Source organism: Hippocampus bargibanti, linkage group LG06, assembly GCF_051943395.1.
Source record: "Hippocampus bargibanti isolate YZ-2025 linkage group LG06, ASM5194339v1, whole genome shotgun sequence".
NCBI classification, from domain to species: Eukaryota; Metazoa; Chordata; class Actinopteri; order Syngnathiformes; family Syngnathidae; genus Hippocampus; species Hippocampus bargibanti.
In genome coordinates this window covers 3,268,098-3,340,186 of record NC_142739.1, presented here as the reverse complement: position 1 = coordinate 3,340,186, position 72,089 = coordinate 3,268,098, and the positions used below count along the sequence as shown (strand labels likewise).

At 41.6% G+C, this 72,089-nt stretch overlaps 2 protein-coding genes across 2 annotated transcripts in view; both read left to right on the top strand.

The window, feature by feature from the left end:
• Positions 1 to 10,926, top strand: part of ttk (ttk protein kinase) — a 26,107-nt gene extending 15,181 nt beyond the window's left edge. Inside the window, exons 14-25 of the mRNA XM_088999470.1 lie at positions 1,309 to 1,427; positions 2,000 to 2,130; positions 2,291 to 2,420; positions 2,662 to 2,748; positions 3,875 to 4,032; positions 4,203 to 4,354; positions 5,475 to 5,599; positions 5,710 to 5,784; positions 5,888 to 6,064; positions 6,424 to 6,520; positions 10,501 to 10,586; positions 10,659 to 10,926. Coding sequence (XP_088855596.1) covers positions 1,309 to 1,427; positions 2,000 to 2,130; positions 2,291 to 2,420; positions 2,662 to 2,748; positions 3,875 to 4,032; positions 4,203 to 4,354; positions 5,475 to 5,599; positions 5,710 to 5,784; positions 5,888 to 6,064; positions 6,424 to 6,520; positions 10,501 to 10,586; positions 10,659 to 10,724 — 1,403 coding nt within the window. The 3' untranslated portion in view covers positions 10,725 to 10,926. The remainder of the gene's footprint in view (positions 1 to 1,308; positions 1,428 to 1,999; positions 2,131 to 2,290; positions 2,421 to 2,661; positions 2,749 to 3,874; positions 4,033 to 4,202; positions 4,355 to 5,474; positions 5,600 to 5,709; positions 5,785 to 5,887; positions 6,065 to 6,423; positions 6,521 to 10,500; positions 10,587 to 10,658) is intronic.
• A 4,602-nt stretch (positions 10,927 to 15,528) lies between these two features.
• bckdhb (branched chain keto acid dehydrogenase E1 subunit beta) lies at positions 15,529 to 70,607 on the top strand. The gene is made up of 11 exons (XM_088999187.1): positions 15,529 to 15,761; positions 17,387 to 17,464; positions 19,834 to 19,902; positions 28,825 to 28,958; positions 31,456 to 31,611; positions 36,793 to 36,901; positions 49,205 to 49,302; positions 50,072 to 50,182; positions 62,141 to 62,227; positions 64,874 to 65,025; positions 69,878 to 70,607. Exons 1-10 carry the CDS (start codon positions 15,566 to 15,568, stop codon positions 65,012 to 65,014), a joined length of 1,179 nt encoding a protein of 392 aa, XP_088855313.1. The 5' UTR covers positions 15,529 to 15,565; the 3' UTR covers positions 65,015 to 65,025; positions 69,878 to 70,607.
• Positions 70,608 to 72,089: the final 1,482 nt, after the last annotated feature.

Sequence of the window (72,089 nt, the reverse complement as noted above, 5' to 3'; positions counted from 1 at the left end):
ACTCCGACATCTTCGATTGAATCTGTGATTTATTCAATTATTTTTCTCCGCTCTCGAACTAGCTGTTCGATGAATGGCACCACAAATCCTGATAGTTTTGTCTCATCAGGTCGAACAATTTAGTTAAATCTATTTGCAGTATACAGTGGTACCTCGGTTCTCGAACGCCTCACAGTTCAAACAAATCGGACTTCTAACAAAATATTCGAGATATTCTTGCTTCGGTGTTCGAACACCAATCGGTGTTCGAATGCCAATACGACGCGTGATTGCGTACGCGAGGGTGGGGTGCTGAGCGGCGTACGGGTGTATCGCTCTCTCCGTGACAAACTGTTGTCGCTAGCGGACGTGCTGCGTTTTGCTCTAGCGTTTAATATAGGTGTACGAAGAGTTTTAGCCCCTAATCATGTCTCCAAAGAAAGTAAGTGCTGCTTAAAGTGACAAAAGAAAAGTCGTGCGTACAATTATTGCATTTAAGACAGAAATAATCGCAAAATATGAAGGAGGTGTGCGAATGTCTGATCTGGCGAGGGAATACAGCATGGGGAAATCTATGATCAGTACGATATTAAAGAATAAGGAGGCTGTGAAATCTCGTGATGTGACTGTGGGCGTGAGAGCAAGTGTCATTGTATGGATATTTGAAGAGAAAAGAACATCCTGTAGCCGAGTCATCTGTAGCTGTCACGTTCCGAGCGAGAGTGACGGCAGATGACTCGTCGGAACGTAGTGGAATGTTTGGGATCCCAAAACAGACACGTACTACCCAAGCAGGATGTTTATTCACAAATCAAAGAAAACACAGCGACTAAGAAGGCAGGGGGTGATCCGACCCGCTTACTACGCCAAAAAGCAAATGGCACACGAGGGTGAAAAATTACACAATCCCGTAAGATGACATAAATTGACGGGACGCAGGGAAAATACCTCGGACCGGATACACTCGCGCATCGAAGGAAGAGTCCAGGTACGGTGGCGAGTTGAGTCAATCATCCGGCATTGACGAGGTGGTCGCAAACCGTATAAATGCCCCGTGTCCGTGATTAGAGAATGACAGCAGGTGGAGAACGGCCGGGAGAGGCAGCCGCCCCCCCCCCCCCCCCCCTCACCCCCGCTGTCAACTCGCAGGTGACAGGAGCAAAGAGGTGGTTTCGGTGTTCGAAAAAAATCGCTTTTCGAACAGGGTCCTGGAACGAATTATGGTGGAGAACCGAGGTACCACTGTACCTTTTTTTAGGAGTAAATTCTTCTTTTTGAGTTTTGGAAACTAACTAAACTAATCATGTCAACATGTGGGGTGCATCCAAGAACCCCAGTTTCCTGACAGGGTTTCTGTGAGCCAAACAGTGGAGCATCCCAAATCTGCCAGCAATGAGAGCGTATCAATTGAAGAGTGGAAGACTACAACTCAGGATGTTTTGACAAAGGTTGGATCTCTTTATACACATACTGCAGAATGCATTGGTAATTTTAATCCAGTACAACACCACCGTGTCTGCCAATACTGTGTGAGTTTTTTATAAACTATTTACCAGGGTTTTTCCTTTCTTAATTTGGAACAGAGATTCCAGTATCTCAACAGTAATGTGAACTCCGACTTTGTCACTGCCTGGAAACATCGGTGCTGTTAGACTTGCAATCACCTCTCATCTTTGTAATATTAACATGCTTGCACAAATATTTTATGAGCGCTCTGTGAGTAACAAAAGTAGAAAACAGTACTCATTTTAAGATGTAATTTTCTGATGAGTGAGACAATCTTGGTCACAAGAGAAGCAGCGTTTGCATTGAGGAAAAAAAGCCATTGAAATCCCCTGACAGCTTGTGCACTGCTGGTCAGTTGTAAACCTTTTTCATGATCTGAGATGTTTGGGAACATGAGGCAGTCACTCCCACTTTCTATATTTAGGAAAACCCTTGATCACACATCATATTGTTATTCAACTCCCGATCAAATTGAACTCTTTTTTTTTTTTGCATTCACTTCTCTCCTTTTCAGGTTAAAGATGAAACACCACCCGATTCCAAACCGGTTCCCTGTTTAATGAACTCCATCCCGACTCCATCTCTCTTGGTTCCATCAAAATTTGATCCCCAGACTCCAAACTACAGCAATAGCTGTGCAAATAGGTAACACTTGTGCTGGCCAATTGGTAGAATCCACTGATTGTTTTGTGCCTGCTTTTAAGGCAAAGAACCTTTAGCTATGGAGGACAATTGTGAAGCATTGTTGTGTGAATTCATCTCTACATTTGATTTGCCAAACTTGAACTTGTCCTCTCCCCTCCAGCTTTATTACTCCCATTGTCAAGAAAGAATTAGCAGTGTTGTATTCATCTAGAAAAGCAGCATACAATGGTGAACCTGTTCAGCAGCCATGCCCACCTCTGAATTACTCAGCTGGCTTTCACATTCCACAGGTACAAAACCTTCCATTTCCAGTTTGTGTCACGTGGATGGAGAACTTTGTATTTTGTTTAAATTGTCTCTGGACCTGTATATGAGTATCATGACGACCAATTGTAATCCTACCATTTGGGGGAAAATGGCAATTAAATTTGGTATCACTATTCAGTCTAAATATACCAACAACACAAACGGTAAAACTGCATTTTTCAAGTATTTGAAATGGTAACAAGAGATATTTTCTCCTACTACCAGGTTTCTTTCACATCAAACGAATCAATTACCATTAACGGCAAGCAGTTCTTCATCCTTAAAATGATTGGACGTGGTGGTTCCAGCAAGGTAAATGACAGAGAAGAAATATACACTATGGTGAAAATGTGCTGTGCCTGATAATAATAGTAACAAAAATAAAAATGGACAATAATAATCTTCTTTTCCTTTCGGCTTTTCCCCTCAGGGGTCGCCACAGCGAATCAATGTCCTCCATCTCTCCCGGTTTTGTGCATCCTCTTCTCTCACACCAGCTACCTTCATGTCCTCTTTGACCACATCCATAAACCTCCTCTTCGGTCTTCCTCTCGGGCTCCTGCCTGGCAGTTCAAGACTCAGCATCCTTCTCTCGATATAGTCACTCTCTCTCCTCTGAACATGTCCAAACCATCTCAGTCTGGCCTCTCTGACTTTCTCTCCAAAGCCTCTAATATGAGTTGTCCTTCTAATGTACTCATTCCTGATCCTATCCAACCTGGTCACTCCCAAAGAAAACCTCAACACCTTCAGCTCTGCTACCTCCAGCTCTGCTTCCTGTCTTTTCTTCAGTGGCACTGTCTCCAGTCCAAACATCATGGCTGGTCTCACCACGGTTTTATACACTTTTCCTTTCATCCTAGCTGAAACCCTCCTATCACACATCACACCTGACATTTTTCTCCAACTGCTCCAGCCTGCCTGGACACGCTTCTTCACCTCTTTTCCACACTCTCCATTGCTCTGGACAGTTGACCCCAAGTACTTAAAATCCTCCACCTTCTTTATCTCTTCTCCCTGTAGCATCACTCTTGCACTTGGATCCCTCTCATTCACACACATATATTCCGTCTTGCTGCGACTGATCTTCATTCCTCTCCTTTCCAGGGCATATCTCCACAGCTCTAGTTTCTCCGCCACCTGTTCCCTGTTCTCGCTGCAGATCACAATGTCATCTGCAAACATCATGGTCAAAGGAGATTCTTGTCTTATATCGTCTGTCAGCCTGTCCATCCCCATAGCAAACAAGAAGGGGCTCAGAGCTGACCCCTGGTGGAGTCCCACCTCCACCTTAAATTCCTCAGTCATACCGACAGCACACCTCACAACTGTCTTACATTCATGATACATGTCTTAAAAATGGACAATAATAATCATGCGTAATAATTCTCGCTATTTGGTCCTCATTTTCTAAGTTGATTTCTTATTTTTTCTTTAGGTGTACCAGGTCCTAGATGAAAAAAAACAATTGTTTGCAGTGAAATACATAGACCTTGAGGATGCAGATGCTCAGACAGTAGAAAATTCCATAAATGAGATTGATCATCTGAACCACTTGCAGCAATACAGCAATCAAATTATAAAGCTCTTTGACTAGTAAGTGCATGAACTGGGCGGAAATAATTCCATTGTATAAAAATCCCTTTGTTTTTATTCTGTTCATCACATTGCTGTAAAATGATGTGTGATTTTGTTGTCACATGTACGATGTCCACTACTTAGGCTGCCCTGTATATTTTCGGGTAATTACTTGTTATGTTTTGCAGTGAAATAACCAATAACTACATGTATGTATTGATGGAGTGTGGCAATGTGGATCTAAACACTTGGTTGCAGAGCAGAACCTCTGTCAATCCACTTGAGAGGAAGCTCTATTGGAAGTACATGCTAGAAGCCGTCCAAACGATTCACAAACATGGTACTTTTTATTTCCGTCTCAATGCCTGCCTCAAATTAGTTACAGTGGGACCTCGGCTTACGAACGCCTCGGCTTACGAAGTTTTCGGTTTACGATCGTTACATTTATAAAAATTTTACCTTGGCATCCGAAATATTTTTCGGAATACACACGGAGCTGCCTCAATGAGTGATGTGTCGTTCGTGAACGAGCCCGTTCTCCAAACAAGGAAATGGTAGCAGACTTTTTTTTGTCCTCTATTCCCCGCCCCCAGTCGTCGGTTAAAGCCACGTGATTGGTCAAGAACGCGGCAGTAGGGGACAGGGTTACAGACAGACAGAGAGAGAGTGAGGCCGTTCTCCAAAAAAACAAAATGTCGTCTGTTATAGCCACGTGATTGGTAAGTGTGGGGGGCGGGGGGATTAAACATTAAAGAGACAGGCAGACAGAGAGAGCGTGAGAAAACACACACACACACACACGAAAGGGAGAGGACCGAGCTCGAAACAGAAAAAAAACAAGTACAATGGTGAGAGAATGGATAGAAAACAGTGAAATTTTGACTCATAGTTCAAAAGCAGAGTGTAGACTGGAATGTTAAATATCCCATCAATCAGGCTCCACAAATCGTCTGTACACTTGATGCAAAAAGCTATTAACCCAGCTAAATAGATCACAATTGATGAAATAGATACAATTATCACAGAGAAAGCACCTACAAGGGATCATTCGTCAAGATGGTGAAAGAAGCCTAAGTTCCTCATCAAGTGTTTAATGCTGAGGAAACCGGACACTCCATTCCATCAAGCCATTAACGACCATCACAAAGGTAAATAAAATGACTTTATTGTACATTATAGTTTATTTCTTTAATCATAATACTATAGCACATTTATTATACATAAAATAAGGCATATTTTGTGTAGTTTTAAGGCTTAGAAAATTAGAAAGTAGAAAATTGTGTTTTATGGGGACGGATTATTCTCATTTTAATGGTTTCCTATGGGAAATTAAGTTTTGGGATACACACTTTTCGCCTGACACACTGTCTGGGAACCAATTAAGTTCGTAAGCCAAGGTCCCACTGTACTTGTATTTATTTCAAACCATTGTCATGCCTGCTTTTGTCTCTTGTATGCAGGCATCGTCCACGGTGACTTGAAGCCAGCAAATTTTGTCATTGTCAATGCAACACTGAAGCTAATTGACTTTGGCATAGCAAGCCGTATCCAACCTGATGTGACAAGCATTATGAAGGATACACAAGTAAGAGCTGTGCATTTAGAGGAGTAAAATGCCAATGAACATTTGACATAAAAGTGAAATATATCATGGTCAGGGTAAGTGTAAGTGTCTTTATGTCAAATCAATCACAGGCTGGAACCCTCAACTACATGCCCCCAGAGGCAATTAAAGATACTTCATCCCTGCATGGAAAAGCACGCTCAAAAGTACTCTTCTCCTTGTTTATTTAACATTCTAATATCTTTCTCATGACAGGAGAGTGATCATTAACTTTTGTATTTATTTAATTTAATATTTTGTTTCTCTAAGGTAGGTCCAAAGGGGGATGTGTGGTCCCTTGGATGCATCCTGTACTGTATGACATACAGAAAAAGTCCATTTCAAAGCATCACCGATCAAATCAGCAAGACGCATGCCATCATCAATCCCAGCCATAAAATTACATTTCCTGAAATCTCGGAGAAGGATTTGCTGGATGTGTTGAAGGTAAGAACCCGAAAACTACAAACTCTTTCTTGGTCATCGGTTGTTTTTTTTTTCAGCAGATATTTGTGTTTGGTGTTCCTGTTCCCAATAATAAAAACACATCATATCATATTATTTTAATACAAATTAAACCAAAGAAATGAGAAGCCTCCAAAGTTTCAGACAGCATCAGTGCAAACTTCCTCAGATGAAACCGCGATAAGTAAACCGCAAAGTAGTGAGAGATCACTGTACTCAACTTTGGCATTGCAGAAAAACTAAAAGGGTGGTCTTCAGGAAAAAAACACTGGCTGAGAAGTACCAGCAAACCCTTGTGTCATTTTTATTTGAAACTGCTAATATGGCTTCATGTTTGGCAGAGATGCTTGGTCCGAAGTCCGAGGGAACGAATATCCATCTTAGAACTGCTGGAGCATCCATACCTGCAACTTGAGCCACAAAGGTCTCCGGAACAAGGTACATACATTCATCACACAAATACATACAATGTACTCTGTGATTAAGTATGTGGGATTTTCAGTCTGGCTTTCTGGATAACAAATCATACCTGATTTAAAGCCAGCTAAAGTTAGGCCAAAAAATATATCACTCCGGACACACGCTGAGTTGGAGTGGTTCCAACGCGTACGTGCGGACAGAAATGCAGGGAACGGTGAGAAGAAAGGAGGGGGAATTGCTGTGTTTGTGAACAACAAATGGTGCAATCCTGGGCTCATCACGATCAAAGAAAAACTCGGGACATTGATCTGGACATTGATCTGCAAGTCATTCGCCTCCGGCCGCATTTTCTTCCATGGGAAGGGCACTGATTCACTCACCGACACCATCACGGACTACACAAACTTGTGAAAGAAATACCGTAACCCCAGGACTTTGCGGTGTTTCTCCAACAACAAACCATGGATTACTCCCGACATACATGTAAAGGCCTCTTGAAGGAGAAGAAAAGGGCTTTCATGATGCGGAACAGAGAGGTGCTGAAGGCTGTGCAGATCCAACTGAGGAGAAAGATCAGAGAGGAGAAAACTCTCACTATGGACCCCCCCTCCAATGATCAGCTTCCAGTAACAAACAACTGCCCTCTTAACCGACGCCACACCCCCAACCACCACCCTGCCTCCTGATTCCTGCCGGTCTGTCACAACCGCACAGGTGAGGAACCAAATGAGGAGGATGAAAGTGAGGAAGGAAATAGGTCCGGCCGGACAACATCGGTTCCCGACTCCTCAGGACATGCTCCGACCAGCTATATGTCATTGTCCAGCACATGTGCAGCCTGAGCCTGAAGCTGGGCAGAGTTCCACAGCTGTGGAAAACGTCATGCCTGGTCCCACTGTGCAAGATTGCCAACCTAAAGGAGCTCAACAGCTACAGACCGGTGGCGCAACTACAGACCGGTGGCGCTGACGCTGGAGACACTCGTCCTCGCTCACCTGTGACCGCTGGTGAGCTCATCACTGGACCTGCTACAGTTTACCTACCAGCCCAGCATCGGTGTGGAGGACGGCATCATCTACCTCCTCCACTTGGCGCTGTTGCACCTGGAGAATGCAGAGAGCACTGTGAGGATCACGTTATTCGATTTCTCCAGTGCCTTCAACCCCATCCAGCCCAACCTTCTGAGGGATAAGTTGTGGCAGGCCAGAGTGGACCACCACTTTTCATCATGGATTACAAATTACCTCACAAACCGGCCACATTATGTGAGGGCAAAGACAGGGTTCTCTGCAGCACTGGGGCCCCGCAGGGGACAGTCCTGGCTCCATTCTAGTTCACCCTCTACACTTTGGACTTCAGCTACAACACTCCAACATGCCACCTTCAGAAGTTCTTTGATGACTGCTATTGTCTGCCTCATTACAGAGGCAGATGATCGGGAGTACAGGGGACTGACCACGGACTTTGTGGACTGGTGCCAGCAGAATTACCTCCAGATCAACCCTGGGAAAACCATGTAGTTGGTCGTGGGTTTTAGCAGGGAACAGTCTTCACCTGCACCCTTAAACATCCAGGGTACGGACATCAAAAGGGTGACCTCCTACAAGGACTGGCCATTATTCTCAACAATAAACTGGACTGGACTACCAACACGAATGCTCTGATCAAAAAGGGACAGAGTCGCTACTCTGCATACAGGTCTTTAGGGGTTCAGGGTCACTCCTTAAGACATTCTTTGACTCTGGTCGCTTCAGCCAGCATCGCCACCCAGGACAGAAAAAGACTTGTGCGCCTGGTAAAGAAGGCCAGTGCTGTCCTAGGCTGCTCCCTGGAGTCTCTGGAGGAGGTTGGCAACAGACGGGTGCTTGCTAAACTAAAAGCTATGATGGACAGCCCCTCCCACCCCTTCCAACCTTGACAGCACTGGGTAGCTCAATCAGCCTGTTAAACCTGCTCTGCAAGAAGGAGAGATACCGCCACTCTTTCCTACCGACTGCTGTCAGGCTTCTTAATAACTTCACATGCAAAGAACTGGTCTTATGCATTTTAAGTAGCACAGCCACCATATGTTGCATCAATACTGTTACATATATCAAACAATTTTTTTATACTTGAATATATTTTTATACTTTGCACTTTTACAGTTCTTTTTATGAAGCTTTTTTTTGCGTTTGTTCATTTCAGTCTCCTGACATTTTCTTTTGTGCATACAATACTTTGTTTTATCTTTAAATTTTGCAGCTGTAGATTGCAAATTTCCCCATTGTGGGACTATAAAAGGCTTTCAGATTCTGATATGGACATACAGTGAGACCTCAACTTACAAATGCCTTATAATACGAACTTTTCATCATATGAACGTCAAATTTATGAAAATTAAGCCTTATAATAAGCACTATTTTCATAATACACACCCACCACGGCCGGTCCATCAAGCACACGACTTTCGGATCTGGGGAAAGTGATCTTCGGCGGTAGCACACGACCGAACAGCGCTCCAGCCGGCGCTACTTTCCATACCCCTTCTCATTGAATGCACACATCGATCGCCTACTTGGAGCTTTTTGCTGATATTTTTACTATTGTGGGACCGGAAAATAAACACCACAGGCTCGTGTTCAGCCTCAGTTCAAATGTGGTGCGTTACTATGAATAAATTGAAGAAACTACCAGCCGTACACGCCTACTCTGCTCTGTTTGTTTGTCATCCAAGACTTGGGGTGCGTTCAGGTTCGAGAATAGCGCACGACTTCTTATGACTCTAGGCTGTTTGGAAAGCATTGTCTAACTGAATGAGCGGTGACAAACACTTGCCAACGTTTTTGTGTTGCTACACTTGAACGCACCCTCCCTGACAAGATGCGATAGAAGTGATTGTGATTGGCTAAAGGGTAGAGTCATGTGTCATGGTAAGCCAATCAGAGCTAGTGTTTTCACACACACCGGAACAGCGTGTCAATAGTCACACTAAATAGTCACGTGCGAGTTGACAGCTCGGGCGTGGCTGCCGCTCGCGACACTTCAATTTCATTTCATTTCAACGAGTCACTGTGACCTCACCAGTGACATGATTACGACGAAAATGAATCGCTATGTCTTGTGCTCCAAAAGTTTGCTTGTGCTCCAAAAGTTTGCTTTGCACGAGGTGATTGTTAGACGCGAGTGTGCAATTTCATTCGCCCCACCCGCCTTCTTTTGTCGCGTTTTATTCCGCGTCCGTGGAATCATCGGACTCGCGCCTTTTGTTGTCATAAAATCTCTGCCAGCACCTACGGGACTCGAAGTGAATGCAGATGACATCGAGGAGCTTGTTGCTGACCATAATGAGTTCATCAACACAGAGAATTTGATTTGCCTTCAAGAGGAGAAGCAGAAGCAGGCCATTCAACAGTTGATGTGCAGGCTTTTATTGAACAGTTCCATTCAGAAAAGGCTATAAGAATCATCAACATGATGAATGATAATGTGATGCCTCAGTTTCATAAGACCTTACAAGTCAGAAAGCAACAGGTGTCAATTAAGAGCCATCAATGACCATCACAAATGTAAATTAAGTGACTTTATTATACAGTGCAGTGTATTTCTTTCATTACAATACACTAGCACATTTATTATACATGGGGTAACGTAGGTTGTGTATATTTTTAAGGCTTATTTAGTTGAAAAATATATTTTATGGAAACCCGGGAACGAATTATTCCCATTTTAATGGTTTCCTATGGGATTTTTTTTTTCAGATACACACTTTTCACCTTACACACTCTGTCTGGGAACCAATTAAGTTCGTAAGTTGAGGTCTCACTGTACTGTATTTAGACCGCTTAGCCTGCGACAGGTTTCTTGCTAGCGTCATTAGTCTTTGGGTGGCAGTTACGTAGAGGCCCTTGTTAATGTGGAAGCTTGCAGGCCTAATAATTTGGAATGTAGTAAAGTCAAAATTTGATCCAAAGGCTCATTTTGTTAAGGATCATCATGTAACACGTTTACAACTGCTTCAGGTCATCCATCCAACTGTGATCTCAAGAAAATACTCACAGACCTCGCAGCCATCCAGTCTCCCAACAGCATCATCCGAACTGTTAATGTAAGAATTTCTTTGGTAAATTTATTTTCTTCAGCCATTTCATCATCTCATGCGGTGTTTTTCTCTCAACAGAATCTGGCCAAAAGGTGCAACAGCGGCACGAAGCTGGATGTGGCAGAGTGTGCCAAGGGAACTTAACAATGTAGAGAAAGAAATGTAAATTTGTATGTAATGTTTGCTTTTGTTATCTTAAACATGATAATGTTGAAATGTACATTTTGAAAGACTTAACAGAACTGCAGTATACTTTTTTTCCTGGAGGAACATTGTTCCCATTCTTCTTTTCATTTTTGTGCTGCTGTTCTCTGTTTAAATAAACTTACTGGATACTCAAAGGTTAGCCTTGTCATTATCTTCTTTTCCTTTCGGCTTTTCCCTTCAGGGACCGCCACAGCAAATCAGTGTCCTCCATCTAACCCGGTTTTGTGCATCCTCATCTCTGACACCAGCTACCTTCATGTCCTCTTTGACAACATCCATAAACCTCCTCTTAGATCTTCCTCTTGGTCTCCAGATCTACAAAGACACAGTGAAATTCCTTCTGACCTGCTCTGTTCTTCTCTATCAGCATTCTTAAAGCAAACACTGCATCAGTCGTACTCTTTTTGGCATGAAGCCAATTTTCAGTTTTGCTCTTCATCTAGCTTCAACTACTTTTTCCCCATAGTTTCATTGTATGGCTCATCGACTTTATTCGTCTGTAGTTACTACAACTCTGCACATCTCCCTTGTTCTTAAAAATGGGCACCAGTACACTTCGTCTCCATTCTTCAGGCATCTGCTGACCATCTGGGATCTTGTAAAACATCCCAGTCAGGAACACCACTGCCACCTCTCCAAGACAATTCCATACCTCAATTGGTAAACCATCAGGCCCAAGTGCCTTTCCACCCTACATCCTCTTCAGCGTCCTCCTCACATCATCCTTGCTAATGTTTTCTACGGCTTGGTCCACAACCAATGTTCCCTCTAAAGTGCGCGCGTGCGCAATCGTGCACCGCTTGCACATACTCAGTGCACAAGAACATCTATGCAGCACACAAAATAAAATGAAACTGAAACGCATTACTTAATGTCTAATTTTAGAACTGATATAAACTAGTTAATTAGACTAATTATACATATTTTTTTGTACCATTTTGCAATGTAACTCGATGAGTGATAGGTGTCCAACCAACAATGCCGCACAGTTCAAGTACGCTACGCAGCCAATCGGAGCAGATTGGCTGTGTAGCCTGATGCTGGTGTGTGGCCACAGCGTACACATCTGATGTTGCTCACAGTTGTCCTCAGTCGGCTCAGGGAGCATGTGTGTCTGCTCAGACACATGAAAAATTAGAGGGAACATTGTCCACAACAGTCACGTCTGCTACTCTGTTCCTTCTCATTTTCCTCATTCATCAATTCTTCAAAGTACTCTTTCCATCTTGCACCCGTTAATACATTGCCATCTCTATCCTTAATCACCCTAACCTGCTGCAGGTTCTTACCATCTTTGTTTCTCTTTCTCGCCAGCCTGTAAAGATCAGTCTTGCCTTCCTTGCTGTCCAGCCGAGCATACAAGTCTTCATCGGCCTCTTGTTTGGCCTTTGCCACCTTTACTTTACTTTTTTTGCCACCTTTCTACCGGAAACAAATTCCTTGTGTGTTCTACATACTTGGCAATAAAGATGATTCTGATTCTGATTTACTCCTGCACCTCCCCAGTCCACCACTATATCTCCTTATCTACCTTTCTTCCACTCGATACACCAAGTACTTTCCGTCCTGTCTCTCGGATTACGTGTGCTGTAGTTTGCCAGTCTTGAATCTGCAAGGACCTCTTGCCCACCCAGTGCTTGTCTTAACTCCTTCCTAAAAGTAATGCAACACTCTTCCTTTTTCAACTTCCACCATTTTGTCCTCACTTCAGCCTTTGGGTTCTTCATCTTCCGCACTACTAGCGTCATCCTACACACCACCAACTTTTGCTGTCTGGCTACACTCTCACCAACCACTACTTTGCAGTCACTGATTTCCTTTAGATGGCGCCGTTGACACAAAATGTAGTCTAACTTTGTACTTCTGCCTCCACTCTTATAGGTCACCCTGTGTTCCTGTCTCTTCTGAAAGAAAGTATTCACAATAGCCATTTCCATCCTCTTGGCAAAGTCAACCACCATCTGTCCTTCAGCTTCCTTTAGATGAATTGCGCATTCGGGTCAACAAAAGTGTGAAAAGTAAAAGAAAACTACAGTCATTTCGTGAGGAATACTCCCAAGCATTTCCCGGAGGCATACTTAGGTCAAGAAAATCATACGGATTGTTTTTCAGCATTTTTGGCCACGACATTCATCAAGGAGGAGACTGTGCTGAGCGTTTGCACCGTTTCGGCAGCACGAATGTGCCAGTACTGTTTTTGAATGGGTGGAATGTCGGTACCATTTGAAAGTCATCGCTCGACAGCTTTGGGGCGATTGTGCTTTTTTGCGCCTGTCATGGGCAGCATTTTCACAGCCCTGCTTTGTTCAGCGCAAAGGTTGGTGCTGTTGGACAGTCTGCAGCTGGATGGGTGCATGGCTTAAGGAGCCCGCGATGAGAAGAAAGGAGCCTCAGCGCAGAGTGCCGATGCACATGTGGAACTGTTGCGGCTTGGAATCTAAGCAGATTTACGTGGGACAGGAGATGTGAGACTATCTCTTTTCGTCATGCTACAGCTTCGTGTTTGCTTTCAACAGTTAGCTTGTAGTAGAGGTGCACATTCCACCATGACGTCCCTGACCCACTGGTGAAAAGGATGCTTTGATTCTCTCCTCTTTCATCTAGAACTGCTTCATGTTACAAAGAGGGTGCAGAAAGAGCTTCAGAATGAAGGAGTCTCTGTGTCTTTGTGTTGTCATCTTATTTGTTATTTAGTTTTTTGTTTGTGTTTGTTTGTGTATGTCGTTTTTTTTCTTTTGACTTCAAGATGGTGCCATGAGCGTCGCTGCCTTTCCAGCAGCTTATGTATTTTTTTCTCTACTTCTTTCATACGTTTCATCTTAATTTCATAATTTTGCTGCTGTGAAATGTAAATTTCATCACTGCGAGACGGATGGAGGTGAATCCAATCCAAACTTAGTGGATGCTCTCTGTGCACACATGAATAAAAATATTTGATATACTGTATTGTGAGGGTCACCCATGGCAAACAGGTCCGAGGTGAAGGACCAAAATATGACACAAAAGTCCCCATATGAAGAAAAATAAAGATGGATCTGGTTTTCCCTTGCCCGGACGCAGGTCACCGGGGCCCCTCTATGGAGCCAGGCCTGGAGATGGGGCTCGTTGGTGAGCGCCTGGTGGCCGGGCCTACACCCTGGGGCCCAGTCAGGCTCAGCCCGAAGAGGAAATGTGGGTCCCCCTTCTCAAGGGCTAACCACCCAAGGGAGGGGCCACAGGGGTCGGGTGCATTGTGAGCTTGGCGGCAGCCAATGGCGGGGACCCCAGCTTCTGCAACCGATCCTCGGTTGCAGAAGCTAGCTCTTGGGACGTGGATTGTCACCTCTCTTGCAGGGAAGGAGCCTGAGCTGGTGTACGAGGTCAAAAAGTTCTGACTAGACATAGTTGCACTTGCCTCCACACACAGCCTGGGTTTTGGTACCAGCCCTCTTGAGAGTGCTTTGACTGTCTTCCTCTCTGGAGTTGAGCGTAGAGCAGGTGTCGGCATACTTATTGCCCCCGCGGCTCGCCGCTTGTACGTTGGGATTCACTCCGGTAGATGAGAGGCTTGCTTCCCTCCGCCTTCGAATGGCGGGACGGGTTCTGACTGTTGTTTGTGCATATGCACCAAACAGCAGTTCAGTGTAAGACTTCTTGGCTTAAGGGGGGTGTATGTAACGGAGTTGTACACTAAGATTATTAAATTATGATGGAAGTCACGCAACGGCGGACAATGTGGCACCAAGTCCCTCCCATAGTTTCTAATACAATCTGGACGAAATTCATGGTGAGTCGCATTTCTCTGATGGTCTCGATTAACGCGCATTTTCATGACAATATCTTAATTTGTTTCCCCTTTTGTACTGTCTAGTGTTGTCTAATTTGTTCCCTGATTCCTTTTGAGTCCAGATTACTTTTTGTGTCATTATTTAATTCACGTTTTGTCGAGTGGAACTTTGAAGCACATTGGCTTTGTAGTGCTTTTCTGTTGCGCAGTTAATCACCAGACGAAACCCATGTCACGTCACCCATCCCTTCTGCCATACTGTCGAGTGGTTAGAAAACGGGCTTCACAGTGCAGAGGTCGCCGGTTCGCGTCCCGGTCCGGCCTCCCTGTCCTGCGTGGGTTTTCTCCGGGTCCTCCTGTTTCCTCCCACACTCCAAAAACATGCATGACAGGCAGATTGACCACTCCAAATTGTATAAACAGCGTCCTTAAAATGTGTTGTGATGAACCCAAACAATGAAAAACTGATCAGATTTATCCGAATTGTTTGTTGACGTTTGCCTCGCGTTCAGTACGACTTTTAATCTTTCTCGGACCCAACATGAGCGTGTACACGCCTCCTCCTGAAGCCAATCACATCATGGTATGATTGCGTGCGAAAACAATCGCCGAGCGAACACTGGGTACCTCTTCTCGTGCATCAAAAATAGTGACACTCAATGACCTGACTGAGGACACGGTGCGCCATTTAGAAATAAATGAGCAGGGCATAATCCACCTACCGAACACACCCACTTCTGAATAATGCCTCTCCGCATACGTGATTCTGAGATCCTGAACCTTGACAATGAAGAGGGTTCACTCTCGGAACGGTGAATCTATTGAAGGAACTGACATAAAAGCATGAACGTGTGTGTTTGTCAAAAATGACATTTATTAAACAAAATAAAACGTTACCCATAAGATATTGTTTCAGCAAAGATGTAAAACATGCAGGCTGTCATGTTTATAGAGGATTTACACTACACGATCTATGTAGTTTGGTTCAATTGCCCCGGCGGTCACCCCAGTCATGGCGGCTTCGGCACGGCTTTTTCTTCGAGGTCTACACAGAAAACCTTCTATCTCCGGTGTCTCGACCTTACCGCAGAGCCATTTTGGACCCGTGTTGCTGAAACTATCACCGAGCTGCGAACCCAATATCAAAACACAGTGCAGACATGCAGCACACTTTACCTTCCAGCCCGACCTCGTCCCGACACACTATGGTAAGTTGCTAGCTTAGCTTTTCGCTCTGCAGTCTTGACCTTATATCACGAAAGATTGATATGATATAGTACAATAACTGCGAAAAATGAATTAAATTACTTGCCGGCCTTATGTAGGCATTAAAGCATTAAAAAAATATCAGTTTGCTTTCAAAACTAAAACCGCCACACAAGGTAAACTTCCTGTTTGATTTAAACATTGAAGCTTTGTTTTTTACACATTTTTACAGTAATTGTAGTAATTGTGGGACTATTAAAGGCTTCCTGATTCTGAATTATCTCCGACATTTGTAATTGATATTTGATGATAAGGATATTTTCTGCGTCTAGGTGGTTTATGAGTATACAGCATAGATTACATTTCTTTCCTCGGGAGTGAGGAGCTACCGTGCCGTCATTAAAAAAACATTTTACATAAAATGACATAATACAACACATAAGACACAGACAAGTGTACAATCTCAACTGGTTTTCTGCATCGACTTTTTTGTATGCCAAACACGATGACTACATCTGCATGTAAACTTAGAAATCAAATAAAAAAACGTATTTCAATGATGTGCCTAAGGCATCCAGTACACTAAAGTAATAACGATTTCCTGGAATGACTGGTTTGGTTACGTGTCAATCACTGTAATCCACTTGACTTGTACTTAGTGCCGTCTCCACAACTGATCATTGCATTGGTGAGATACACAATTACACCCAATTATAAATCTTAGAGGGACACAATTTTTAAAATGGAATCAAAATTATATTTTAGAGATTGGTCAGTTCACACGTAATGAGAAAGTACTATTCAAATGAAAATGACCCCCCCCCCCCTCATTCAAGCACCACATGAAAAATGAAAGTACATGTCATTTCTTTCTTCTTTTCCTTTCGGCTTTTCCCTTCATGGGTCGCCACAGCGAATCAGTGTCCTCCATCTTCAGAGGTTTGATTCGCATGTTTGTTTTGGCCAAGCTTTTACGTCAGATGCCCTTCCCAACACAACCCTCTATTTTTCCGGGCTTGGGACTGGCACAATAAGACACTGGCTTGTGTCCCCTTGTGGCTACAGAACAAGCAACTCTATGAACTACAGTAGACGTAGCTTTTCAAATATGTGCTGTTTGATTAACTGGAAGGCTTTCAATATTATTCTTTGAACAATGGGTTGTCGCTCGGACAGCCCGGTCGTCACGTGGTAAGCACGCTGGCTATACAGTGCAGAGGTCGTGAGTTCAAAACCTGGTCCGGCCTCCCAATGTTATTCTTTATATAAGTACCGGTAAATTAAAATATGTAATTGACAAAATATATGTATAGAAATGTTTTTTCCTCAGAACTTTCAGCAAAGTGCACTTTCATAACTTTGCTGCTGTGAAATGTAAATTTCTCCACTGCGTGACTAATAAAGGTAAATCCAATGTCTGTATTATGGAACCTTGGCCACATTGCAACTCAGATTTCGAGTTCAGGTAAGCCCTTTTAAAATAAAAAGACAATAGTTCAATCGTCGGAGGCAGAAGTTTAGTCTCAATCAAGCTTTTTCTCTGTCATCTATACAAGGTGTGTTCCAAAATTTATTCTGATGCAAACACCACAGTTTTTTTGTCCTGTTTATTTGTACCTCATTGTAGGCCCAACCCAGAAGATGAATTTGTTCCAGTCTGTTACAAGTGCATTGGACAACACTCTTTCCAGTGACCCTACAGCAGGTATTTTGTGTTAAAAAACAACAACAAAAACTTGTCTTCATTCATTTTCATACGTTGTATCAGTATCTGAAACTCATGACAAAAAGTTAGTGGACACCCGGGCAGACAACTCTGAAAAGTTGCCTGCCCGATTTTTCACAACTTAAAACGCATAGACGTCTCTTCTTCTTCTTTTCCTTTCGGCTTTTCTCTTCAGGGGTCGCCACAGCGAATCAATGTCCTCCATCTATCCCATGCATGCTCTTCTCTCACACCAGCTACCTTCATGTCCTCTTTGACCACATCCATAAACCTCCTCTTCGGTCTTCCGCTCGGTCTCCTGCCTGGCAGTTCAAGGCTCAGCATCCTTCTCTCGATATAGTCACTCTCTCTCCTCTGAACATGTCCAAACCATCTCAGTCTGGCCTCTCTGACTTTCTCTCCAAAGCCTCTAATATGAGTTGTCCCTCTAATGTACTCATTCCAGATCCTATCCAACCTGGTCACTCCCAAAGAAAAACTCAACATCTTCAGCTCTGCTACCTCCAGCTCTGCTTCCTGTATTTTCGTCAGTGGCACTGTCTCCAGTCCAAACATCATGGCTGGTCTCACCACTGTTTTATACACTTTTCCTTTTGTCCTAGCTAAAACCCTTCTATCACACATCACACCTGACATTTTTCTCCAGCCGCTCCAGCCTGCCTGGACATGCTTCTTCACCTCTTTTCCACACTCTCCATTGCTCTGTACAGTTGACCCTCTAATCGCCCAAAAAAAAAAAAACATTGTTGCGAAGTTTAAAGAGATTTTTAAAATTAAGGAAGTACCAACCACAAATGCTCCCCTGCTTAATTTATGGTAAATATACCTTGCTGAAGATTTTGCACCAGTTGTCGTTTGTCGTCATGGTGTACAAGGTAACGTTTGCGATGTGTTGTCTGCTCAACGCTACGTGGACTCCACTTTCTCAACGGCTTTCAAAACTCGGACGTACACTTTTCAGTCAGGGTGTAGTACGAAGCAGGCTTCTTATTGGCTGCCGGTGCAGAGTATGCAAATTGCCAAATGAACGTTCATTTGGCAAATTGCATACTCTGCACCGGCAGCCAATAAGAAGCCTGCTTCGTACTACATACACTCTGACTGAAAAGTATACTTCAGAGTTTTGAAAGCCGCTGAGAAAGTGGAGTCCACATGGCTCGTCGCATTTTGTTTGTTGCTTTTGATTTATTGAATAAAACAAACGTTTGATTTGAAAAAAATATCGCTTTTTTTTCTTGAAGAAGTTGTCGGCCATCCGGGCCGAGACGTTTTGAAAGTTGTACGCCCGACGTAAAAGTTGTACGCCCCGGGCCACCGGGCAGACGCTATTTCAAACACTTGTATTATAATCAAGTATAGTTATTTTTGTGTGAGAGAAGGCAGTCAAACACTTCTATTTCCTTCATAATTTTTTTACATTTTCGACTAAATATTACATCGATAAGAAGGTTTCTTCAGCTGTCATCTGTACAAATTTGAAGGTTTTGGACGTTTCGCCTCCTATCCAAGAGGCTTCGTCAGCGAACTAAAGTCTGACTGGTCGTATCGGCCCTATTTATATATCCCTAATGTCCAGACATGGCCGCGCCGGACACAGCTATGATAGGTCCCTACTCTCAGGTTGGGGGGAGCAGAGGACCACTCCTTTTGGCCCCACTAATAGTTCCTACATTCCTGACTAACAACTGGCCTATTTGCCCCACTCCCACCGGTATCACCTCATCAGCATTACGAATGTTGCCTAACCTGTTTTGCCTAAGCAGGCTATTGTATGAACGATCCAAATTGAACCTCACCCCACCAGACTGGTTTAATGAAGGATTTTGTTGTTTTATAAGAATCGCTTCTTTTACCCCCCTTTCAAACCATCTATGTTCTTTCGCTAAGATTTTAACCTCATTGTCGTCAAATGAGTGGTTGCTAGCTTTTAGGTGCAAATGTACTGCCGATTGAGGCCCACTTGTATTATCCCTGCGATGTTGATAAAGTCTTTTTTTTTTTGAGAATTTGTTGAGTCTCCCCAATGTACTGCTCTTTACAATTTTCATTCTTTCAATGTACTCTCTAAATATTACGTATTTTTCCATTGAATTCAGAAAGTTGCGAACTTAATGTTCAACATCCATAGTAACATGTTTCAAGGGAGTACCTGTCTTCAAATAAACTTGTAATAAAATTGAAAATTATGGCACAAGACCTCATTTAAGAATTCTTTTCACTAAATACATAACAAATATGAGTCATATCTACACATAAACTTACGGGCGGTGATGTCGAAGGCGTGACAAAAAAGAGCACTCTAGCGTCTAAAGATGCGTTTGTCATTAAGTTAAACTGTGTGCTTGCAGTCATCTTTGGAGAAGATGTGGCCTTCGGTGGAGTGTTTCGATGCACAGTGGGTCTGAGAGACAAATATGGTAAGTTCAAACCTGGTCAATAATCATCCTATTCTTCACTGTCTAAAACTGCTTAACCTTACTAGAGGTACTGAAACTGACCAGTTCATATCCACATTCACCGAATCCTTCATGTATAAAAAAAACATTTTTTTTAATTTAAGAACACTTTCTTTAAAAAAATGAAAAAAGTAAACACACTCATAAGTTCAAGTATACATGTTTTTTATTGTACACAAAATGAACCAACCAGTCATGGCTCTGCGGGTGTCATAACTAATTGACATGTTGAGTTGGGTGTGTTAACCTCCATAGCAGAGACTCTGTAGATCCACTGAGGCTGATTTACGAACCCTCAGGGTTCGATTCAACCCAAGTTAAGAACCACTGCACTGGTCCAAAAATCAAGCCAGTTGTCATCAGCAGCTTTTTTCCTCTGTTTTGTATTCCGTTACCATAAGATGGCAGCACAGTATTAGAAACAACCTCACTTTCTGCGGCTCCAGAATACGTTCACTGTTCACCTAGAGGACCAAAAGGACCCTTTTGCAAATATTTCATTATTAGTAGCATTAGAAAGCTCATGTGTGATTATTCTAGATGAACAATTACAACATAGTCCCTCGTATAGATGTGTACCTAATAACTTTTTTTGGTATTGAAGTTTATGCTTGTATTCATAACATTCTCAGTGCTGACAAATCCTTGCAACTCTTTAATGCATTTTGATTACTGTCCCGCTTGTTATAGATATGTCTGAGTACTGCAGATTCAGTATCATCAGTTGAGCTGAAGTACCATTTTTTCTCCACAGTAATTGCCACAGCCTCAGCATTCCAATGACACATTCAAAACATAATGTTTATAACTACTTGCTTGGTCCTCTTGTGTGTGTCCCAGCTCCTATCATTTTAATTTAATGTCAGCTGTGAAAAAGGTCTGCGGGACAGCGTAATCTTTGATTAAGGCGCAAGCAAGCTGATGAAAGTTATTTCATTTTGTATTCCGCCGAACGGTATATGAGGCATCAAGTGCTGTAGAATAATAACAATTCAGAGGGTACATGTATGGATTGGATTGGATTGGATATGCCTTTATTAGTCTCACAGTATGTACCAGCAAAACAAAAAATAGATACCGATGGGATATATATCTACTGGTTATCTAGTTCTGGTATGTAGTATTTTTCCATGTGTGTGCATTTGAAAACGCTTAAGGGACAAGACCGATGAGCAGAGAAGAAGCAATGCCAAACCTGTGACTGGAGTTGTCACATAACTGTTGCATTGCACGTTTCCACAGCAACTGTTGAAACAAACTGGAGGTCTGCCTATCAACATTTAGTACAGTATGGCTCCTGTAGATGTTCCATGGAGGGCTCAGTTCAGCTCAGCTCAAATCTCAAGTCATTTGCGCCTTCTGAATTCTATGCATCACTTAAACAGGTGCTTTTGGAATTTGGTTGTCTGTCTTGTACAATACCAACACTTTTAAATACGGTATTAGAAAATAACACATTTAAAATTGCAGTTATGTATGTATGAGAGAGATGTATTCCCCCTTTTGTTGTCATTCCATAAGGAAACCCATTAAAAATTTATAATGAATAACTATCATCAGTCACCTGCATGGCAGTATAGCTCATGGTTGTGAATTAATTCCTATCGTTTTTCTTTCATGTCCATTCATCAAACCCAAAGCTAAAATCTTGTCTCCAAATAGCATTTTAGTATGTTTTGCTTGCTTTCGTTTGTTTTGTTTTTAAAAAAAAAAAGCGGTGTCTCAAATCAATTGCACAGTGACTGGCTTTGCCTTTGTATTCATTGACGTCAGAAATGCTGACCTTTTGGAGACTGATCATTATTTTCCATCTCACCCTTGTGTACAGTGACGAGCACAAAGCTGTTTTTATCCCTCTCACTACTGAAAGGGAAGGAGCGCACCTCTCCCACCTGCAGCACAAACACAGAAGAGGTTAATGCAGAGCGCGCACTATATGAATGGCTTTTATGATGTTGTCATCTCGGCTCTCCAACACTGCTTTTTGCATCGCCTCATCTCAAACTCTCTCTCTCTCTCTCTCTCTCTCTCTCTCTCTCTCTCTCTCTCTCTCTCTCTCTCTCTCTCTCTCTCTCTCTCTCTCTCTCTCTCTCTCTCTCTCTCTCTCTCTCTCTCTCTCTCTCTCTCTCTCTCCATCCACCAACCCCATCCACCCATCCATATCAAATGTACTGCGATTGGCAGATATAATTCGTAAATATTCCTAAAAAATTAATGTTCAAAGTGTTTATTTCAACTCTCTGATGAAGGTTCCTCGCAAACTAAAAGGAACAAAGACCTTTTGGAAGCCCACTTCACTGCCACTTCAATGCAAGAGCAAGCACCAGAGGCACACAGGCTAACAATTAGCATCGGTCTAAATGCAAAACATGCAGCAGGTTACACATTCAGACAGAATATCTTATTTGCAACCATAGTATTGATTGCTGAACCGAGAAGCCAAGAAATGAGCTACATCTCTCAATATAATATACAGTATTTTCCGGTGTATAAGGCCACCCCCAATGGATGGTGTATTTTCAAACTTTTTCCATATATAAGGCGCACCTTCAATGAATGGAAAAAAAATCTCAAATAATATATAATTATATAAACATTTTCCAAATGCAGGTAACATCTGACTTACGACCGGGTTCCGTTCCGACAAAACGGTCGCAAGTCAAACGGTCGTAAATCGAAATACATTAAAAATGGCTGACGCGAGGTTTATACGACAGGATAGTATACAATGCCAATCTGTTGTTTTTAAGCAACATTTTCTATTGAATACTATTATATACCCAAATGTTGACAGTTCATTTATAAATCTTATAACTTTTAGTGTCATTTTAATCATTTTATATTTCGTATTATCGATTTTTATTACTGTGTCGGCGCACACGCTTTCTGCTGACCCAAATACACACGGCTTTCCACGCATGCGGGCTGTTGAAAAAACGCTCTCCCCGCTAACGGAGAAGTCAGAAGAGGTCGACCAACATACTTGCTCGGACTCAGGCGGACGCCGAAGCAAAAAAGTTCTGCTGGTTGCCCTCTCCCTGGCCGTACCTCGCGCTGACGTTCGGCCCGACCCAGTGGCCGTCTGCAACGCAAGACACGCCCAATTCGCCCCCTCGCCGCACAGCAGAACGAACTGTCTCAAAGAGGCGGCGGCACCGTCCGTGAACCCGACGCGGCGTTCGCGTCGCGGCGATCCCACCCGCTCGAGCGCAGACACCAACTGATGCCTCGGAGTCGGTGGACATCCCCCGCCTAATTGCTGTGCGAGTAAGATGCTGTCAGGCTGGAGAGAATTGTCGTACGCGTTTGTTAAGAAACAGTTATTTTGTATCCTCATTTTGTGCAATGCTGCTCCGGCAAATAAACATCCTACTTGTTCGATATTGTTACGTTCGGATTGACAGCTGGGGGCGGGGACGCGCCTCCCCGCTTCCACCACCTCCTTCATCAGGACACCGGGTATGAAAACGGGACGCTGTCAACTTGTATTTGTACTTTGCATTACCCTTGACTTTCTATATAATCGATGCTTGTGTTTTACCCGGTCCGAGCCCCCCCCCCCCCCTTACATCCCGTTAGTAGTATTATTTTTCGGGATTGTTCCTTTTCTGCACCAGTGCATCGTTGCTTTTCACCATTGGTATAGTATGCGGATCGGGTTTCCCTTTGCCCCCCCATTCGTCGTTTTTTGTATTCTTTATTTTTTATTATTTGCCTAGTCCTCTTTTTGAGACCAGCGCTTTGTGTTGTCTCTTAGTAAATCATCCTGCACGAACCTCTGTCTCTGTCGCATGCTTGGGGATCCATACATTCAACTTTGCTCCGACGAGTCGGTTACTCTCTGCCTCGTTCGGAACGTGACAGATCTAAACAAGAAGGACCATCTGGAGTCTTTATTCTACCAAATGCATTGCAAACATGCTGCGGAGTTCAACCAACAGCGTTGCGGCTGTAGCGGTGGCAGCCGTAGAAAAAAAAAGGTCTGGCGGCCGTGGTCGTAACTCGCGCCGGTCGTAAATCGGATGTTACCTGTATCAGGCACACAATCGTTGCAAGACCTGTTGTGGCTCAATATTACTTCCCATATAAGACACACCCGCGTATAAGCCACAGGGTCATCTTGTGAAGAAAATGAAGGCTTTTGGGTCCATCTCAATCACCAGAAAATACCGTAACCATATGTCTTGTATTGCCCCCACGTCCACAACCCGTGCACATCAAAATGAGCAGCAGCACAAGGTGCATTGCCAGATTGAATGAGAATGTGATCAAACCTGTTGATTTCTTTTTAAAATCAATGCCATAATGGCATGACTTAATGTTTTTGTAGAAAGCATTTCCTTTCATTTTAGTGGGAAAAACATATTTGTTAGAAGCTACGGGTCTGATCAGGGATGGAAATAAAGATGTCTCTCAAGGCAACACTGGACCTTCGATTTAAATCTGGCTGATCACGAGTACACCCAGAGATTCCTAAAACAGACAGAAGCACCTTTGCACCTTTTTTCTTGCATCCAAACTGCAAGTTCTAAGAGTTAAACACTATGGCAGATAACTGTTCACATCGCAGTTTAACATGTACCATTCTAGATGGTTGAAAAAATATTTAGATTTTTGACTTATCACTGATTTTTGACTCATCCCTTGCATAAAGGAACTCACAATTTCCTTTCAGCGATAATGAATTCATATGTTGATGATTCCTGATGAAATAAATAAAGCTGTCTTGATATGTTTCCTTTGGAAGAGAAGTCGGGCACACAACTTCCAAAATGCTTACACACTAAAACAGGGGCTTCAGTCAAGTGGAGGTGACTAATGATCAGTTCCAAGTATGAGTCAGTTTTGGACCAAAATCCTTTAGATGTCTGCTATACAGCCGAAACTGAAAAGGAATGTCATCTTTCAGCATGACAATGACCTCTAACATACAGGTACATCCAAATTAACACATTGCTTCACCAGAAGAGTTTTACGTGTTGGCCAAAAACAGCAAATATAGCCTTTGAGCCAGGATTCATCATGCGTCACCACCGATCACAAGTGTATCACATGCCGGGCACACATTGACACAGAGAGCTTTCAATTCGCCAAACATATTGTTTTCGACCGTAGGAAGAAGCCAGAGCAACGGGAGAGAACTTGGCTGAGCACAAGGAGGGAATGCTTTTACTGCACACCATGCCTTGAACTCTTGCTGCCATGCAACATGGCTAACTAACCATGCCTGCAATACACTATACCATTGCTGTTGAATTGCAAATACATTTTGCACACCTCAAGACCTTCCCATCATACTATCTCATCGTTGATTAGTTATACAGTTAAAAAGCAAATTTCAATCAGAGATGGCTTTGTGTGCCGAAATGTCATTTCTTTTCCTATGACAGGGTAGAAGACATACAGTAAAGTCTCGTTATATCGATATCGGTTATATCGATAGTACCGCTTATTACGATACTATTTCTATGAACGCAAGGAGAAAATTACATGCGCGCAGGATCGGATATATCGATAGTCCGGTTATATCGATATTTTTTCGGACTCCCGAGAATATCGATATAACGAGACTTTACTGTATTTTAATTTTTTTGTTTTTGTTTAACCTATTAAGAGTTGTACAGTATATATTTGACCAACCATTATAATTTATAGCTACCACATAGCTAAAAGAGTCCACCTCTTGCTGGACTCTGACATATTGTTGTCATTAATAGGGCCGGAAGAGTGGGCGCCGTTTTCAACTTTTTGTCAATTTTTGTGTTTGTTTTTTTGCATATTCTTCGCAAAAATTAATAGCATTTTGATGACCTCGACATGCACAAAATTTCTGCAATTCATCGCCCCTGGTAAGAAATTGCATATTTTAAAGTTGTCATAAACGATGAAAGCAGAATGCATCTGCCACACCACCACCTACAGAGGAACAAGTAAAAGTAAAATCGATTGGGTTGACCCACGCCGACGGAAATTGCCAGGTACAGAAAAGTTAATTTTAGTCTTTTTTTCTTTTCGGTTTTATGACACTGTTTCTACCAAATAGAATTTAATGAGTAATATTGGTGAGAGAGACATTTTAATCCTTTACCTTAAAAAAATAGAGGAAGCAAAATGACATTCTTAATCCAAATTTAGAGTAGTTCACATTATTCTGGCTCCATTTTAAATTACGGGGTGGAGAAAGGGGAAAATGGACTCACTGACAAAAATAGGATCTGTTTTTTTTTTCCAGTGATTTATTTATTTATTTACTTTTTAAATTTCTTTTTTTTTAATTCATGGTATCACTGAATTGTTTTGCCACTTAAGACCCATATTTCATTTTCAGAAAAATATATTATTTATACATGTGTACTTTATTGATAAAATTGCCGTTTTATGTGGAGAGCAGAGGTGGGCAATCGACGGCCCATGGTCCAGCTCTGGCCCACTAGTCTTTTTAATCCTGCCCGCCGAATGTTTGTACACGCTTGAAGTTCGATATAAATGATGGCATTCATTTGATTGGAACTGGTAATGAAAGACTTTTTAACGCCAGGTGGCACAGTGATTTGAAGTTGCAGAGCACAGGGAGAGATGTGGAGACAGTGGGAGAGAGATCGAGGAAGAAATCTTCGCTATCGCTAGTGGGAAAAACATATTTGTTAGAAGCTACGGGGAATGCCAAAGGGGAATTCCTGAACCTTGTAAAATAAATAAACTAAAATTAAAATAGATGCAATAAATGTTCTATTATTATATCACATTAACTCATTCACTGCCATTCCCAAACTTATTTGGTAATTGAAAATATGACGCGGAGCGCCATTCCCGAATTTGTTCGGGTTTTGTTTTTTCATGCTTGGGTGCCGATAAAGCGCTGGCCATGGCCCCTGGCAAAGCAAACTGGCAATGTTTTTTTTGGTATTGTATTTTATACAGCCACCCCCATTTCAAGCTCAAATAACTCCAGTCCCATAGAATTTAGGAATTAACTCTTTTTTTTTTCTGATAAAAGAAGAGTCTCCCCTGTTTCTTGCACTGCATTGAATGTTGATGTACAGTGAGACCTCAACGTACGAACTTAATTGGTTCCCAGACAGAGTGTGTAAGGCGAAAAGTGTGTATCTCAAAAAAATAATTCCCATAGGAAACCATTAAAATGGGAATAATCCGTTCCCGGGTTTCCATAAAATATACTTTTCAACTAAATAAGCCTTAAGACTACACACAACATACCTTATTCTATGTATAATAAATGTGCTATTGTGTTGTAATGAAAGAAATACACTGCATTGTATCATAAAGTCACTTGGCGTTGGAGGTTGAAGGTCAAAGGGAATTGCTGTTTGGAAAGAGAGGCGCATTACATGACGACTGTAATGAAAGAAATAAACTGCTGTAAAATAAAGTTTTATTTACCTTTTTGATGGTCGTTGATGGCTTATGGAAGGAGAGTCACCTTCCATAAGGACTGTTGGTAATTTAACCCCTGGTGCTGTTCGGTCGTGTGCTTCCGCCGAAGATCACTCCGCCAGCCGTGGTGGGTGTGTATTATGAAAATAGTGCTTATTATAAGGTTTAATTTTCTTAAATTTGACATTTGTAAGACAAAAAGTTTGTAAGTTGAGGTGTTTGTAAGTTGAGGTCTCACTGTAGTCCTAAAACTCAATATTCTGTGGGTCCTGGAATTCAAGTGAGAATGGACGCCCACGGTGGTGGCAACTCCCTCCCGATACGACGGAATAAGTGTGTACGCACCACTATTTTCTATCATTGTCTCCAAAATGGTGACATGCAAGCGACTCTTGATTGAAGTGAGTATAACTGGAATTGCGAAAGCTTTGAATTGACCACATTTTCCAGTTTATAAGGCCAAAAATATGCGAATCGAACCTCTGAAGACGGTGCACACTGATTTGCTGTGGCGACCCCTGATGGGAAAAGCCAAAAGGAGAAGAAGAATAAGATGTTCCGGTTTATAAGGCGTACCGGAGTATTAGGCGCACCCCCAATGAATGGTATTTTCAAACCATTTCCATATATAAGGCGCACTGGACTACAAGGCACACCTTCAATGAATGAAAAAAAGTTTTCCAAATATAATATAGAAATATATAAAAGTTTTGAGTTTGAATTTGTTGTTTTACTTGGAGCGACACCATTTGAGCAAAGCGAGTCTCAGCACTCGATCGTCCTCTGTTCTCTGCTGTGCGTGCGTCAGCGCGAACATGTATGCCTGTGCACGTCTTTTGGTTTCAACCAATCAACGCCACTGCAACAGACTTCACAGATCAAAAAAACTAGCAGAGACGCCACCACGTTCCACGCTCGAGGTCAGACAGACACATTTTTCTGCTAATTTGTATGTTTCCATTTTTGTCCATATTTTGGGTGCCATGTTGAGGCACTAGCTCTGGTAAGTCTTCCCAGCTGCCCTGGATTATACACGCTTTTCATTCATTCACTCATTCATTCATTCATTCACTCATTCGCTCATTCATTCGTTTCAGAACCGCTTTATCCTCATTAGGGATGCAGCGGGTACTCTAGCCTTTCACAGCTGTCTTTGGGTAGTAGGCCAGAGACACCCTGCATCGGTGGCCAGCCAATCGCAGGGCACACTGAAACGAACAGCCATTTCCACTCACATTCACACCTACAGACAATTTGGAGTGTTCAATCAGCCTTCCATGTATGTTTTTGGAATGTGGGAGGAATCCAGAGGACCCAAAGAAAGCCCACGCAGGCCTGAGGAGAACATGCACACTCCATACAAGGGAAGCCATAGCAGGAATTGAATTTGGTACCCGTTTGGGTCAAGCCGGGTGATGTGTCCACCAACAATGTTCTCTTTTTTTGCCTGTTGCTAATTTCCATGTTTTTCTCTTAATATCACCTCAGGGAAGGATCGAGTCTTCAACACTCCTCTTTGTGAGCAGGGGATTGTGGGATTTGGTATTGGTGTTGCTGTTGCAGGAGCCACGGCCATTGCTGAAATCCAGTTTGCAGACTATATATTTCCTGCATTTGACCAGGTAACTATTAAATGATGAATAAAGGAATTAAGGAAGGCATACATTCTGAGGACAACTCAACACGTTTCAAGATGATGATGGAAATCATGTGCAAAGATGAAAAAATGTGTCCTACTTGGTTGTTGAGAGATTTCCAGTCAATCATAGTGGCATCCCAGATTTGCATTAACATAAGGGCAGTTGAAGTGCAGCCCGTCTGAGTACACCTCACTTCACAAGCAAAAATCGACTCACAGGAGTATGCGCATGACATTGGCAGGTAAACTGCAAGGTCACCCTTTCCAGATAAAGTTTTCAGCCGTGCAAGTGAAGTGGCAAATTTTAGACTGTCTTCCTCCCGTATGAAACTTTTGCGGATCTTCACACCAATAGTTAAGTTACAGGGTGTTATGAATTGTTATGTTTAAAATCATATCATTACAATTTGTTCAACAAATTGATTTCCTCTATTGTTCCAAACTGGTGTAATATTCATTAAATTCTGTAATATCCAACACACTTGAAGGACAACCGACGTCCCCGGACAAGTTGTGTCCATAATTTGTAAAATGGCTTCAAATGACTTCTACTGAGCGTACTTTACAAAGATTCCACCGCATATAGCTATATTTTACGTTTTAAGACTCGCGCTGAAGCTATATTTTACGTTTTAAGACTCGCGCTGAATATTCCGGAAGTCTTGTTTTTGAGTTGGTGATGAGTCCTCACCTTATGTCACTGAAGGAACGCAGATCACCGAGAAAGGACATACCTTGCATCACCTCAATGCATTTTGCTGTACTTTGTTTGGTCTGAAAACTTCGTGTTGATGGCGAAAATAGAAGGAAAACACATAAATAACGCGATGGTTAATCATTGTGTGTTGCGCCAAGACTTCTACAGTGTATTTGATGTTCGCTGACAGAACTTCCCAGGAGACAATTTCCACGGAGCTTTGTCGCCATCTTCTGCCTTTTTTGTGTACTGTGAGTACTAAGGAGTTTGCCACTACATTTCTCTCCAGATGCATCAAAATGACCGGAATAAATTCTTAAATTGATTGCAAACATGTGTCCTTTTCTCTTCAGAACTATTTGAATCATATTCATAACTGGATGAGTAACAAGAAAGCATCTTTTCCGAATCTGAAGCCATTGTTTTTATTCTCGAGCAAGGCAAGACATCTTGGCGTGACGTCACGAACTGGGGGGGGGGGCGTTTTCTGAAAATGCCCAATTCGCAGCTCAATTTTTTGCAGATTTTAGACATTTTAAGTCATTTTTATTGGTGTTTTGCATTTGATTAAAAATATCAGCCTGCAGTTGTCCTTTAAGTGTAGAGCATTGCATTTGTCTACACGTGCTTCGATCAAATACAGTGGTACCTCGGTTCTCGAACGCCTCACAGTTCGAACAAAATATTCGAGATATTCTTGCTTCGTAGTTCGAACACCAATCAGTGTTCGAACGCCAATACGACGCGTGAGTGCGTACGCGAGGGTGGGGTGCTGAGCAGCGTACGGGTGTATCGCTCTCTCCGTGACCAACTGTTGTCGCTTGCAGACATGCTGCGTTTTGCTCTAGCGTTTAATATAGGTGTACGAAGAGTTTTAGCCCCTAATCATGCCTCCAAATAAAGTAAGTGCTGCTAAAAGTGACAAAGAAAAAGTAGTGCGTACAACTATTGCATTTAAGAAAGAAATAATCGCAAAATATGAAGGAGGTGTGCGAGTGTCTGATCTGGATAGGGAATACAGCATGGCGAAATCTACAATCAGTACGATATCAAAGAATAAGGAGGCTGTGAAATCTAGTGATGTGACTGTGGGAGTGAGCAAGTGTCATTGGATAGATATTTTAAGAGAAAATAACATCCTGTAGCCGAGTCATCCGTAGCTGTCACGTTCCGAGCGAGAGTGACAGCAGCTGACTCGTCGTAACGTAGTGGAATGTTTGGGATCCCAAAACAGACACGTACTAACCAAGCAGGATGTTTATTCACAAATAAAAGAAAACACAGCGAGTAAGAAGGCAGGGGGTGATCCGACCCGTTTACTATGCCAAAAAGCAAATGGCACACGAGGGTACAAAATTACGCAATCCCGGAAGATGACATAAATTTACGCAGGGGACGCAGGGAAAATACCTCGGACCTGATACACTCGCGCATCGAAGGAAGAGAGACGGTGGCGAGTTGAGTCAATCATCCGGCATTGGCGAGGTGATCGCGAACCGTATAAATGCCCCGTGTCCGTGATTACAGAATTGACAGCAGGTGGAGAACGGCCGGGAGAGGAAGCCCCCCCCCCCCTCTCCCCGCTGTCAACTCGCAAGTGACAGGAGCAAAGAGATGGTTTCGGTGTTCGAAAAAATCGCTTTTCGAACAGGGTCCTGGAACGAATTATGGTAGAGAACCGAGGTATCGCTGTACGTAGAAGCAACCAAAACTATACCATGCGTTAGATTAAATCTGTTACTTAACAAAGATTAATGGAACTAACATATCTGTCTCTTTACAGATTGTCAATGAAGCTGCAAAGTACCGGTACCGATCTGGCAACTTGTTTGATTGTGGCAACCTCACCATTCGAGCTCCCTGGGGATGTGTTGGTCATGGATCCCTCTACCATTCCCAAAGCCCAGAAGCTTTCTTTGCCCACTGCCCTGGCATAAAGGTGAGCCACACAGCAAGCAAACTGTTTTGAATTTGACAGACATGCTCTCTAAAATGCATCCATTTGACTGTGTATTGGTTTGTAAAACCTGTTTAATTATGTGTTTAGGTATAAGTAGGGCTGAAACATACTTGAGTAATCTGAGTTCTTCAAGTGTAAGATTGCTTTAACAATTTCACTGTCTTCAGTAACTTTTATTCAATTGTAAAGATTCAGGGATGCACTTTGAATGTTGCACAGCACATATTATGTATCTTACCCAGCAATGTAGGACCATTGCTGAATTTGTTGCTAGTTTATTGTCATGTTGACATTGGATGCTCATGACTATAATGTGGCTTTGCATAGGATGTTACATACATTTATGGATAGCTCTGTGGAGTGAGGAAGATGAAGAGAAAAACATGATCAAGATAACCGAGCAATAAAAAAATCTTCACTTGTAGAAAATGTGCTGTTCGCTTTTCAAAGTCAAAGTCAAAGTCAGCTTTATTGTCAAACGTTCTAATATGCATGACATACAGCACAAATGAAATTAATGTCCTCTCGGACCCAGCGTGCAAGACATGCAAGGCACTTATAACGTGGCTAAAAGACATACAATTGACAACAGACAATACTTGTAATTTCTGTATGTAAAGTGAGGTAGTGTCGTCTGGAAAGTGAGGCAGTGACGTATGTAAAGTGAGGTAGTGACATATGTAAAGTGAGAAAGTGATGTACATAAAGTGACGTAATGTCGTAATTGCAAAAACAAACAACAAGAAAGGGTTGAAGTGAGGTCTTGCAGAAAAAAAATGAGAAAGAACAAAAAAATAGAGTTCAGAATGATCGTACAGCATGTAGCGTGTACTTTTAGATGATGTATAAAATATCAAGGATCATTGGCACCTAATGTGCTTCAGTATAGTGGAGGTAACACTTCCAAAATGTCTTGTTATATCAGTTTGACCAAAACATATTTGCATCGGAAAGTCAGAAACTTTGAATCATGGCACTCTAAAATGTACTGTTTTTGAATCGGATTGCACCCCAAGTATCAAGTCTCAAGGTCACTTTACAGTCACAGGGTAAGTTTTTTTATGTGGGTGAGCAGCAGCAGCCACAATTGCCAGCGTTCACTCAACCCGGAATAACTCAAATAGATAACAAGTCTTTCTTAGTTTAGTATCCACACATCGTTTTTGTGTACATTTTTATAAACATAAAAAAAAGTCAGCAAGAGAAAAGCCTCACCCAGCCCGACCCGAACGCAATGATTGACATTTTGATCCAGAGAGAAAGACATGAGCCACACCGACGCGGAATTGACCGTTCACGGAGCGTCGTCTGGATTAGCTAGGACATCGATCGTGAAAGAGATTCCCGGAGCACATCACTGGAGCCACGTCAATGAATCACACGCCCTTTTCCCAATCACCTGCTCATCCGTATCACTCCCTGGGGCCTGCTTGCGAATAAATACTGCAGAACAAATTTGTTCCTCCTTGTCGTCCGGGCAGCGTTCCTAGCCCTAAGGAGCCTGTGGACTTCACCCATCAGTCATGGCTTCTGGTTGGCCCGGATGGTGACAGATCTGGTGACAGTCACCTCATCCATGCACTTCCTCATGTAGGAGGTAACAGAGTGTGTACTCTTGGAGGTCTGTGGTGTTGTTATAGGTGGCCGCTTGTCTGAACATGTTCCAGTCAGTGTTGGAGAAGCAGTCTTTGAGTGCCTCTGACGACCCATCAGGCCACACCCTTATCTGTTTCTTGACTGGTTTGACGACTTTGACAAGTGGCCTGCATGCGGGCATTAACATGATAGTGGAGTGGTCCGAAGCTCCTAGGTGGGGGAGGAGGTATGCTTTGTAGGCTCCTTTTTGTGTGGTGAAAATATTGTCCAGAATGCTGTTACCTCAAGTCGTAAATGTTAATGTGTCCATGGAGTTGTGGAAACACGCTTTTCGGGTTGGCATGTTTGAAATCGCCAGCCAGAATAAGTAAAGCATATTGGTTGGCTGTCTGTTGCTCGCTGATGTGCTGGTAGAGTTCATTTAATGCCGCGCTCCTGTTGTTAATTGAGCTCGGGGGGGATGTAAACTGATACCATCAGTATGGCACGAAATTCCCTCGGCAGGTAGAATGGCCGACATTTTATGACCATAAGCTCCATCAGTGGTGAGCAGTGTTTGCGTACCACCACAGCGTTGCGGCGCCAGGCATCACTGATGTAAACACAGTCCCCCGCCACGAGTCTTCTCCCCCTCCACTAGCTTCTGCCGGAAGCTAGTTAGCTGGGCTAGCTGGATGGCACTGTCCAGTATGCTGTCGTTCAGCCATGTTTCCACAAACACAAGGGCACAACACTCACCCACGGTCTTGGAAGTTGAGCGGAGAAGTCTGATGTAGTCCATTTTATTGTCCTGCGAGCGTACGTTAGCCAGCGTGATGGTAGGAATGGTCGGCCGATAGGGGCTAGCCGCGAGCCTAGTGGGGATACCTCCACGCTTCCCCCTCTTCTGTTTCCTCATACAGCGCTCGTGGCGCCTCCACTCTGGGTTGGGTGCAGGAGTGGGCGTCGGTGGAGGAGTGGGGTTCAACTTCTCATTGTTTACCTCTCATGTTTTTGTACATTGTCTACAATTTCAGAGATTGATAAATGTTTCTCTTTGCCAGGGAAAAGGGCTCCAGACTACCTTTGTAGCACAGTAGCACCAACCCTAACTTTTAGGGCAGCAGAGGTTGTTCTCCATTGTTCATTCTTCTGTGAGGATCATATAAGTGTGTTATTTCACAACAGCCAAAGGACTATTGTTTACAGTATACGGTTATATCCACTTTGAGTAACCAACGCCGAGATCAGAAAACATGTTGTTCCCAACAAAGGTCACGCTGATAAATATTAATCTTTGTGCATATATTAAGACCAGCCAGCTTCATGTGAAGGTTAGCAACCCACTGATTTCAACCCACGCTGTTGATTAGCTTTAGTCAGTGTAGTTTAGTTGTTGCTTTGACCTAAAATGCTGTTCCCACTATCAATGCCAGAAGGAAACACAGATTCATGGTTTTGCCTGATTCAATCATTGGTCCATGATTTTCCTGCCTCAAAGGACAACCGACGTCTCCGGACAAGTTGTGTCCATAATTTGTAAAATGGCTTCAAATGACTTGTACTGAGCCTATTTTAAGTATATATACTAAGTATATAGCTAATTAATATAAAAAGTATATAAAGTATCGTATATATATAGCTATCTTTTACGTTTTAAGATTCGCACTGAATATTCAGGAAGTCTTGTTTTTGAGTTGATGACGAGTCCGTACGTGACATCACGAAAGCAACGCCCCTCACCGAAAAAAAGACGCATTGTAGCGGTCCTTCCATCACGTCAATGTATTTTGCTGTACTTGTTTGGTCTGGGGACCTCGCGTTGCACCCAAAAGCCGCCAGAAGAGGGCATCCAAGCTCCATATAAGGAATTTATCAGCCTGTGGAAACGGAGGTGGCCACAGGAGGTCGCCATTTTGTGTCTCTTTTTCGGTGAGAAATTTCCCCTCAATGTTGCCTCATAATGGCATGGAATAAATTCATCGATTGCAAACATGTATGCTTTCCTCTTCAGAACTATTTGAATCATATTCATAATTGGACGAGTAACAAGAAAGCATATTCTCCGAATCTGAAGCCATTGTTTTGATTCTCCAGCAAGGCAAGACGTCTTGGCGTGACGTCACGAACTGGGGCGGGACATTCTGAAAAAGCCCAATTCGCAGCTCAATTTTTTGCAGGTTTTCGACACTTCAAGTCATTTTTATTGGTGTTTTGCATTTGAATAAAAATATCATACTGCTTGTTTTGGGTATTTTAGATGCTATAAAACGTTTTTCTGATGTCAGTTAAGAAACAAAGAAGTGACGTCGGTTATCCTTTAAATTGTCACTCATGTCTGAAAATAGTCTGACTGAATCAGAACGTTTTAAGAATTTATCTTGACTGTCAATTAACATCGTTATGGAAGTGACAATATCACCATTATAAATTTCTCCACTGCGAGACGAATAAAGGTACATCCAATCCAATAACATTAAAATAATAGAAACAATATTTTCTAATTTGCGTGCAGCAGAAAACACAGCTGCTTTTGCTTTAAACTGGGACGTTTTATTGAATTATAAAATTACTTGAATTAAAAAGTTTCAGTTTTAAACCACCAACCCCCACCCCCAGATGAAGCATTGACTTCAGCAAAACATTAAACTGCACTAACTTTTCTTGACAACAGTGGGTCTTCAAAAGCGCTAAATATGTATTTTGTTTTTCTACTTTCATTCCTTTCATCACTTTGCTGCTGTGAAATGTAAATTTCTCCACTGTGAGACTAATAAAGGCAAATCCAATCCAATCCAAATATAGCAAGCCAATGACATTGTCAACACCATGCTCATGTATACACATTGACTGGATGACAAATATATAGTGTATGGTTGCACTGCAGTCTGAATGTGGTTCAATATGTACTAAAAGAAGGTTACAAGGTGAATTTCACCATTGACTCAAAATTAAAGCATTTCTTGTTCTGCACTTTCACCACGATAAGGTCTCGAATGAAAACAAAAGCTATTGTAATTTTAGATTTCATCCAATCATCCATCCATTTCCTCATCTACTTTTCCTCATGAGTGTCATGCTGGAGTCGAGCTTGGCTGTCTTTGGGCAGGAGGCGGGTGACACCTTGAACTGGTTGACAGCCAATCACAGGGAACACACAGACCAACCATACAAGCTCTCACTCATATCCAAGGACAATTTAGATTACGCCTAACCTACCACGCATGTTTTCAGAATGTGGCAGGAAACAAGAGTACCCGGAGAAAACACGCAAGCAAGGTTGGAACTGGAATTGAACCCTACACCTCCACCATGGGAGGCTGACATGCTGACCGGTTGATTACCAGGCCACTTTGTACTATACATTTCAAACACAAATTATATTAAGAAGAAGCCTAGAGGCTGCCAAAAACGTATAAACAAGCGAATCGTCATAAAACGAGTTTAACAGGTGACACTGGACTATAATTTATGGTTGTAAGATCAACGTTTGGCTATATTAACAGGATGACAATTGCAGAATTACTCTTTGTATTACTGTTTGTGTTAAACATGGATTTAACCCAATGCAATCTATGTGTGCAGGTTGTAGTACCTCGTAGCCCAGTGCAGGCCAAGGGGCTGCTTCTGTCCTGCATTGCTGATAAGAATCCCTGCATTTTCTTTGAACCCAAGATCCTTTACAGAGCGGCAGGTAAGTTGGATTGTGGGGAAAGCTTATGTACCGTGTCTCATTTATTAAACACAGCAGTTATTCATCTTTATAAATTCATCACATGGTAAATTATAGGTAATAGTTAATTAACAGTGTTAGATCCATGCCGCCATTTGAGTACTTTGCACATGAGTGTCACAAAAAATACAGTGCCTTGCAAAAGTATTCGGCCCCCTTGAACCCTGGAACCTTTCGCCACATTTCAGGCTTCAAACATAAATATATAAAATGTTAATTTTTTTGTCAAGAATCAACAACAAGTGGGACACAATCGTGAAGTGGAACAAAATGTATTGGATAATTGAAACTTTTTTAACAAATAAAAAACTGAAAAGTTGGCCGTGCAATATTATTCGGCCCCCTTGCTGTAATACTTTGTAGCGCCACCTTTTACTCCAATTACAGCTGCAAGTCACTTGGGGCACCTGCGTACAAAGCACATGGTAATCTTTTGAAGAAAATGAAGGCTTTTGTGTGCGCCTTAAATGTGTTTATGCAGCATTCTCGTCATTTGCCCCTTGGGCTATTAGGTGTTCCGATAGTTTTACGTAAATGAATTGCTTAGAAAAAGTGTTCACCAGTTGAGCAATCGACGGAATAAGTGTGTACGCACCACTATTTTCTATCATTGTCTCCAAAATGGTGACATGCAAGCGACTCTTGATTGAAGTGAGTATAACTGGAATTGCGAAAGCTTTGAATTGACCACATTTTCCAGTTTATAAGGCCAAACATATGCGAATCGAACCTCTGAAGACGGTGCACACTGATTTGCTGTGGCGACCCCTGATGGGAAAAGCCAAAAAGAGAAGAAGAATAAGATGTTCCGGTTTATAAGGCGTACCGGAGTATTAGGCGCACCCCCAATGAATGGTATTTTCAAACCATTTCCATATACAAGGCGCACTGGACTACAAGGCACACCTTCAATGAATGAAAAAAAGTTTTCCAAATATAATATAGAAATATATAAAAGTTTTGAGTTTGAATTTGTTGTTTTACTTGGAGCGACACCATTTGAGCAAAGAGAGTCTCAGCACTCGATCGTCCTCGGTTCTCTGCTGTGCGTGCGTCAGCGCGAACATGTATGCCTGTGCACGTCTTTTGGTTTCAACCAATCAACGCCAATGCAACAGACTTCACAGATCAAAAAAACTAGCAGAGACGCCACCACGTTCCACGCTCGAGGTCAGACAGACACATTTTTCTGCTAATTTGTATGTTTCCATTTTTGTCCATATTTTGGGAGCCATGTTGAGGCACTAGCTCTGGTAAGTCTTCCCAGCTGCCCTGGATTATACACGCTTTTCATTCATTCACTCATTCATTCATTCATTCATTCATTCAGTCATTCACTCATTCATTCGTTTCAGAACCGCTTTATCCTCATTAGGGATGCAGCGGGTACTCTAGCATTTCACCCTGCATCGGTGGCCAGCCAATCGCAGGGCACACTGAAACGAACAGCCATTTCCACTCACATTCACACCTACGGACAATTTGGAGTGTTCAATCAGCCTTCCATGCATGTTTTTGGAATGTGGGAGGAATCCAGAGGACCCAAAGAAAGCCCACGCAGGCCTGAGGAGAACATGCACACTCCATACAAGGGAAGCCATAGCAGGAATTGAATTTGGTACCCGTTTGGGTCAAGCCGAGTGATGTGTCTGTTGCTAATTTCCATGTTTTTCTCTTAATATCACCTCAGGGAAGGATCGAGTCTTCAACACTCCTCTTTGTGAGCAGGGGATTGTGGGATTTGGTATTGGTGTTGCTGTTGCAGGAGCCACGGCCATTGCTGAAATCCAGTTTGCAGACTATATATTTCCTGCATTTGACCAGGTAACTATTAAATGATGAATAAAGGAATTAAGGAAGGCATACATTCTGAGGACAACTCAACACGTTTCAAGATGATGATGGAAATCATGTGCAAAGATGAAAAAATGTGTCCTACTTGGTTGTTGAGAGATTTCCAGTCAATCATAGTGGCATCCCAGATTTGCATTAACATAAGGGCAGTTGAAGTGCAGCCCGTCTGAGTACACCTCACTTCACAAGCAAAAATCGACTCACAGGAGTATGCGCATGACATTGGCAGGTAAACTGCAAGGTCACCCTTTCCAGATAAAGTTTTCAGCCGTGCAAGTGAAGTGGCAAATTTTAGACTGTCTTCCTCCCGTATGAAACTTTTGCGGATCTTCACACCAATAGTTAAGTTACAGGGTGTTATGAATTGTTATGTTTAAAATCATATCATTACAATTTGTTCAACAAATTGATTTCCTCTATTGTTCCAAACTGGTGTAATATTCATTAAATTCTGTAATATCCAACACACTTGAAGGACAACCGACGTCCCCGGACAAGTTGTGTCCATAATTTGTAAAATGGCTTCAAATGACTTCTACTGAGCGTACTTTACAAAGATTCCACCGCATATAGCTATATTTTACGTTTTAAGACTCGCGCTGAATATTCCGGAAGTCTTGTTTTTGAGTTGGTGATGAGTCCTCACCTTATGTCACTGAAGGAACGCAGATCACCGAGAAAGGACATACCTTGCATCACCTCAATGCATTTTGCTGTACTTTGTTTGGTCTGAAAACTTCGTGTTGATGGCGAAAATAGAAGGAAAACACATAAATAACGCGATGGTTAATCATTGTGTGTTGCGCCAAGACTTCTACAGTGTATTTGATGTTCGCTGACAGAACTTCCCAGGAGACAATTTCCACGGAGCTTTGTCGCCATCTTCTGCCTTTTTTGTGTACTGTGAGTACTAAGGAGTTTGCCACTACATTTCTCTCCAGATGCATCAAAATGACCGGAATAAATTCTTAAATTGATTGCAAACATGTGTCCTTTTCTCTTCAGAACTATTTGAATCATAGTCATAACTGGATGAGTAACAAGAAAGCATCTTTTCCGAATCTGAAGCCATTGTTTTTATTCTCGAGCAAGGCAAGACATCTTGGCGTGACGTCACGAACTGGGGGGGGGGGGGGGGCGCTTTCTGAAAATGCCCAATTCGCAGCTCAATTTTTTGCAGATTTTGGACATTTTAAGTCATTTTTATTGGTGTTTTGCATTTGATTAAAAATATCAGCCTGCGGTTGTCCTTTAAGTGTAGAGCATTGCATTTGTCAACACGTGCTTCGATCAAATACAGTGGTACCTCGGTTCTCGAACGCCTCACAGTTCGAACAAATCGGAGTTCGAACAAAATATTCGAGATATTCTTGCTTCGTAGTTCGAACACCAATCAATACGACGCGTGAGTGCGTACGCGAGGGTGGGGTGCTGAGCAGCGTACGGGTGTATCGCTCTCTCCGTGACCAACTGTTGTCGCTTGCAGACATGCTGCGTTTTGCTCTAGCGTTTAATATAGGTGTACGAAGAGTTTTAGCCCCTAATCATGTCTCCAAAGAAAGTAAGTGCTACAACTATTGCATTTAAGAAAGAAATAATCGCAAAATATGAAGGAGGTGTGCGAGTGTCTGATCTGGATAGGGAATACAGCATGGCGAAATCTACAATCAGTACGATATCAAAGAATAAGGAGGCTGTGAAATCTAGGGATGTGACTGTGGGAGTGAGCAAGTGTCATTGGATAGATATTTTAAGAGAAAAGAACATCCTGTAGCCGAGTCATCCGTAGCTGTCACGTTCCGAGCGAGAGTGACGGCAGCTGACTCGTCGTAACGTAGTGGAATGTTTGGGATCCCAAAACAGACACGTACTAACCAAGCAGGATGTTTATTCACAAATAAAAGAAAACACAGCGAGTAAGAAGGCAGGGGGTGATCCGACCCGCTTCCTATGCCAAAAAGCAAATGGCACACGAGGGTGCAAAATTACGCAATCCCGGAAGATGACATAAATTTACGCAGGGGACGCAGGGAAAATACCTCGGACCTGATACACTCGCTCATCGAAGGAAGAGAGACGGTGGCGAGTTGAGTCAATCATCCGGCATTGGCGAGGTGATCGCGAACCGTATAAATGCCCCGTGTCCGTGATTACAGAATTGACAGCAGGTGGAGAACGGCCGGGAGAGGAAGCCCCCCCCCCCCTCTCCCCGCTGTCAACTCGCAAGTGACAGGAGCAAAGAGATGGTTTCGGTGTTCGAAAAAAATCGCTTTTCGAACAGGGTCCTGGAACGAATTATGGTAGAGAACCGAGGTATCGCTGTACGTAGAAGCAACCAAAACTATACCATGCGTTGGATTAAATCTGTTACTTAACAAAGATTAATGGAACTAACATATCTGTCTCTTTACAGATTGTCAATGAAGCTGCAAAGTACCGGTACCGATCTGGCAACTTGTTTGATTGTGGCAACCTCACCATTCGAGCTCCCTGGGGATGTGTTGGTCATGGATCCCTCTACCATTCCCAAAGCCCAGAAGCTTTCTTTGCCCACTGCCCTGGCATAAAGGTGAGCCACACAGCAAGCAAACTGTTTTGAATTTGACAGACATGCTCTCTAAAATGCATCCATTTGACTGTGTATTGGTTTGTAAAACCTGTTTAATTATGTGTTTAGGTATAAGTAGGGCTGAAACATACTTGAGTAATCTGAGTTCTTCAAGTGTAAGATTGCTTTAACAATTTCACTGTCTTCAGTAACTTTTATTCAATTGTAAAGATTCAGGGATGCACTTTGAATGTTGCACAGCACATATTATGTATCTTACCCAGCAATGTAGGACCATTGCTGAATTTGTTGCTAGTTTATTGTCATGTTGACATTGGATGCTCATGACTATAATGTGGCTTTGCATAGGATGTTACATACATTTATGGATAGCTCTGTGGAGTGAGGAAGATGAAGAGAAAAACATGATCAAGATAACCGAGCAATAAAAAAATCTTCACTTGTAGAAAATGTGCTGTTCGCTTTTCAAAGTCAAAGTCAAAGTCAGCTTTATTGTCAAACGTTCTAATATGCATGACATACAGCACAAATGAAATTAATGTCCTCTCGGACCCAGCGTGCAAGACATGCAAGGCACTTATAACGTGGCTAAAAGACATACAATTGACAACAGACAATACTTGTAATTTCTGTATGTAAAGTGAGGTAGTGTCGTCTGGAAAGTGAGGCAGTGACGTATGTAAAGTGAGGTAGTGACATATGTAAAGTGAGAAAGTGATGTACATAAAGTGACGTAATGTCGTAATTGCAAAAACAAACAACAAGAAAGGGTTGAAGTGAGGTCTTGCAGAAAAAAAATGAGAAAGAACAAAAAAATAGAGTTCAGAATGATCGTACAGCATGTAGCGTGTACTTTTAGATGATGTATAAAATATCAAGGATCATTGGCACCTAATGTGCTTCAGTATAGTGGAGGTAACACTTCCAAAATGTCTTGTTATATCAGTTTGACCAAAACATATTTGCATCGGAAAGTCAGAAACTTTGAATCATGGCACTCTAAAATGTACTGTTTTTGAATCGGATTGCACCCCAAGTATCAAGTCTCAAGGTCACTTTACAGTCACAGGGTAAGTTTTTTTATGTGGGTGAGCAGCAGCAGCCACAATTGCCAGCGTTCACTCAACCCGGAATAACTCAAATAGATAACAAGTCTTTCTTAGTTTAGTATCCACACATCGTTTTTGTGTACATTTTTATAAACATAAAAAAAAGTCAGCAAGAGAAAAGCCTCACCCAGCCCGACCCGAACGCAATGATTGACATTTTGATCCAGAGAGAAAGACATGAGCCACACCGACGCGGAATTGACCGTTCACGGAGCGTCGTCTGGATTAGCTAGGACATCGATCGTGAAAGAGATTCCCGGAGCACATCACTGGAGCCACGTCAATGAATCACACGCCCTTTTCCCAATCACCTGCTCATCCGTATCACTCCCTGGGGCCTGCTTGCGAATAAATACTGCAGAACAAATTTGTTCCTCCTTGTCGTCCGGGCAGCGTTCCTAGCCCTAAGGAGCCTGTGGACTTCACCCATCAGTCATGGCTTCTGGTTGGCCCGGATGGTGACAGATCTGGTGACAGTCACCTCATCCATGCACTTCCTCATGTAGGAGGTAACAGAGTGTGTACTCTTGGAGGTCTGTGGTGTTGTTATAGGTGGCCGCTTGTCTGAACATGTTCCAGTCAGTGTTGGAGAAGCAGTCTTTGAGTGCCTCTGACGACCCATCAGGCCACACCCTTATCTGTTTCTTGACTGGTTTGACGACTTTGACAAGTGGCCTGCATGCGGGCATTAACATGATAGTGGAGTGGTCCGAAGCTCCTAGGTGGGGGAGGAGGTATGCTTTGTAGGCTCCTTTTTGTGTGGTGAAAATATTGTCCAGAATGCTGTTACCTCAAGTCGTAAATGTTAATGTGTCCATGGAGTTGTGGAAACACGCTTTTCGGGTTGGCATGTTTGAAATCGCCAGCCAGAATAAGTAAAGCATATTGGTTGGCTGTCTGTTGCTCGCTGATGTGCTGGTAGAGTTCATTTAATGCCGCGCTCCTGTTGTTAATTGAGCTCGGGGGGGATGTAAACTGATACCATCAGTATGGCACGAAATTCCCTCGGCAGGTAGAATGGCCGACATTTTATGACCATAAGCTCCATCAGTGGTGAGCAGTGTTTGCGTACCACCACAGCGTTGCGGCGCCAGGCATCACTGATGTAAACACAGTCCCCCGCCACGAGTCTTCTCCCCCTCCACTAGCTTCTGCCCGGAAGCTAGTTAGCTGGGCTAGCTGGATGGCACTGTCCAGTATGCTGTCGTTCAGCCATGTTTCCACAAACACAAGGGCACAACACTCACCCACGGTCTTGGAAGTTGAGCGGAGAAGTCTGATGTAGTCCATTTTATTGTCCTGCGAGCGTACGTTAGCCAGCGTGATGGTAGGAATGGTCGGCCGATAGGGGCTAGCCGCGAGCCTAGTGGGGATACCTCCACGCTTCCCCCTCTTCTGTTTCCTCATACAGCGCTCGTGGCGCCTCCACTCTGGGTTGGGTGCAGGAGTGGGCGTCGGTGGAGGAGTGGGGTTCAACTTCTCATTGTTTACCTCTCATGTTTTTGTACATTGTCTACAATTTCAGAGATTGATAAATGTTTCTCTTTGCCAGGGAAAAGGGCTCCAGACTACCTTTGTAGCACAGTAGCACCAACCCTAACTTTTAGGGCAGCAGAGGTTGTTCTCCATTGTTCATTCTTCTGTGAGGATCATATAAGTGTGTTATTTCACAACAGCCAAAGGACTATTGTTTACAGTATACGGTTATATCCACTTTGAGTAACCAACGCCGAGATCAGAAAACATGTTGTTCCCAACAAAGGTCACGCTGATAAATATTAATCTTTGTGCATATATTAAGACCAGCCAGCTTCATGTGAAGGTTAGCAACCCACTGATTTCAACCCACGCTGTTGATTAGCTTTAGTCAGTGTAGTTTAGTTGTTGCTTTGACCTAAAATGCTGTTCCCACTATCAATGCCAGAAGGAAACACAGATTCATGGTTTTGCCTGATTCAATCATTGGTCCATGATTTTCCTGCCTCAAAGGACAACCGACGTCTCCGGACAAGTTGTGTCCATAATTTGTAAAATGGCTTCAAATGACTTGTACTGAGCCTATTTTAAGTATATATACTAAGTATATAGCTAATTAATATAAAAAGTATATAAAGTATCGTATATATATAGCTATCTTTTACGTTTTAAGATTCGCACTGAATATTCAGGAAGTCTTGTTTTTGAGTTGATGACGAGTCCGTACGTGACATCACGAAAGCAACGCCCCTCACCGAAAAAAAGACGCATTGTAGCGGTCCTTCCATCACGTCAATGTATTTTGCTGTACTTGTTTGGTCTGGGGACCTCGCGTTGCACCCAAAAGCCGCCAGAAGAGGGCATCCAAGCTCCATATAAGGAATTTATCAGCCTGTGGAAACGGAGGTGGCCACAGGAGGTCGCCATTTTGTGTCTCTTTTTCGGTGAGAAATTTCCCCTCAATGTTGCCTCATAATGGCATGGAATAAATTCATCGATTGCAAACATGTATGCTTTCCTCTTCAGAACTATTTGAATCATATTCATAATTGGACGAGTAACAAGAAAGCATATTCTCCGAATCTGAAGCCATTGTTTTGATTCTCCAGCAAGGCAAGACGTCTTGGCGTGACGTCACGAACTGGGGCGGGACATTCTGAAAAAGCCCAATTCGCAGCTCAATTTTTTGCAGGTTTTCGACACTTCAAGTCATTTTTATTGGTGTTTTGCATTTGAATAAAAATATCATACTGCTTGTTTTGGGTATTTTAGATGCTATAAAACGTTTTTCTGATGTCAGTTAAGAAACAAAGAAGTGACGTCGGTTATCCTTTAAATTGTCACTCATGTCTGAAAATAGTCTGACTGAATCAGAACGTTTTAAGAATTTATCTTGACTGTCAATTAACATCGTTATGGAAGTGACAATATCACCATTATAAATTTCTCCACTGCGAGACGAATAAAGGTACATCCAATCCAATAACATTAAAATAATAGAAACAATATTTTCTAATTTGCGTGCAGCAGAAAACACAGCTGCTTTTGCTTTAAACTGGGACGTTTTATTGAATTATAAAATTACTTGAATTAAAAAGTTTCAGTTTTAAACCACCAACCCCCACCCCCAGATGAAGCATTGACTTCAGCAAAACATTAAACTGCACTAACTTTTCTTGACAACAGTGGGTCTTCAAAAGCGCTAAATATGTATTTTGTTTTTCTACTTTCATTCCTTTCATCACTTTGCTGCTGTGAAATGTAAATTTCTCCACTGTGAGACTAATAAAGGCAAATCCAATCCAATCCAAATATAGCAAGCCAATGACATTGTCAACACCATGCTCATGTATACACATTGACTGGATGACAAATATATAGTGTATGGTTGCACTGCAGTCTGAATGTGGTTCAATATGTACTAAAAGAAGGTTACAAGGTGAATTTCACCATTGACTCAAAATTAAAGCATTTCTTGTTCTGCACTTTCACCACGATAAGGTCTCGAATGAAAACAAAAGCTATTGTAATTTTAGATTTCATCCAATCATCCATCCATTTCCTCATCTACTTTTCCTCATGAGTGTCATGCTGGAGTCGAGCTTGGCTGTCTTTGGGCAGGAGGCGGGTGACACCTTGAACTGGTTGACAGCCAATCACAGGGAACACACAGACCAACCATACAAGCTCTCACTCATATCCAAGGACAATTTAGATTACGCCTAACCTACCACGCATGTTTTCAGAATGTGGCAGGAAACAAGAGTACCCGGAGAAAACACGCAAGCAAGGTTGGAACTGGAATTGAACCCTACACCTCCACCATGGGAGGCTGACATGCTGACCGGTTGATTACCAGGCCACTTTGTACTATACATTTCAAACACAAATTATATTAAGAAGAAGCCTAGAGGCTGCCAAAAACGTATAAACAAGCGAATCGTCATAAAACGAGTTTAACAGGTGACACTGGACTATAATTTATGGTTGTAAGATCAACGTTTGGCTATATTAACAGGATGACAATTGCAGAATTACTCTTTGTATTACTGTTTGTGTTAAACATGGATTTAACCCAATGCAATCTATGTGTGCAGGTTGTAGTACCTCGTAGCCCAGTGCAGGCCAAGGGGCTGCTTCTGTCCTGCATTGCTGATAAGAATCCCTGCATTTTCTTTGAACCCAAGATCCTTTACAGAGCGGCAGGTAAGTTGGATTGTGGGGAAAGCTTATGTACCGTGTCTCATTTATTAAACACAGCAGTTATTCATCTTTATAAATTCATCACATGGTAAATTATAGGTAATAGTTAATTAACAGTGTTAGATCCATGCCGCCATTTGAGTACTTTGCACATGAGTGTCACAAAAAATACAGTGCCTTGCAAAAGTATTCGGCCCCCTTGAACCCTGGAACCTTTCGCCACATTTCAGGCTTCAAACATAAATATATAAAATGTTAATTTTTTTGTCAAGAATCAACAACAAGTGGGACACAATCGTGAAGTGGAACAAAATGTATTGGATAATTGAAACTTTTTTAACAAATAAAAAACTGAAAAGTTGGCCGTGCAATATTATTCGGCCCCCTTGCTGTAATACTTTGTAGCGCCACCTTTTACTCCAATTACAGCTGCAAGTCACTTGGGGCACCTGCGTACAAAGCACATGGTAATCTTTTGAAGAAAATGAAGGCTTTTGTGTGCGCCTTAAATGTGTTTATGCAGCATTCTCGTCATTTGCCCCTTGGGCTATTAGGTGTTCCGATAGTTTTACGTAAATGAATTGCTTAGAAAAAGTGTTCACCAGTTGAGCAATCGCTCACGATGCTTTAGAAAGTTTTGAAGAATTGTTAAAAGCCGTCAAAAGCAACTATCCTTATATCAGTTATTTACAAAACACTGGGCAAAAACTACTTATGAGACAGAACATTTACTAAAAATGGCAAAAAAACAATGGGAACTCATCATTTTTAATCTTTGCTCTTTTTCCCAACTATAATTAATAATCTAATTGTAACCTGTTTTTGTTAAATATTTGTATGCTTGAGGAAACATTTCTGTCTAAATCGAGGATGGGGAGTTGGTATGAATTAGGGCATTTACATAGAAAATGCATCACTGCTTACGAAATTTACTCATGAAGAAATTTCTTCAAGAAACAATTGATTTTAAAAATAGGGGCCCCACTCTATTTGCATGATGTTCTAGGGTAAATGTTGTTAATCGACTCTATGTACTATGAATGTTTGTCCCGTGAAAGCTTTCCAGTACTTTTTCATATGCAGTGCTGAGTTGAACTCTTTTTGGTTTAAAGCGACATGAAAATGAGTCCTCTCCTCGGTATCTAAACCAAGTTATTTTTCTGCAGCATGAATCAATGTATATTTGGCAAATTTTAGTCCTCAAACTGTAAGTTGCGATCAGTGTTTGAAATAACGTCTGCCCGGAGGCTCGGGGCGTTCAACTTTTACGTCGGGCGTACAACTTTCAAAACGTCTCGGCCCGGGTGGCTGACAACTTCAATAAATAAAAGAGTTTGTTTTCAAATCAAACATTTGTTTTATTCAATAAAACAAAAGCTACAAGCAAATTGCTACAATCCACGTGGATTCCTCTTTCTAAGCGCCTTTCAAAACTCAAGTACACTTTACAGTCACGGTATAGTCCGTATGCATCTGTATACAGTCACGGTATAGTCAGTATGCAAATTGCCAAACGAACGTTTGTTTGGCAATTTGCATACTCGGCAGGGCAGCCAATCAGAAGCCGGTTTCATGCTTCGGACTATACCGTGACTGTAAAGTGTACTTGAAAGTTTTGAAAGGCTTCAACTGTCACCCGATGCATGATGTACAGTATGGGTTCTCTCTGAGTACTAAAGTTTCACCGATAAAATAAATATATTTGAAGAATTCTCCAATGGTTAACAGTAGAGCTGAGGGAAAAAAAGGCAGCCAATTCGTTTGTGTAGTCACAAAATAGCATATCTTGAAACTGTTGAATAACTGTTGTTGTTGAATAATTTAATATTTGGTGTACTAAGAACATGTTCAGCCACTTTTTTCATGTACATTAACCAAATAATTAACATCATATTATGTGTTATTTTATTTTTTGTTTTGATTTCAAGATGGCGCAGCGAAAGTGGCTGCCTTATAGCAGCTCCTATATTTTGTTCTTCTATTTCTTCTTTATCCTTTCCTGTTCTTTTCATTACTTTGCTGCTGTGAATTGTGAATTTCTCTGCTGTGAGACTAATACATTTAATCTAATCGAATATATTTCTAGTCTCCTTCACGCCCCTGATATAATTGATTTGTGCTTGAAACGTTAAGTACAGCAAGGCACAGCAACTCACTCTGTCTTCATGTTGTCATTTGTTATTTAGTGTTTTTTTTTTTTTTTTTTAACTTCAAGATGGCGCCGCGAGAGTGGCTGCCTTTCCGGCATCTCCTATATTTTGTTTTTCTACTTCTTTCTTTCCTTTCCTCTTACTTACATAACTTTGCTGCTGTGAAATGTAAATTTCTCCACTGCGAGACGAATAAAGGTACATCCAATCCAAGGGTACTATTTGAGGCGTGTGATTTACACATCTGATTTACTCCTTCATAAAAGCTAAACTGCTGGAGGGACAACATTGCATTTTGCAGTACATTACAATGTATACAAAGCGGTTTACAAGTAAGTTTTATGACCAGTTTGGATATCTTTGCAGGTATAGAATGCATCTGATTGACTTTTTGTATTTGCAGTGGAGCAAGTTCCCACAGAAGCCTTCACTATTCCTCTTTCACAGGCTGAGGTTGTGGAGGAAGGAAGTGATGTCACATTGGTTGCCTGGGGTACACAGGTATGTGATCCTGCATCATTGACAACATCTTCATGGGTGCACTAATTAGTTTTGTTACCATCTATCTTTGGAACCCCAGGCACATGCAGTAGGAACAACAATATGTGACGCTCAAAGTCAGTGGATTATTTTTAAGTACATTACGGATCTCCTGTTTCACAGCAGGGTTTCTTAGCTGGCATGCTTAGACTATATCTGCAAACACCTCAGAACCAAGGCTGTGCGTTTCTCTCCCTCTATGAAAGGCACATGTCTGCAGCACTCTTTCCATTGTTGATGATCTTTTCATCAGTGAGCTTTGATTTCTGTGCTTTGTATCACAGAGCCTGTCACAGGAGCCAGATTCAGTCTTATTGTTCCCAGCTATTTTATCTGACTTATCTGTGCCGCAGTGTAACTGTAGCCTGAGATGGGGTCCAGAGGATCCCGGGAGAAAATGCCTACATTAATGCCCGTATTATTCTTGAAAGACGACGTGGCAAGAGAGATGGCCCAATAAACTAATACGTATAAACAATGGTCCTTCCTTCTAAAACATAGTTCTTTGTTTCCTACTTCTCCACTCTTCAGCTGCTCCTAGTGAAGTGAGAAAGAAAATTACATGAGTGGAATTTGAATTCCAGAAGAGCCGACATTTATTGTATCAGACAATAATATAAACTAAATTAAAATGTATTCTGTTTACAAGATATCTCTATTTTTTATTATAATCACAGAATGTAATGATGATCATGATGATGTGAGCTCTCCCTCCCTTTTTTACTTTTAGGTACATGTGATGAAGGAAGTGGCCCAAATGGCTGAGGAGAAATTGGGTGTTTCCTGTGAGGTCATTGACCTTCGCACTATCCTGCCATGGGATGTTGAAACTGTTTGCAAGGTACCATTCAGTCTTTTGCTAGAAAACATGAGCAACAGACCTCAAAGGTTTAAAAGAAATGCATGTATTACCCTAAGATAATAAATTGTTTTATAAATTTGCCTTAAAGACTAAAGCTTCATTAAAAAAAATTACAAAATACAACATAAATTTTACAATAAAAGTAAACTTACATAACTTTGCTGCTGTGAAATGAAAAGGCGCAGTCTCATTTATGTGTGCCATTTCTGTATTTAACATACACATTGGGCGCACCGTGTGAAAAGGCGCAGTCTCATTTATGTGTGCCATTTCTGTATTTAACATACACATTGGGCGCACCGGATGAAAGGACGCAAGTTTTATCTTCCGGTACATATCCTCTACTGCCATACGTACGTCCACCTCACAACAACACACAGGCATACAAGTGTGCGTTTTTATAAAAACAGATCGCGAGCAAAACTGAGTTTGGTAGTGCTTTATTTATTAATTACAAATTAAGAACATTTCGTAATCATCACTCAATAGTTGTCGGCATGGTAAAAACAAGCACATTACCGGTAACAGTCAGTAATCAAACCCATCAAAGGCCTCATCCTCTGTCACAGATTCGAACAGCTGCGCTAAACCAACGTGGCAGGTTCGCTTTCCTCACGGTCAGTCACTTTCTGTGCTGTGCGGCTCCTCGGAAATTATGCCGGCTTTTCCGAAAGCTCGAACCACCGTGCCAGCAGACACGTTATCCCAAGCATCCACAATCCATTGGCAAACTGTGGCGTAACATCCAGCCCTTTTCGCTTGCCTTAATAATGACGCCTGCTGGAAATGTCTCTTCAGGCAAAGTCTTTCTTTTAAAAATCACCATCGGCGGGACTTTCCCTCTGTAAGCATGGCAGCCAAGCACAACAAGAAACAAAGCCTCTTCGCCAGCTTTTTAGAAATATTCGCCGGACATTGCTGCGCTGCCATAGTCCTGGCCCAGATGGAAAAATGGCACATAAAACGCCAGCACCAAGACTCCTTGGAAAGCCTTCAGTTTAAACTGAGCTTCATAACCATGTCTCTTTGCCATTTTCTGAGTTGTTCAAACAGCAATGTTCTGCATAAAGCACGTACCTGTTCTTGTATACACATGTTCTCTACCACGTCCGCTCATGGTGGCCTCTAATACGTCCGCACTAAAGGGCGCACCGTACATTTTCAAAAAAATCTGAAAAATATGCGCCTTATGATAGTGAAAATACGATATATATATATATATATATATATATATATATATATATATATATATATATATATATATATATATATATATATATATATATATATATATATATATATATATATATTATCTCCATATATATGTATAATATATATAGATATAATATTTTTTTATCCCATGAGATTTTTGTTTCTTCGTGTAAAAGTAGCCCCCAATTTGCAAGTATGGGAGGGCTGCTCTGTCACTGGACCAGATTTTATTTATTTTCCCCTAAAGAGAACAAAGTCTTAGCTTGAATTATGGGGTGGTTGAGATCATTGGGATCAGCTTGTTTGCCTAAAAGCAGGACGAGTTGAAAAGGCAAGGACTGATATCACAAGCAGGGCATCCAACGCACAACTCCAGTGAAACCTTGAAATACGCACTACTTTTCGCGATACACACCCACCACGACTGGCGGAGTGCTCTCCGGATATTCGGCGGAAGCACACGACCGAACAGCGCTCCAGCAGGCGCTACTTTCCACGCCCCCTCTCTCTGAATTTACATGTCGATTGCCTCAGAGGATCTTTTTGCAGATAATTTTACTATTATGGGACCGAAAAAAAACCCACCACAGGCTCGTTTTCAGCCGGAGAAGACACACAAAATAAAATCACCATAGAGGAGAAGGAGATCATTGAAAAACACGAACGAGGTGTGCGTTTGTGGTGTCACATGTGCACACCGCGGCTGTCATGTCACATCTCTCACGCTGTGTGTCACTTCCCTGAGAGTAACTTTCACCATGATTGCCACCATCCTTCGCCTAAAAGCTTTACAGTGTAAAGCTTCAGCGACTCGTTGAAGTGAAATGAAATTGAAGTGTTGCGAGCGGCGGGGGCGCCACCCCAGCTGTCAACTCGCACGTGACAATTTCAGCGTCATTAGTCACGTGAAAGCATCGACTTTAATAACTTTAATCGACTTAAATAACGCCTTTGTGTAGGGTTTACACAACACTGTAAAGCTTTTAGGCGAAGGATGGTGGCAATGGTGGAAATGAAAAATGTTACTCTCAGGGAAGTGACACAGCGTGAGAGATGTGTCAGGCTGAGATTCACATTACAGTCGCGGTGTGCACATGTGACGCCACAAACGCACACCTCGTTCGTGTTTCTCACATCGACTAAATAACGCCTTTGTGTAAAGTTTACACGAAGGCGTTATTTAGTCGATGCTTTCACGTGACTAATGACGCGTTTTATTCCGCGTCCGTGGAATCATCGGACTCGCGCCTTTTGTTGTAATAAAATCTCTGCCAGCACCTACGGGACTCGAAGTGGATGCAGATGACATCGAGGAGCTTGTTGCTGACCATAATGAGGTCCTCAACACAGAGGATTTGATTTGTGCAGGCTATTATTTAACAGTTCCATCCAGAAAAGACTATGAGAATCATCAACATGATGAATGATAATGTGATGCCTCAAGTTCGTAAGACCTTACAAGTCAGAAAGCAACAGGTGTCAATTAAGAGCCATCGACGACTATCACAAATGTAAATAAAGTGACTTTATTATATAGTGCAGTGTATTTCTTTCATTACAATAGCACATTTATTATACATAGAATAAGGTATGTTGTGTGTAGTTTTAAGCCTTATTTAGTTGAAAAGTATATTTTATGGAAACCTGGGACCGGATTATTCCCATTTTAATGGTTTCCTATGGGAATTTTTTTTTATGATACACACTTTTTGGCTTACACACTCTGTCTGGGAACCAATTAAGTTCGTGAGCTAAGGTCTCACTGTACAACATTTTCTGTTGCCAAAGAATTGTGACGGTGATTGCCTTATGTAAAATTTCCCAATTGATAAATGTAACTTGAGCACCGCTACCCTTACTCGCACAGCCATCGGCGTACAATACAGTGTGAGCGTAATTAAAAAAAACATTTTTGGGTAATTACTGATGGGATATTAATTTCGGACAGTGTAGGATCCAATGAGTCGAGTAAACCCTCATGCAGCAACATTGTTGGGGCAAATCGCTATACGAACACATTCTTAATATCTATGGTCACATGACGCCCAGAACAAAATATTAGCAGACTTGCCCACTGATGTTCATGTATTAATTGATAACTAATATATATTTTGAAGGTGATCTTGTTATCCCATTGATGGTGTGTCTTTCTGTCATGTAAACTGTGATGGACTATTGATGCAGTTAGGTTGAATTATACCTGAGTGTAAACAGGCAAGTATTTGAGCCTAAAGCAATACCTTCAGTATTCAGTATTAAACTGAGGTGCTGAAATTACTCATTTCAACCCTACTGTAGATTAAAAGATGATTCAATATGCTTTAGTAAGTTGTGCAGGTTTTGGTGGTGGTGAAGGACAGGTAAATAATGAAGTGTGTGTCACGGTGTAATTTGTTTAAATTAGTTTAACGTGTTTTCATGCGATGTGAGCAGTTATTTCATTCGAATCGGAGGTCTCATGGCATTCTACTTCTCCAGATGGTGGCTTGGCTGTCTGCCCAGTCTTGAAGCTGTGCCACACTTTTTTCCCCTCTTTTTTTGCGTGATTCCCCATCCCCTTCTCTATTGTAGTTCTCACTTCCCCTCACTGTCATGAAAGTGAGTGGATTAACAGGGGCAGTTCATATAGCAAACGTCTTCATTTCCTCCTACCACCACCCACTCTGCTGTGTTAAGAGGCCAAACATTGCTACAATCCTCAACCCTTGTTATTCACTGAGTACCAATTTCAAGCAGAATATTTCATAAAGATCATATGAGCACTTGAGTTTGGACCCTTCGATGGTCAGTCAATTATAGGGTCAGTAGACAGGAGCAAAGCCAGCAAGAATGAGGCTGTTTCATTTTGGAGACGCAGGAGCTCAAATTTTGTTTTTTGTCAGATACCATGTGGGAATCTTTGTGTGTGTGTGTGTGTGTCTGTGGGTGTCATTACCAAGGTTTTTCAAGTTTGAGCTGGTTCCAGCTAAAATAGCAAGTGTGCATTTGAAAATAGTTTTAAATCCCATTGAGGGATTGTGCAAAATGACAGCAACCTATGTATGAATTCATCAGGACTGTTTTTATGAACATAATTCATCTGTCTGTAAACATTTGGAGGACACATTGACACTATGACAAAAAAGTCTGTTGGATTCATCATTGGTTGCATGTATTAAAATTATGTTTCACCAATAAGACTATTGTTCAAATAAAATCACAGTCATCTTGGCAAAACGTGAATTTAATGCATGCAACCATACTTTTATTTCAATTTCATGTTTTTTTTTAAATTATGCCCGCCTTTACAATGCAATCAAATATGACAGGTAAACTAGCACAATATCCAGATTGCAATCACAATTCTTCTGTAACTCACAATATGCCGCTTTTTAAAAGCCATTTCTGTCTGGACTTCGGGGTGTGGACACATACGAGAGTACGGGTATATGTTTGGTTGCTCGCTTCAGTAGACTGGTAGATTTTCGTCTGCCCTTGTGTCTGATTCAATATATATTCCATGGGAAAGCGACAGTCATGACCTAGTCTTTGAGTGCATGCCAGGTGGTTGACTGCCAACTTTGGTGAGCCCACATTGTGGGGAGTGCTTGAACTGATGACATGAGCTTGATGAAAGCAGGCTAAATGGATGATTTGAAGCATTAATGAAGGGAGGAGCCAAGAAAAAAACATCAGGATGAGACAAACCACATCATTGAGGGATGACTGGGTAGGGAAAGCAGAAGCAGGAAGCACACTGATGTAGAAAGAGACTGATCATAAGAGGATGGAGTAGCTGTGGCAAGATGTAACTCCATGCCCCTCATTACTGAGGGCGTATATGGGAATGGTAGTAAACACAACATTTCACTTGCAGCCTTGGGAACAACTCTGGCATCAACTGGCATCCCTACAGCAAAATGAGTAGTCAATAATGTGGAAGCCACAAGAGATCTAGCCGTGCCCAACAAGCAGGAGCCCCCAATCAGCCATTTAGAAAAAAGACAAACAGTCCAACCACATTGTTGCAACAAAAGCAATAGGAGTGCCAACAATCATCAAAAGTGCAGCCAATTTTCAGATTCTACAGTGCTGTGACTGGTGACACAATGCCTCTTTTCCATTGTTCCGACCTGCGTGCTTTGTATGCCACTTTTCCATGATGCTTTTATGAGGTTACAATGCAACCATTCCTCAGAACCTCTTCCTACCTGGTTGTAGATTAAAACGCAGGCCGAGGAGCACCATGACACCACAGTCATTGACCGTTAAGTGATGTGGCAAGGCATTCCTCTGCACACTCCCATTTCCTCGTTTTAAGCAATCGATAACGTCTTCAGCAGGTCCAATAAGTACAGTATGTACAATAAACATAATTTTACAACAATACTTAAACCACTGTGAAAAATTCATGGGTACTTTTGTGGATGAAATATGTGAAGTTAAAAAATGTTTTTTACAAGCTGCAGACAAGTTGCCATTTCATTCAAGTGAATAAGAGCCAGCCCCATCGTTCTATCCATGCTAGCCACATTTTTTCTTCGGGGCAGCTGCACACTGCTACTCAAGAAATATTCAGGCTTGTACATGAAGAGGACATTGTCAACATTAAAAACAAATGTGAAGAACGTACTGCAGTCATCTGAATAGATGTGTGCACATTGCTCATTATACTTTTTAATGCAAACGTTGCATATTTCATTCATGTATGTTTGAAATTATAGATGATAGTATTTTTATAAAACACAGAATGGGTGTGCTGAAAATGTATTTTTCATCTGCGTGAAAGCGTCAGTGCATTTAAATGGCTATAATTTCTGAAGTCACATACTAACGGTGATTCATGTTTTGAATCGCTGCAAAACACTCCTGTTATCAAAGTAATAACTCCACATACTGCTAGTGCCCCAAACAATTCATCCTTGTGGTTACGGACAAGCAACATATATATTAAAAAAAAACACATTTGGATTGTACCAGTAACACATTTGTGTTATTTATTTAGCGTCATATTCTCCCATGTGCTTCAGTCAGAAAAGATGTACTGCATTTATGCACATTCATGTAACACAAACTGGGTGGAGCGACCGTGAAATGAGGGTGTTCCTTGTCAAACCTTGTGGTATGCATATTTACACAGAGACTTGATTATCGTGTCTCTTCTGCTCTCACGAGGCTGTAATAAGGACAAGTGCTTCATATCATAGTGCACGTTTTGGTTTAATTAACAGTTTCTCTACTCTACTGTTGACTGCCACGTGCTGGTAGCTTGAAAATTATCTGAAACCACCACTAACAACAACTTTCGTCCCTGTCATGATGGCAGTGGTTAGGTAACTTTTGAATATTAATTCTTATATGTGCCGGTCATGAAATCCATAGATGTGATGTGCCCATGTATGCGGTGCGATGCATTACAAGGCAACACTTAGGCAGCGGACAACTTCTTAACTTTTCTGTCAATGTTAGCTCGAAATATGCATTCAGTCATGAGCTCAGCACTCTGATGGAGTTAATTTTGCGATAAGTATGGATTGCAAATAAAAATGCTCCTTCAAAGTATTATATTACATGAGCAATGCACATCACTAATGACAATCGGCATAACTTCAGCATCTACAAAGCAAGTCGGTATCAATTCGAATTGTGACCCCTATAGAAATCCGATTTCTCAGGAAAACACCATTCGGCATTTGCAGGAATCCTCATAATTCAATGGGTCACACCACTTCGGTGGTTGAAAGTGGATTCTCAGACTATACTTGGTGGGTGTGTCACAAGCCTAGACATGGCATTTGCTGCACATTTAAAGGACAACCGGCACCACCGGACAAGTTGTGTCCATAATTTGTAAAATCACTTCAAATGACTTCTACTGAGCGTATTTACAAAGATTCCACGGCATATAGTTATATTTTACGTTTTAAGACTTGCGCTGAATATTCAAGAAGTCTTGTTTTCGAGTTGATGACGATGCCTGACGTGACGTCACGTCTGGAACGCCCCTGACCGAGAAAGCGACACACTATGCAATTTGGGTACTTTGTTTGGTCTGAAAACTTTGTGTTGAACCGTGTTGATGGCTAAATTAGAAGGAAAACACATAAATAACACAATGGTGAATCGTTGTGTGTTGCACCAAGACTACTATTCGGTACAAATTCCCAGCAGACAAATCAGCCCATTTCCAACGGAGCTTGGTCGCCGTCTTGTGCATTTTCTGGGACACTACATTGGAATCCTGACGGCTCGAATTAACACGGAAGGAATTCTTTAATTGATTGCAAACATTTATGCTTTCCTCTTCAGAGCTATTTGAATCATATTCATAACTGGATGAGTAACAAAAAAGCTGACATCACGAACAAGGCGGCGGGACCTTCTGAAACTCGCCATCCCGAGGTCATTTTGAAGTAGTTTTGGGACACTTTAACTCATTTTTATTGGTGTTTTGCATTTGACTAAAAATATCAGCCTGCATGTTTTGGGTATTTTAGATGCTATAAAATGTTTTTCTGATGTCAGTTAGGAAACAAAAAAATGGTGTTGGTTTTCCTTTAAAGGACAACCGACGTCACTGGGGGAAATCCATTTGTCCACATGTACCATCAGCCCTCCTCTGCTTTTTCTCTACATGAATAACTCCTGAAGTTTGCAGATAATACCACAGTCATTGCCTCATCAACAAAACCGGGCAGTCTGCATATCAATAACAAGTGGAGTGGCTGGTTCTCTTCTGCATACAGCACAAAGTCAAATTGAATGCGCTCAACACTGTTGAAATGATCACAGCTGCCGTGGCAGCTGTCATCAAATGAGTTCTATGTAAAACCATTACAGTGTTTGTTGGTGCTGCGACACAGGAATACACAATCAGACTCTAATGGACAGTGAGGACTGACATAAAGGACCTTTGGTACCACTCTACTCGCTCTTGACTACTTGCATGCAACAAAAACGAAGATCAAGACACCTATCACCACCCTACCACTTTTTCCAGCTCTTCACTCCTGACAAGTGCTTTCGAACATATATCCATTCATCTAGCCATCCATCTATGTTCTTTTTTGCACATCCTCATTCGTATCATGATTCAGCCTGGAGCTTGTGCCAGCTGACTTTGAGGGAGAGACGGGGATCATACTTTGCTAATTGCTTGTGGCTCGAGAACGATGCAGAAGACAATCCAGTACTGTCCGCCGCCGGCGTCGGTGGCCACTTCCCCCTCCAGTTCCATCAAATGGTCGATTGCTGTGCAAGAGTGAGATGCCAAAATTGTCATACACGTTGCCGGCTGCTAGCCCGTTGCAGTGCCAGATGTAGATTTTTTTTAAAAAAGAAGGGGGGGGGGGGGGTTCTTACGGTCCTGGTCGAAGGTCGGATGTTACCTGTATTGGTTTATATAGCGCTTTAACAACAGCTGAAACTGGTACAAAGCGCTAACATGGAAAAAAGGGAAATGTTGCCACCTTGTGGGAAAGAAAGAAAATCACTAAAATTATTTAATTGAACTTTTAGGATTTCAGTTAAACAATTTGTTTTAAGTACAAACATGTGAATCAAACCTCTGAAGACGGAGGACACTGATTCGCTGTGGCGACCCCCTTGAAGGGATAAGCCGAAAGGAAAAGAAGAAGTTAAACAATTTGTTTTAGTCGATCTGAGGAATATATAAAATTATTTGATAGTTATTTTCACACCAGAGTATAATTAATGTAAAACAAATGGTAGGGGAAGTCAAGTATTTACTCTCCCTAAGACAGGGATGAAGATTTTCTGCTGATCAGCGGATTTGTGGCTTCTTTGGACCAAAATGACCATTCTTGAGATAAGTGCAAATCCGTGATATTGTGATATTTTTTTGAAGGTGCAATGAGCAGGTTGTTAAAAATTGTTCAGGGTGTTGCACTAAAAATTGTTTAGGGTGGGGCGCTCTTCAGAAATTTACGACTCATCGGTGGTGTTGGTGTTTTTTTTCCTGTGTGCAAACATTAGAGATGAGTGACATTGCCATTTAATTTTCTAAAGTTTTTTTTTGTTTGTTTGATTTATTTTTAAGTACCCCCTGCTACTACCGATGGTCTGGCATTGCATCAACGTTATACTGGATTGGTTAGAAAGTCTTACATCTTCAAATGAGGCAATGGAAGAAATTATTAATGGTTTTATAATTTCAATAGGATGCAATCTCAAAGACAGCTCCAATGGTTCGAGGTGGAGGTCTGCGCTCCACTGGGTGCCATTTCGTTTCAAACAGTTTCAAAAAGAGTACAGTGTTTTCCCACGTTGCAAGGAACAGACATAGCATTGGCCTCAATCATTGGCAAGTGGATGAGATTATAGTCTAGTATTGGTTTTATTCGGTGACAGATAAGTGGTGCAACTGAGGGATCCTTGTGGGATAATGGCAGGTTATTGAAAACCCAAATGCCTGTGTTTGCAAGGCTACGGCCTCTAATGTCCATAGTTGTCCCTTCAACTCTATGCACCAGTGTAAATACGCCCCAAAGTTCATGCTGTTTTTTATCATATCCAATTCACACACACAGTTAAATGGACAGACACACAACACAAGTCAAGCAACCTGCTGTTGCATACTCAACCATACTGTATGTCATCCACCCTGACTCGGTAATACCAGTTTACACTCAGCATGTGTGTGTCCTTGTCATCTTCCCATTTGCACCAACACATCCATCATACAGACTCATGAACAAGAGTCACACATTGACCACACATGAAAAACAAGGATGAATCACAACCTGGAGCTGAACACGCTCAAGACAGTAGAGATGATCGTGGACTTCAGGAAACATCCATCACCACAGCTACCCCTCACACTATCCAGCTGCCTCGTGTCAACCGTTGAGACCTTCAAGTTCCTGGGAATCACAGTCTCCCAGAACATGAAGTGGGAGGTCAACACCAACTATGTCTTGAGAAAGGCCCAACAGATAATGTACTTCCTGAGGCTGCTAAAGAAGCATGGCCTGCCACAGGAGGTGCTGCAACATTTCTACATGGCTGTCATCGAATCCATCCTGTGTTCTTCCATCACCGTTTGGTTCGGGGCCACCACAAAAATGGACAAAATCCGACTTCAACGGACAGTTAGGACGGCGGAAAAAAATCATTGCCACCGCCCTACCCACTCTCGAGGACTTGCACACTGCAAGAATCCAAACGAGAGCTCGGAAAATCCTACTGGACCCTCCGCACCATGCCCACCACCTTTTCCAGCTACTCCCCTCAGGCAGGCGCTACCGATCCATGCGCACCAAATCCAGCAGACATTTAAACAGCATCTTCTCCCAAGCCATTAACTTTTTGAACTCTTTCAACTGTAGCCCAAATGGAATTGTATAGTGCCACTTAGCAATTTTTTGATGACGATACTAGTGCAGCGTGTTCTACCGGAAACAAATTCCTTGTGTGTTCTACATACTTGGCAATAAAGATGATTCTGATTCTGAATCCCCCCCCCCCCCTATTTTCACCACATCACCCCAGCCCTCCATCAGCTCCACTGGCTTCCTGTTAAACATCGAATCAAATTCAAAATACTTCTGTTTACATTCAAAGCCATCCATAACCTTGCCCCTCCCTATCTGTCTGACCTGATTCAAATCTCCATTCCCTCTCGGTCCCTCAAATCCTCATCCTCCCTTCACCTCTATGTGCCCTCTGCCCGTCTCACCACGATGGGATGCAGAGCTTTCAGCCGCTCTGCTCCCAAACTCTGGAATTCACTTTCACCCAACATCCGTAATATTGACTCCCTCCCTATTTTCAAGTCCCACCTCAAAACCCATCTGTTTAAAATTGCTTTCAATGTCTAGTTCAATCTGCTATTTTATTATTTATCATTTTACTTATGGTTTTATATGTGCTTTGTTTTATTGTTTATTGTGAAGTGTCCTTGGGTGTTTTGAAAGGCGCTTGAAATTAAATGTATTATTATAGTATTATAATGTATTTATTTATTTTGCAAACGGTTGTTTGCATTCTGACTAAACTTTCTCCTGTCCACCCTCACAACAATAACTTATACTGTCTGGTTGAGTTTGTTTGTAGACCACTTTTAAGGAGCTTTACTTAGTGAGCACATTTTTAAGTATGAAAGTCAGTGGTTATATCATGTGAACATCCCTACCGACTGCTGTCAGGCTTCTTAATAATCACGTGAATGGAAAAAAACTGGAATCTTGTACTGTAAACAGCACAGCCACCTTTTGATGACTCAATACAGTTGCATATGTCATATGCTTTTTATACTTGCACTATGTACAGTTTTTTATTAAACATTTTGCACAGTTACAGTATACAGTACAGTATACATCTCAGTCTTCTGACATTTTTTATTATGCTTACAATACAGTAAAGTCACGTTATATCGATATCGGATATATCAATAGTCCCGGTTATATCGATACTATTTCTATGCACGCACGGAGAAAATTACATGCAAACAGGGTCGGATATATCGATAGTCCCGGTTATATCGATATTTTTTCGGACTCCCTTGAATATCGATATAACGAGACTTTACTGTATTTAGTTTTTTATGTCCCCCCACACCCTTTAAAATTGCTGCTGTGGACTGCAAATTTTCTCATTGTGGGTGATATGCACATTTTTGAAAATAAATGAAGCAATATATGTGTAAATATTCGGGGAGAAATACTTTTTACTATTGCATGTCTTGAGAATGCGCAATAATGTTTTTTTCTGTCTTTGTTATTGCAGTCGGTGGTAAAAACCGGACGGTTGCTCATCAGCCACGAGGCCCCAATCACTGGAGGCTTTGCTGCTGAAATCAGCTCAACAGTGCAAGTGAGTGGTTGTTGATTTTAAGAGAATGCTATGTTAAATACCATCACCAGTACCGTGTTTTGGACTGTTTTTATGAGTCGAGAATTCGTACACGGAATCTGCTCGTGCTGTTTAATTCAATGTAAGCACTGAGAGTTGTACTCGTATTCTGTCTGGTAAAAAGTGGTGTTGGTGCATCCCTCGCAAAAAACATCCCTGACTAAATTGTTTTAAATCCAGCTCAATTTATGGATACACGCATTTGCAACTACAGTGAGACCTCAACTTACGAACTTAATTGGTTCCCAGACAGAGTGTGTAAGGCGAAAAGTGTGTATCTAAAAAAAAAAATCCCATAGGAAACCATTAAAATGGGAATAATCCGTTCCCGGGTTTCCATAAAATATACTTTTCAACTAAATAAGCCTTAAAACTATACACAACATACCTTATTCTATGTATAATAAATGTGCTATTGTATTGCAATGAAAGAAATACACTGCATTGTATCATAAAGTCACTTTATTTACATTTGTGATGGTCATTTATGGCTTGATGGCATGGCGTTGGAGGTCGAAGGTCAAAGGGAATTGCATGAGGACTGTAATTAAAGACATTGAAAACAGCTACAAGTACCTTGGTATACCACAGGCCAATGGCAACTTCGAACGAGCAACAAGGAAAGCGGCTACAACCAAATACCTCCAGCGGGTGAGGAAAGTCCTCAAAAGCCAGCTCAATGGCAAGAACAAGTCCCGGGAAATAAACAGCTATGCCCTGCCAGTAATCAGATACCCTGCAGGAATAATAAGGTGGCCAAAGGAAGAGATTCAGACCACGTATGTTAAGACCCGAAAACTCCTCACCATGCATGGAGGGTTCCATCCCAAATCCAGCACCCTGAGACTGTACACAAGCCGTAAGGAAGGAGGCCGGGGACTAGTGAGTGTGAGAGCCACTGTCCAGGATGAAACATCCAAGCTCCATGAATACATCAAAGAGAAGGCTCCAATGGATGATGTACTCAGAGAATGTCTCAGACAATGGGGAACAGAGGATCAGGTGCTGGAAGGGGCAGTGACCCCCAAACTCGACGAGTGGTTGCAACAGATCCCGGGAACAACATCGGATATCTCGGTCCAGAAAAGCGCAGTGCTGGGAACAGCACGGATACTGCGCAGAACCCTCAAGCTTCCTGGCCTCTGGTAGAGGACCCGAGCTAAAAAATGGGGGACAGACACCACCCATGAGGGGTGAGGCGAGGATTTTTATATATATATATATATATATATATATATACAGTAAAGTCTCGTTATATCGATATCGGATATATCGATAGTCCCGGTTATATCGATACTATTTCTATGCACGCACAGAGAAAATTACATGCAAACAGGGTCGGATATATCGATAGTCCCGGTTATATCGATATTTTTTTGGACTCCCTTGAATATCGATATAACGAGACTTTACTGTATATACAGTGAGACCTCAACTTACAAACACCTTAACTTACAAACTTTTCATCTTACAAACGTCAAATTTATGAAAATTAAACCTTATAATAAGCAGTATTTTCATAATACACACCCACCACGGCTGGCGGAGTGATCTTCGGCGGAAGCACACGACCGAGCAGCACCAGAGGTTAAGTTACCAACAGTCCTTATAGAAGGTGACTCTCCTTCCATAAGCCATCAACGACCATCAAAAAGGTAAATAAAACTTTATTTTACAGCACAGTTTATTTCTTTAATTACAGTCCTCATGTAATGCGCCCCTCTTTCTAAACAGCAATTCCCTTTGACCTCCAACACCATTCCATCAAGCCATAAATGACCATCACAAATAAATAAAGTGACTTTATGATACAATTCAGTGTATTTCTTTCATCACAATACAATAGCACATTTATTATACATAGAATAAGGTATGTTGTGTGTAGTTTTAAGGCTTATTTAGTTGAAAAGTATATTTTATGGAAACCCGGGAATGGATTATTCCCATTTTAATGGTTTCCTATGGGAATTTTTTTTTGAGATACACACTTTTCGCCTTGCACACTCTGTCTGGGAACCAATTAAGTTCGTAAGTTGGGGTCTCACTGTATATATATATATATATATATATATATATATATATATATATATATATATATATATATATATATATATATATATATATATATATATATATACAGTAAAGTCTCGTTATATCGATATCATTTATATTGATAATACTGCTTATTACGACACTATTTTCATTTCCTGTGCACATTTCTCGTCTTTTTATGTATAATTAGTTCCGTTTAGTACCATTCGTGGTTTTTACGATAATGCGGTTACTACGGTGCTCTTTTTCATCTCCCGCCGGCCATTTTGCTATGTTTATATCGATACACGCCATCGGTCGCGCCATTGGTCGACTTGGTCATGTGACCTGGTCACGTGAGTTTGTTCCATGACCAGCTCCCGTGTAGCAGAGCCATTTTCATTTTCAGACGCTAGCTCGTGTGTAGCAGACGAGATTGAAGTGTGTATATATATATATATATATATGCTTTGTAACTCTGGAAGAGCGTGTTTTTATTTGTCCTGTGATTTTTGCATTCATAATTTTTAATTCCTTAAATTTCACTGACGTTTCCTTTTAATTTTCTATTTTTAGGAGGAGTGTTTCCTTAATTTGGAAGCTCCAATTAGTAGAGTGTGTGGTTACGACACCCCCTTCCCTCATATTTTTGAACCATTCTACATCCCAGATAAGTGGAAGTGCTTTGAAGGAATCAAGAAGATGATCAACTACTAAACTGGAATATGGTAAGGAAAAATCAATTCCCTTGTCCGCCATTCATGAAGTGGAAGAATTCAACTTTCCCGTATTTATTTAAAATTACGATCAATCAATGTACAACTTATACTTTGTGTCAATGTGAGGTGAAACATTTTGAAATATTATCTGCCATCACAAATAGAAAATGTCTTGACAGGTCTGTAATTATTTCTGCATATATTTTCCACATAGACAGTCGTTTCACTATACAGCCTTCTGCAATCACTGTAACTTGAATTTGAGTTTTCAGGCACCCACCTGAATGATTTAAAGCAGTTGCACGATTACGTTTCTTTCTGTCAATGTCATCTCAAATTTGAGCAATCATCCACATAGTCAGCACCATAACAGTGGACATCAGTTTGAGTCATTCCTTGAAGACTCAAAAATGTGGTATAATACTTAAAAATTAATCAAGTAAAACTGGATTAAAAAATTCAGTGACGTGCGATGAGGTTCACGGCTGGTGAGGCACTGACGTCATCACAGTCAGATTTACAAATATATGAACTCTACAGAGTAGCTTATTCACCATTTGATTGGCAATGTGTTTTGTCTAAAATGTCATGTCAAAATTTCTATATATATACAAACTCTAGAACAAAAACGTTATCATGTTCCCTCTACTTATAAATGAAGTCCATGCGCCGCTCCTTCTGAAGAAAGTCATCGATAACTTCTTTGTAGAAGCCTTCCTTGTCTTTCTTCAGTTTTAAGTCTCTCTGTCTCAATGGCCAGTGAAGAAAGTCGTCCTTGATCAGTCCTGTTCCGACTGTATGTTTTCAGTCTTTTCAGTGCTGAGAATGACCACTCCACTGATGCGTGAGTAGCTGGAACAGTGAGCACGAGCTGGTGCAACTTGGTCGCCTCAGCAATAGTTTCAATGAGATCCTTCTGGGCCAAAAAGCTGAGTAGCTGTCCAGGAGATTTACATCCATCCCTCACCGTTTGTGAGCTATACAGTCCGGTGTTGGTCTTCCTTTAATTATTATCTCCTGCTTCGATTGAAAGTCCAGTTTAGAAAAGTCTTTCAATTTAGATATGTAATCCTCTATTCTGAAAATAAGGCCAAGCAACACGAAAAAAATGACTGGATGGTTGCACTTAACTTGCTAACTCTTTACTGTAGCTTGCTGTCACGAATTCTATTATTCTGAAGCTGAGTCGTCGCAAGAAGAATCTCTAATCACCAGCGCCCCCTGTCATGAGGCAGGACAACTGTTTGCCTCACCTATGCACACCGTTTTGGTAAAAATAGAATAAAATAAACACTGTAGTACAGTGTTTATAATGTAAAGCAGGGGTGTCAAAGTCATTTTTTGCCGCGGGCCACATTGTAGTTATGGTTTCCTCTCGAGGGCCGTTATGAATTTGGCGAACCCATTAGAATGTTTAAATCCCTTCAAATATTACATATAGAGCACACAGCAAATTAATGAATAACTCGTTTTCAAATCTGAAGTCAAGAATAATGACTTTTATTGTGGTTGACATCCAAAAATGTGAAATTTTGGCTCAGATTTTAGCAATCATCATGGAATTTAACAAGTTTGATTTGCTTTCGCGGGCCGAAAAAAATGATGTGGCGGGCCGGATTTGGCCCGCGGGCCTTGACTTTGACACCTGTGATGTAAAGTGACTGTACATTGTATACACCACCTAAACAGTAGAAATTTTGTTCATATACTAAAAGTGTTTGAACACTTTAATGGCGATATGCAGAGGGACAGCAATGCGGTCTCACTGCAGGGCAAGCCAGCACACTTAGCATTGTCATTGCGCAATCCATGGTGAGGCTCAGCCGGCTGCCGCCTCACCGCTAGTCTCTACTTGGTATTTGAACGGTAAATGTGAAAATTCTGCGATTTGGACAAAAAAAAATCCAAAAATGGTGAAGTTAAATAGAAAAGAACTTTCAAGTACAAATCACTAAATAAATATAACTGTTTAATTTATTTTTTCATTTGATATTTCCATGATGACAGTTGAGGCATGGCTTCACCTGCCTCCCCTGACTGCACGTCACTGACAAAATTGGACGAATACGTGACCTGGTGCCTTTCCTTTCCACTCGCTCACTGTCTCTTACTGTCTCTTACATGATCAGCACACAGGACAGCATTGCTCAGGTGATTGTCACGCAACGAACATTTGAAGCCAGACACGGGACGCTTCGGAGTCTTCGATGCTCAGTTAGCACCATAGAACCCGCCTCTTCTCTTATAAGCGGTCCAGTTTGCAGAACATTTTTAACACAATAAAAGTCAACCCATTCCACGAAACTTGCATTTACTCGGCTGTCCATCGAGCAGCAAGTATTTCACTTTAAGCATGGAAATTGTCAGAATCGGACTGAGAAAGTATTTTTTTTATATTGACATTTTGTTTTTCAAGTGAGAAGGTCTGCTCTGCAAAACATGCAGGAAATGCTGTAAGCAAATTTTCCGATGGAAAAAAAATACGAACAAAATAAAAGCTGGACTACCTCAAGCGATATATTCAACATTTGAATTATGTTGGAATTATACAATATTGCGGGAGAGTGAAAACGACCTGGAGAAAAAGAACCATCAGTCACACTGAAAAAAATTCCACCCAGAGCCAGTTAAAGTTCTAATTGACTATATTTTACTTGCCATTAAAACAAATGCACCAAATATTGGATTGATGTCCATTTGTTTGCTATACTATGTGTTATATAATACAGTACTGTGCTAATTTTCACTTTCTCTTCCGCGATTGTTACTGTTCCTCTTCGTTTCAATGCCATGATCGACAGGACATCATTGTAAATGAATGACATCAAAAGCTTTCACAATTCCAGTAAGCTCACTGAAATCAAGAGTCACTTGTATGTCGCAGTTTTGAATCCAATGATAGAAAATAGCAGCGCGAACATACTTATGCTGTCACACATGAGAGAGTTGCTTGATTGAGCTTCCGGAACCTTTTTTGCTATGAATTGATAATTCATGGAATATAGTGTCTCTCTGTGTCTTTGTTTTGTCATATTGTCTTTGTGTTGTTATATGATGTGTTATTTAGTTTTTTTTTTGTTTTTTTTTTTACTTCAGAGAGTGGCTGCCGTTTCAGCAGCTCATTTATTTTGTTTTTTCTACTTTCATTCCTTTCATTTTCCCTTCATAACTTTGCTGCTTTGAAATGTAAATTTCTCCACTTCTTTTCCTTTCGGCCTTTCCCTTCAGGGGTCGCCACAGCGAATCAGTGTCCTCCATCTAACCCGGTTTTGTGCATCCTCTTCTCTCACACCAGCTACCTTCATGTCCTCTTTGACAACATCCATAAACCTCCTCTTCGGTCTTCCTCTCAGTCTTCTGCCTGGCAGTTCAAGGCTCAGCATCCTTCTCCCGATCCTTGTCTCCTCTGGACATGTCCAAACCATCTCAGTCCGGCTTCTCTGACTTTGTCTCCAAAACCCCTAATATGAGTTGTCCCTCTAATGTACTTATTCCTGAGCCTATACAACCTGGTCACTCCCAAAGACAACCTCAACATCTTCATCTCAGCTACCTCCAGCTCTGCTTCCTGTCTTTTCTTCAGTGGCACTGACTCCAGTCCAAACATCATGGCTGGTCTCACCACCGTTTTATACTTCTTTCCTTTCATCCTATCTGAAACCCTTCTATCACACATCACACTTGACATTTTTCTCCACCTGTTCAAGCCTGCCTGGACAATGTAAATTCCTCCACTGTGAGACTAATAAAGGCACATCCAATCCAATCCAATAGTAGTGGACAGTTTAATGCATGTTTTTTTTAATCGGGTTCAATAATCCACGGGTGGAAGATAAGATATCTTCCTCTCCCTCTTTCCCCTCTGTTTGTCTCCCTCTGCCTCCCTGTGCTCTGCCTATAAATGCCTATAATTACAATTCCAAGTGAAATCAATGCAATCACACATATCACACTTCAGCGGGCCGGATTAAAGAGACCACTGGGCTGGATGTGGCCCGAGGGCCATAATTTGCCCACCTCTGCATTATGCATCTGTTTTTCGTGTATTGGTCGGTAGTCCAATAATCACTTGAATGAATGAAACTTGAGTGAATGTACCATTATAAAGAAAAAAATACAAATGCGCTTTGGACTGAACTGTGCTCCTGCCATTAAAAAGAGGCCTCCAGTATTGCTGCAATGGTCTTCATCCCTTTCGGGAAGTGCATTTCACTTTTTTTATGCAATATGTAACTTGATCTTTACTGCTCTTGTATTCACATTAGCGACTTTTTAGCTTCACGTAAGTGTTTATGGAGCACCGTTATGTGTGTTGGCTGAATTCGAATGCTCAAGGCAGGACTCTCACCATGTGTTGAAAATATGCTCGCGTCAGAAGGAAGCAGGGTGCTAATTCTGCCAATCTGTGCCCAGGTTCAAAGCGTGGAGATCTCTCTCAAGTAATTGTCCCTGTGATTTCAACACTTGAGGAGTGTCCACTGTAGCTTTGTTCACGTTAAAATAGATGTTCTATTCTTCTTCAGCGAACTCCCAGTAACATCATTCAAGATTATTAATGCCATATTCACCCCCTGCAAGTAGATTGCAGAGGCCCCACTCTCTCCTGATTGCTTCCAGGAGGGTTCAATAATCCTGTGAAATGGGGTGCTTTGAATCAGCCGGTCTCCAGTTATCCCTTTTTCTTTCTAATTTTGACTTATCGTTTCTGAAGAGTTGGCTTGAAGTCTGTAGACCCATTAATAACCTTCTCAATCATATCCAACAGATGTCAGTGCCATCTCTCTCCAGCATAACTTTTCCACCTCATCTGTCATCTGCGCCAAGTGATTCACTTTAACTATTTCTCCCCCTCTTGTTCCAGAGCCAGTTTCTGGAAGCCCATATCGGTGTGCTCCCCATTTTCCTCCTCACATACCCAATCAGTCTAGCGCATCCAGAGAAAGACACTTTGATGACCATCCAGTGACGAACCTGTGTCCATGTACCTGTTTGCCCTCACAAATAACACTTGCTTTTCTTTTGATTTGAGAACCTTATTCTATGGTGGCCATGATGTTTACTACAAGGACATGATTTATAGTCCGTGTTTCTATGAATATATCTGTATCTGAGCTTGTCTCCATCAATAAAATGGGATTCTATCATTTAATTCCTTCTTGTCAGTATGTTCAATCCCCACCCCTTGGTCCCTTTACACACATTATTTTTAGGAAAATAGGGAAAAACATTAATTTGTGAAAACATACCGGTGGTGTAATTTTTATTTTCCATGTGCACACTTTTGGGCTGGCAGACATTCTAGTGACTGAGTTCACAGGAAAGTCTGTCAGGAAAATGTAGAACTTAATTTATTTGACCACTTCCTCATGATTGAATAATTAGAGAATATCCACAATGTGTTGAACAACTAGATGAGTTTATTTATTGCTTTGGATTGTGTGTGTGCATTTTTTTACATTTGTCATCTCTTCCAAAGCAAAACATTGATTGAAGAAGTGTGTTGATTTCAAATTGCATAATTCAAAACGACTTACACATTTTCATTTATGTCTGTCATATTATGCTTCAATAAAGCAAACAAATTTGTCACATTTCTCAGTCATTATTGGTGAATCATGTTGAAAATTATTGGAATGCCATGAAGGATTATTCATAATGCATAAATACCTCAAAGTCTTTCTCCTGACAGTAATTTTGAATTGTTGCAACAAAAAAACCAGGTATATCCACAAAAGTATTTTTCCACTGCCCTTATAAGGCATAACAGTGTAAAATCACATAAACAATGCCAGGAAACTTGAACTTTATCTCTGCAGTAAAAATCAGCCATCAGTAATTGAGTAATTGTTTCCACAGGACCTGAATTTAAGAGCAACAATTACTGTGCAATACGACACACGAGTATTCATAACATTATTACACATTATTATGAAGCAGTGGCTTCTTTGTGACAGCTGTTCGAACCGAGGATAGCATTATCAGATGCAGAAATAGGATGCCTATTTCCCATACAGCCTAGTGTATAGGGACAACTTTGTATCTGTTTGCATCTTCACAAAGTGACACTGCCTGCAACAGACATGAATTTGAGGTAAGGCAGCATCCGATGTGACACAATACTTTTTGGACTATGGCTTCTCAGCAGTGTGGTGGAGGCTTGGGTTATAAATCTTCATACCGCTGTTCCATCTTTCTGTTGGTCACACCGATATACCCATCACAGAAAGGCATGAGATTACTTTTCAACTGGTTACTTTATAGAATATGAAATTGGAAGTCTGTGTCTCAAATATGGTGTGATACTCTTACCAACTCTTAGCTGGCCACATGTTTATATGTATTCCTGTGCATTTTGAAAATGTTATTTTAAACGGGACGTCAATTCTAAATTTTTCTTTGCAATTATATTCTATGTGCCCCCACAAATTTAAGCCCAGAATTATGAGAGATAATTGCATTTGTGGAATATTTATTCAACCCGGTAGGGATCCAAAGAGGAGGGGGGTGGACTTAATAAAATGTATTTGACAAAAATACAAGCACAATGGCTCAACACTAACTGGTAGAGAACCACTAAGTTCTGTCACAATGACCAACAATTGTTCCACTGCAGGAACAACCTTAGAATGCCACCTGTAAGTCACAAACAGAACCACCGTTCTGTTTGTGACTTACACCATTTTTCCGTCTTCACATCACAGTGCCTAAGGGCGCACAAATCACGGCGCACCTGTTTGCTGACTTCAGTCTTATCACATTCACATCCTGAACCAGTCTCCGGTCTATTGCAGGGGTGGGCAAACTTTTTGACTGGCGGGCCATAATGGGTTCTAAAATTTGACAGAGGGGCCGGCCAGGCCAGGAGCATGTGGAGGCAGTGTTTGGGCCGGATATACTAAAGCATTAAATGTAGTGTGTGCAAACCTCAGCACAGTAAGCACACTACAACCCAATTTATTAAATGTCTTTCAAACGTGAAAAATAGCCCTTAGCAGTTCATACATTTGCTTCAAGGAATATGCAAGATATGGCATTTACATACTATTTCGCGGATACCTGGAATATGGGGCCAG

Bases quoted from the DNA above. Each gene is read 5' to 3' on its own strand.
- bckdhb (XM_088999187.1), top strand. From the start codon at position 15,566: ATGGCGGCTTCGGCACGGCTTTTTCTTCGAGGTCTACACAGAAAACCT. The intron at 31,612-36,792 runs GTGAGCCACACA...CTATGTGTGCAG, and splicing joins CCCACTGCCCTGGCATAAAG to GTTGTAGTACCTCGTAGCCC. The intron at 49,303-50,071 runs GTATGTGATCCT...TTTTACTTTTAG, and splicing joins TGGTTGCCTGGGGTACACAG to GTACATGTGATGAAGGAAGT.